Source organism: Ochotona curzoniae, unplaced genomic scaffold (genome assembly GCF_017591425.1).
Source record: "Ochotona curzoniae isolate NIBS_2020 unplaced genomic scaffold, NIBS_Ocur_1.0 contig_908, whole genome shotgun sequence".
In the NCBI taxonomy this organism is placed as follows: Eukaryota; Metazoa; Chordata; class Mammalia; order Lagomorpha; family Ochotonidae; genus Ochotona; species Ochotona curzoniae.
Genome location: NW_024466607.1, coordinates 7,277,386 through 7,348,691, shown reverse-complemented (window position 1 = coordinate 7,348,691; position 71,306 = coordinate 7,277,386). Strand labels below are relative to the sequence as shown.

The window sequence follows — 71,306 nt, the reverse complement described above, 5'->3', positions numbered from 1 at the left end:
TTTCATTTCAATTCCCTGGTGACACATGATGTTAGGCAGTTTTTCACCTGCTTACTTGTTACCTGGATATCTTACTTTATGAAGTGTCTGTTCTTGTCTTCAGTTGAGTTGTGTTTTTCTTTCTTAATGTTTCTGGTATTCTATCATGTTAATCAGTTAGACAGAATCCTATTGTGTTACCTCAGGGGTTCTTAGGCATCTTTTGAATACTTTACATTTAGAAACTGCATATTGCATCATTTTTCCCTAATGATAGCAGCTATTCTTATTCCAATTGGAACCGACTTTAGATTACAATCCTAAAGGCAAAATTACCAGTTCAAAATATGGAGACTGGTTTTTGAAAACTTCCTGGAAAAACTAAATTAAAGGCTGTTTGGTTTCACAGCAAGATTTTTTAAGTCTGTTGGTTTTATATAATATGTAGTTTCATGAACTTTTTATAACGCTGCATATGCATAGATATAAGGGTTTCTTGCGTCAAAATGAACTTATCATTTAATTCAATTTCCCATGAGCTTTCTGTAATATGCTTGCTTACTAGGCAATAGAACATACATGGCTTTGGTTTTGTAACTGTTCTCTGGATTTGTCTATGTAATTAATTCCATATGATGTTTTCAGCCAGGAAAACATAAACCTCCAATATTATTTTACATATAGGTTTTTTTTTCTCTTTTTCTAGGTAAAACATACTATTCCTCTGTAATGTTCTTCCCATGAATTCTTTCCAGAGTTACATAATTTTCTATGTACTGATTTATTGCCTAAACTATGTGTTCTTACCATGCTGAAGCATGTTATGTAGCATCATTTTAAAAAATAATTTATTATTATTATTATTATTATTATTTTAATTGGAAAGCCGGATATACAGAGAGGAGAGTCAGAGAGGAAGATCTTCCGTCCGATGATTCACACCCCAAGTGAGCGCAGCGGCCGATGCTATGCTGATCAGAAGCCAGGAGCCTCTTCTGGGTCTCCCATGTGGGTGCAGGGTCCCAAAGCTTTGGGCCATCCTCGACTGCTTTCCTGGGCCACAGGCAGGGAGCTGGAAGGGAAGTGGGGCCTTCGGGATAGAACCAGCACCCATATGGGATCCTGGACGTGCAAGGCGAGGACCTTAACCACTGCACCACTGCGCTGGGCCCAATGTAGCATCATTTATACAGTGTCAGAATGTTCTGTGAATACAAGTGCCAAAGTCACTGTGAACATTTCCCATATCAAAACAGAGTGGTTCTCATTGGAACCACAGCACAAATGCCTTGACTTCCATTGGAGCAATTTGAAGTAAGATTTGAGCCACTAAGGAATAATCTTCAAATTACTGTTTGAAACAAATTTAATGTACTATTTAGAAACTTTTGAAAACTTACGTGTTAGTGCATTAAAAGTCTTGCCTTTTATGCTTCTGATAACCATTTTTTTTTTTACTATAGTCTGGAACATAATCAGAAACTTCTTTATTATTAATGCAGTGCACATTAAAAAATCTACCTTTTTAACCAATTTTATCTGTACAGTTCAGTAAATTTAGGTACATTCGAATTGTTATACAGCCACAAGCAATATTCATTTCCAGGACTTTTTCATCTTCCTGAACTTAAACTCTAGTTCTTTAAATAAGAGCATCCATTCCCTTCCATTAGCTTCTGGGTACTTTATTCAAAGAGACTGAAAGATGGACTGTTCTTTGGTGAATGAATGATTTTCTTTTTTTTAAATTACTTTTTTATTTTTTAATATTTTTATTACAAGGTCAGATATACAGAGAGGAGAAGAGATAGAGAGGAAGACCTTCCCTCTGATGATTCACTCCACAAGTGAGCGCAACGGCCAGTGCTATGCCAATCTGGAGCCAGGAGCCAGGAACTTCCTTCAGGGCTCCCACACGGGTGCAGGATCCCAAAGCATTGGGCTGTCCTCGACTGCTTTCCCAGGCCACAAGCAGGGAGCTGGATGGGAAGTGGAGCTGCCAGGGTTAGAACCAGCGCCCATTGGGATCCCAGTGCATTCAAGGTGAGGACTTTGGCTGCTAGGCCACGCCACTGGGCACAGAATGATTTTTCTTAGCATAGTCGCTTCAAGACTCATTTGTATTGAAACATGTGGCAGAATTTCCTTCTTGTTTGAGACTAAATAACATTCCACTGTTTGTACAAGCTATAATTTATTTACACATGCTTGGGTTTTTTGGGTTGCTTTGATTGTTGTAATAATGCTACTTTGAGTATTGATGAACAAATAAATGTGTGAGAGTTTCTATTCGATACAATTTTGCATATACATACAGAAGTAAAATTGCCGGATAATATGGGAATTTATGGTAATACCTGATTAGATACCTAGTCAGGCAATGTACAGATCACTATTGAATTCTTAGTACTTTGAACTTTACTAAATCTGTGACTATGTGAATCACACCATGCAGTGACAAGTGACATCAAACTCACAACTCTGTCTTGAGGAGCCACTCATACATAAAGTTCTCTTATGTCAGCTTGCACAAGTACATAGTCCCATCATCTATTATGACTTGTTATGTGCATGCATCAAAACAAATAAATCCAGGTGTCAAGCTTAACTCCATAGTATTCTTACCCCAGACAGCATACACTGGATGTTACAATAGAACATCATGAAGCCAGTGCAGTGGCTCATTCAGAGACCTTATCTGTGAGAACAATGAAACATTGACTCCCACCTCCCCAGTTGGTTTTCCAAAAGGTAATTATACGTTTTTCAGTACTGATGAACACCAAAGGACTCATGGTGGCATAGCTGTAGGCCACGATAGTGTGGACACTGTGAAGAATTTGGCTATTGTTCAAAAGGACTCTTGAGGAGGAGATAAAGCAGTCGAGAATGGACATGACCATGAAGAAGCACAGGAGCAACAGGATGGTGCGGGTGGCCCTCAGCTCTGGGGAGGCTCTTGGAGAAGGGCTGGTGCCATGAAGGTGCCGGGACTGCCTCCTGTGCCTGCACAGGAGGGTCAGCATGTAGGCACTGGCGAGGGCCATGAGCCCTGTGAGGAAGACATCTCTCATGGACACCAACGCGGAAACTGTTTGTCTTAGGGAATAGCTCATGGGCCTGACAGAGCAGTAATCAGTGACATACATTAGACTCTCTGAGGTGAAATTGGGAGTGGCAATGATGGTGGTGAGGAGGTGACTGCTAATGGACATATAGAAGAAACACAGGATGAGAAGAGAACACAGGTTGTGATGTGTGGAGGTCTGTTTGAACTTGGCCAACCAGGAGCTCCTGGGGCTGAGGGTGATGGCCTGGAGGACACTGAGCAGGCAGGTGGTGCACAGGGAGAGGCCTCGCAGTGTCCGGTAGGAGTAGAAGATTGTTTTACACATGAAGTCATTCCAGATACCCTGAGATTCAAACATTCCCCGAGCCTTGATCCCCACAGATAGCATCATCAAGTGGATGAGGGCCAAGAGACCAATAGGCAGGTCTGTGGGCTTGGGTCTGTGTTGGAGAAAGAATGTGAAGATGTGGAAGAGAAGAAGGAAGGCATTGGCTAAGATCCCAATGCTGACTTCAGTGTAGTAGGTGTATCTCATGTCAATGGTTTGGAATATGTTGTTATTTTTATCCATAGGGAAAGTGAAAGAAACATTTAGTGTGTGTCTGAGGAGAAAATGAGAAATATTTTTTCATCACAAATGTTGGTACCTTCATCTGTCTCCAGTAACATTGCTGTCTTCAGTAAAATGTGGGGATCAGTACCTGAGCATCCTTCCTGGCATTTGACACACAAACGTGCCTCACAGCCCTGAGGCCACCTCTGCTTTGTCATGGCTGCATTATGTGCAGCATTGTTGGACTCCACACTTGATCATCTTCCCTCTGCACTAAATATTGCCATTACTACAAGGTCAGGTGTTTGGAGTAGCTGTTAAGCTAGACCTCTTGGGATACCTGCATCCCATTTCAGCGTGCCTAGAACTCTACTCTCTATTCCATCTTCCTGAAAATGTGGCAGTAAGTGGTGGCTCATGTGTTTGGATCACTGAAATCCGGGGTCAGACCCAGATGGAAGCCCTGGTTTCTAGAAATGCCCTGTTTCACTCCACATCATTTCCAACATTCTCAGTGTGAATTGATGGAGGGGACACACGCCATGTGTTACTAATGCATCAATGGAGCAACAGTTGAAGTGTACATACCAAACATAGAAGTCGATCTGAAACATAGTGGTGACCTAGAACTGTCATCTTGGAAATATTTCTCTTATCCAGGTCCTCATGTATGTGATGTAGGGCCCTTAATATAACTCTTTAATAATTGATCAACACTGTTTCTGCTAAAGGAGAGAGGGTCAGAAAAATTCAAGAATAGCAGAACATTTTGGCAATATTAGATTAGAGAACTCTGATACAATTTTAAGTTTTTCCATTTAATTCCAAAAGATAGCTACATGTCTTACCTGGATGTCATGAAGCAGTGGCTTTTGTGAGCAGAGCCCAGTTATCAACTCTTAGCAGGAACATCTTCTCATTTAAAATCATGCATGTGCAATGTAGAATGTGGAAGGAGCAGCTTCAGGACCATCCTGTTTTAAGGCTTAAATACAGAACAGATGACCAACCAATGAATTCCCCCTCAAATGGATCCCCATAGGAATCCAAGCTTTCATCCCTGTCTCTGGAGATCAGTATTTCCATAGACTCCAGAAGTTGTAATTGAAAATGTCTGTTGGTGGAATACGTCTTATTGAAAGCACCTTTTTTTTTTTTTGCTTCAATTCTCTATTTAAATAGGGGACATATACCATTTACAATTGTTTCCAGTCACACTGTAACAAATAAACACCATTTGAAAGTCAAGATCTTTAAAAATGATTGTTGAACTCTACTTAAATAATGCTGTTGGAGGAAGATAAAGAACAACATTAGATGAAGAGCATCTGTCTGCAAGCTTTCCGGATTGCATGTGATCACTTGCAATGGTGATCTCGTCTATGTCACTGCAGATGGCATATGCTCAGTTTTGTACACTTACCACCTATGAGCTACATATGTACTGATAATTTTAAAGCTAATAATTTAAAGTGGTTGCACATTAGTGGTGCATAAATAACATGTTTCAGGTATTCTGAAATTTTCTGTGAAATCCAGCTTTTACTTAATTCAGTTTCATTTGGATTTTAAGACTTGCACACAAATGGTGTGAAGCTCACTGTGTAGTTAGTTGGCTGTGACCTCCTACATCCAGTGTTACTTAAGAGCGAGTAGTGCCACAAACATCAGTGTCTTAGGAAAAGTGGGGATGTACACAAGGCAAGAGGTGGCATTCATATTGAGGAAATCAGGCAGAACGTACCGTGTGTGCATTAAAATTGCTGTTTATACACAGGAGGTCCTCAGAGAGGTCTGACATCAGTACAAAATGACACACATCACAGGGAGAACGATGTGGAATTCCTAAGAAGAGCAACTGTGGGGAACAGGAGGGAAAGCAAAGTGGTCAGTTTCCAGAAAGAAGCATGTACAAAGGAAGGAGGAAGTGGACACCCCCTGTTGGAGCTGATGGGGAGGCTGAGGATGCAGTCAGAACTACTGCAGCTCAGTGGAGACTCCCCAGGAGGAGCAAGGATGAGTCTCTCTGCACATCATGACCTCCTATGAGTACCCAATGGTGGACAGTGACTCAGTGGGCCCCAGGTTAGTGACCCATACCCAGTCAGGTCCTCTGAGGTCATGTAACAGGAGGAGGAACCCGCTTGGCAGCCCCAAGGCATTCTTGGGTGCAGATGACTTTGTGTGTGATCAGGGCCATGGGTAACGAGGGGAGGGAGAGCCTGCCTGCTCCCGCCTGCAGCCTGAGTGGAACTGTGCTCACACGCAGTGTGATTTGTGCCCAGCATGCATTAATGCATGCCCAGCCTCACATGTGTGAATGAGTGCACAGTGGATTGCCATCATTGTGACACTCAATGTCTACGTCCTGACCCTGTGGTCCTTGCTGTAGTTACATGCTGTGGCTTACAGGGAAATTGGACAAGAGGAGTGTGGGTGAGGGTGGGGGCCGGTGAGATTGGCCATGCTCTGTGCATGTGGATGTGGGACTGAGCATCCCTGCACGGCTGTTGGGGTTGTGTACAAGGATGCCATGGAATGCAGGAGCCTAGGAACATTGGGGAGAAACACACTGGGCAGCTGTTTCTAAAATAATCCCAGGGGAGACCCAGCCATCATTTTTGCAACAGAAAGGCTTGTGAAGCACACCTCCAGACTCATACTTGCAGACAGAATCATTGCCAGAGCCTTATAGTTCAGGATAAGGGAGAGGACTGATTGAAGATTGTAGAGCCAGGCATCCTGAGCACTTACCACGGGCATTGTCCCTACTGGAAACAGGAATCCTGCTGAAGCCCTGCTCACTGCACCAGAGATGGAGGTGGGGGCGTGAGTGGTCTCCTGTCTGAGCAGCCCTGCCTTTCCTCCATCGTCATGCTCTCTGAGAGACAAGAGAAGGACACGGTGTCCTGTGTTGAGATGTCACTGTGGAGAATCTGAAGCCTAAGCCCAGACCGGGCAGGATGAGGTTCCAGTGCCCGAAAGGTTGCTGAAGAATTGGGAGAGGGTGTAGTTGAGAAGACAGTGCAGAGAGAAGGGGCCGATGGAAGCAGGTCCTCCCCCTCTGTAGCTCTTGGAGATAGCGCCCCTGGGTGTTGTGAGCTGCACAGTGACAGCTTCCATCACCTTCCCTTGATTTCTAATATTTAATGGAATTACTGCACATCGTGTCTGTTCTCACACTTGGAGTCATCTGCTTTGTGGAGTACACGCTGCAGGGTGTCACCATTCACTCAAAAAACTGTGACATTCAAGCAGGAAAAAGAATGTTTCCAGAAAAAAATACTGATGTATTTTACTCAGTGAAGTGAGGTTACAGTTTTTCTTTTTCTTTTTAAAATTTGATACGAAAATATTTATGCCCAAAACTACAGCAAAAATAGAAGTAATAGTGCCACTTGGCTGGTGAAATTAAGAAAGGCAAAGCACTATACCTAATAGAAATAGTAATTAAAGCCTATGGGTTCCTTCTGCACATGGATGTGCCTAATAACACCTCCAAAGATAACATAAACTCCCAAGATAGCACAAAATGGGACTTGAGTCTCCCTACCGCTAGTCCCCAAGAAGTGTCTTAGTGAGAAAAACAACTGGAAGCCTACAACTGTTTGTTTTCTGAGAAAATCCTCAGTGTTTAGGTATCTGGAAATTAAAGAACTGAATTCTTAAGAAGCAGCCTTCCCCATTGCTTTCCACAGAGACCCTCTCTGGGCTGAACAAAATCAAGTGGGGCCGATGTCTCCTCTGAATTTTCCACCCTCCTCTCCATGGCGCGGTGCCCCCTCTGTCCCTGCTCAGTGGCCCAGCTGTGCCTGTCCCTGTCTGTGCACTGAAGAGCTACTTACCAGGCAGGCATGTGTAGAGGATTCCATGCACCTGGGGAGCACCTGCAGCACTTTAAGGAAAGGCTGCCCTGAGCTCATCTCTCTGTGGATGTCATGTAGGTGTCTGCATAGAGCTGACGTGACCCCACTCGGGAGCACAGAACACAGAGCCCCAGTCACCTGTCTCCACATCCCTCTCTATTTTCTCCTGGATAATTGCCATCTGGGGAGACCTGAGCTCAAAACTTTCCATGAGTGAGAGGGTCAGCAGGGGCCAACCCCATTAACCCCATGGTGATTCTGAGGTCACTTTAGTTCCCCCATTCTCCACACTGTGCATTGGCCCTTGGTGCTCTGAGGTCCTCTCCCCACAGCATGTGAGGGTCCTCTCCCTGCCTGGTCCACTCTCTCTTGGAGCACCTGCTCCATGGGTGTTTCTGGTGCTGTGCTCTATTTCCCGTGCTCTCAGGTTCAAAGTCCCATCTGTGACTGCGTAGACCCTCAGAACACACTCCACATCGGGGATCCTGAGATGATATCAGATGGCCATTCTCTCTGTCTGGAGATTATAGGATGACATTGGTGGCCATTCTCCATCTCTGGGTATCCTGGGATGACATCGGTGTCAGTTCTCCCCGTCTGGAGATTATAGCATGACATCAATGGCCATTCTCCATCTGTGGGAATCCTGGGATGACATCGCGTGGCCATTCTCCATCTCTAGGGATCCTGGGGTGACATTGGTGGCCGTGCTCCCTGTCTGGGGATCCTGGGATGATGTCGAGTGGCTGTTCTCCATCTCTGGGTACTGGGGCATTTGGGAAGCTCAGTGTGACTTCTCCCCATATCTCCCCTCTCCCTCCAGAACATAAGGAAGGTGTGGAAATAGTGGACTCAACACTTTCCCCTAGTCTTTGACCTTCTCTCCCTAATTAACTATGTAAACTTCATTAAAAATAGAATTTTTAAAAAACATTGGGAAAAGTAAATTTTATAAAAATAAAGTAGATGAAAGGATTATTTTTAGAAAGACGTGGAAATATAAAGGGAGACCAATGGAAGTGTACAAACTACAAACTATGCCTGGTGCAATATGAAATCTGGGGTAAGTGGGCCTTGGGAGCCTGGATGGTGCAGCAGAAGCTTCTCACCCTTTTGCTTTTTCCTGTGGACATTTGATTGATAAGTTTAAGCCATTTACATTCAGGGTTAATATAAATAGGTGGTAATTTGGTCCTGTCATTTTAGCAATAGGTTGTTCATTGATTTAATCTTCTGTTGTTATTTTACTGGGATGTTCTTTGCATTTGTCTTTGGTTTTGGCTTTGGTGCATTTGTCTTTTGGTTTTGCATTTGGTGGTTTTGGTGGGTACTATTCGTCTTCTCTGTCAAGATTGCGTTTTTAAGTATCATTTGCAGGACAGGTTTGGAAGAGGCAGATTCTTTCAACTTTTCTTTACTGTGGAAGAATTGTATTTCATTTCCATAGATAAAGGAAAGCTTTGCTGGTTATGTTATTCTGGGCTGACAATTTGTTTTCCCTTTGGCATCTGGAATATGTTGCTCCGTTCTCTTCTGGCCTGTAGAGTTTCCTGAGGGGAGGTCAGCTGTGAGTTTAATTGGCATTCCTTTATATGTTGGTTGATTTTTTTCACATGCACATTTAAGGATCTTTTCCTTATGTTTGATTGAAGAGAGCTTGATTCTCATGTGTCATGGTGAAGATGGCTTTTGGTCAACCCTGTTGGGAGTTCTGTGTCCCTCTCGGATGTTGTTTCCCAATTCTTTCTTCAGACTAGGGACATTTTCCTTTATTATTTCATTAAGTACATTAAAAAAAAAGATTTATTTATTTTTGTTGCAAAGTCAGATATACAGAGAGGAGGAGAGATGGAGAGGAAGATCTTCTGTCTGATGATTCGCTTTCCAACTGGCTGCAGTGGCCGGTGCTGTGCTGATCCGAAGGCAGGGGGCAGGAGCCTCTTCTAGGTCCCCCACATGGGTGCAGGATCCCAAGACTTTGGTCCATGCCTGACTGCTTTCCCAGACCACAAGCAAGGAGCTGGCTTGGAAGCAGGGCCGCTTGGATTAGAACTGGCACCCTTATGGGATCCCATATTGGTATTGGTCACTGCAACACTATACCATTTTATGCGCTGCTTTCCCGTACCTGTCCATCTCCAGATGTCCCTCTGCTGTTGTTCTGTCCTCTTCTATTTCCTGGAATGTGCCCTCTCAGCCTCACACTGGCTAATGTTTCTCCATCTGTTTAAATGTATTCTTACTCTGTTCTGCCATCTTGAATCTCTCACCATCCAAATTCTTAAGCTAACCAGCAGGACTTGTAATTCCATGGAGTTTGGCCCACATATCTTGATTCTCACCTGGCTTACTTTTCTTGGTATAATGTCTGCCAGGCCTGACCCTGTTGTCACAAATGACAGTGTTTCTCTGAGTGTGTCTGTGAGTATGATATTTCTTTGTCTGAAGTATGCTTGAACATACTTCAGAAAGTTCATAGGGAATAGGATAAAGATTGTTTTGGTATTTTTTGGGAAATATATATATATATATTTTTTTTCTTAGTGTGATTTTCTTTAAACATAATTGTTTCTTATCACTCTCCAATGTAAACAAGAACAAAAACACAAGGGCAACCCAGGGCGATACCTGTGACCCAGTTGTTGCCCATCATTCTGGTCTGCACATGTCAGTTCTTTTTGTATAACACCAGGCTCCCAGTGCCCCAGCCTTTTCTCCCATCCTAACAGATGCAGAGACTAGGCCACCAGGTGGGAAGCTGAGCCACAGACCCCACTCCATTTACAGTGTGGGGGCTCCCCTGCAGTGAGTGCTCTATCTCACCCTTGTGAATCTTTCCCAGAATGATCCTGCTCACCTGCTCAAGCTACTTCCAACCTTGTCTGTATGGTGCTTAGCAGCTATGCCTCACAGTTACATACACACACAAACTCATAGAGAGAGAGAAAGAGAGAGAGAGAGAGAGCGAGAAGACAGTTAAAGTGATCTTCCATCAGCTGGTCACTCTCCAAATCAATGCAGTTACTACTGGATGGGGCCAGGCCAAAGGCAGAACCCAGGATGTTGTTCTTGGTTGCCCATATGGAGCAGGGGTCCAAGCACCGTCTTACGCATCCTTACCAGGCACATCAGCAGAGAGTTGGATTAGAAGTGTGGCAACCAGCATGCATATGAGATGCTTGGCATTGTAGACAGTGGCCTAACCTGCTAAGCTAAAGCACAGGCCCCAGAACATTTTAAAAGCTGGATTAAAAACAGGATTAAAAGCTGTATCATTTACTTGTCAACACACACAAAAGTGAATAGTTTCACATATACAGAAATCTAAACTCCATACATTTCAGTGAACCTAGAGAGCATATTTGGCAATCATGAATCATTTTGAAGTAAAAATTTTGCTCATCTAAACACATGTTATTTTTCCCCCAGAATAATTTCTTTCTTTCTTTCACATGGATTTGAAAAAGGTGATCATTCGTTTTTCACTGCTAATTAACACCAAGGGACCAACGGTGGCATAGCCATTGCCCAGCAATATCTGGGCACACAGACGCATGAGGTCACTGTTCCACCACATTCCTGAGAGGGAATACACAATGCAGTCTGTCAAGTAAAAGAACACAAAGACACTTGTGAGCAGCAGGATGGTGCGGGTGGCCCTCAGCTCTGGGGAGGCTCTTGGAGAAAGGCTGGTGCCGTGAAGGTGTTGGGACTGCCTCTTGTGTCTGCACAGGAGAATCACCATGTAGGCACTGGAGAGGGCCATGAGCCCTGTGAGGGACACATCCCGGAAGATCCACAGCATGGAAAATGTGTGCTTGGGTAAGTATCTTTGTGGCCAAACAGAACAGGATTTAGTGGCAAACAAAAGGCTCCCGGATGTGTGATTAGTGGTGGCAGCAACAGAGATTAAGAGACGAGCACTCATGGACAAATTGAAGACCCAGAGGAGGACAAAGACACACAGGCTGTGATGGGAGGATGTTTGTTTGAACTTGGCCAACCAGGAGCTCCTGGGGCTGAGGGTGATGGCCTGGAGGACACTGAGCAGGGAGGTGTTGCCCAGGGAAAGGCCCCGCAGCACCCGATAGGAATAGATGACTGCTTTACATGTGATGTCGTCCCATTGTTCCTGAGACCCAAAGACATCTGTGGCTATGAACCCTGAGATGATCAGCATCACCAGGTGGATGAGGGCCAAGTTCCCCATGGTGAGATCGGTGGGTTTCGTCCTGTGTTTTAGTAAGAATGAAAGGATGTGGAAGAGCAGGAGGATGGCATTGGCTGGGATCCCAATGCTGACTTCAGAGAAAACGGCATTTCGTATGGCAATAAATCTGGAAAGTATTTTGTTTTTACTCATTTTTTTTGAGAAAAAAACAATAGTATATGTCTGAGGAAAAAATAGTGAAATTTATTTTTTAAGAAATGTTAACTGTTATCAATTTCAACTACAACTACTCCTTCATGAAAATATGTGAATCAGTCCCAGGAATAGTGAAATTTACTCTGTAGCTTCTTGGAATCCACTTTGTTCCAAGCTCGACCAATACCTGCCAACCTTGACTGGGTAATACTTCCCATTAGCAAGTTCCCATAAGACCTGCAGGATAAAAATACCATTGTGTGAAATGTATATCCTATCCTGACTTTCACCTTTAGTGTTTTTTTCAAAGTCAGTATAATGAGTTATTTCCTTTTATATTGGCCAAAATCCCAAAACATCTCTGGGCATATAGTAAAAATGTTATTATTATTTTTTTTTTTTGGAGAATTCAAATGAGATTTTAGAAGTTGAAAGTAGAAACAGATGACCAATGCAGCAAGCATCAATGGGATATCCATATGCATGGTTGTCTTATTTTCCATGTTTAATTTATTTTCAAATATTTTAATGCATAACAGATTAAATGTTGGTTAGTAGCAACTAAGTTTAAGTCTATGATTTGACATTTACTCAATGTGTGAACCTCTGTTGTCACTTAACATGTGAGCCCCAATTGCTGCATCTATACAGGTGAGCATCTTATTTACATTACTTATTAGAATGACTTTCCTCACAAGAAGATCAGATAAATGTATGAAACAGATACAGGGGCTAGGAAACAATTATCTCTATGCAAAGTGCAGCCATTACTGTTCTCAAAAGGACAGCAACAACTTTTTTCTCAAGAGCAATTCTTGAGAAAGTGCAGTCTTAAGTGGCTGGCTCTGCCCCTGCCCAAAGGAGTGGGAGGAAGTGAATGCCACAGAAGCAGGCTCTGAATAACCTCTATTGTATAGTTTCTTCATCTCTATACCTTGGATTGTGGAAAAAGAATTGATCAAATATGTGACATACTCATCTCCACTGATGCATTTAGCAAGATAAAGTGTGATCCTGTGATGTGCTCAGGAGAAACAGGGAAATGCTTGTCCTGTCATCCACCTGTCTCCGTGTTTCTATTAAGCACGCAGCTCTGAGTAGTCAGCCATGTTTACCTGTGCTGAGAATGTCAATGCATGCAAGTGAGATGAAATACGCTGATCGTATTTTAAAGTAACATCTGATAGATGTAAATATTTTAATATAACACCAAAAGGTTGCAATGAAAATAACGTTCCAAATTTCTGTTTTCTATCATATGTGCTGCCGAAGCAAGCACCCAAATTTCTGTTTTCTTAAGTCATTTGAAATATGAGGATTTCTGTGATATATTTGGAACATGTTGGGACTTAAAAAAACATTAAAATATTGTTTTAAAAAAGAAAATTTAGCTCTATGTAGAAAAAGGTTCTCTAAAATTTTCATTAAATTGCTTCTATTAAAACTATGCATAGATTAAAAATTTATTTTGCAAAAATAAACATCTTTTAATTCAATTTTATTAGAACATGTTAAAATTCCTTATGTAGACTTTGCTTTAATTCAGATTATAAAATAAAACCTTCTAAGTGTGAATACATGATAGTATAAAACTAACCTGTTATCTTATAGAGGTCAGTTGCGATTAAGGCATTACTGAAATTCAGTGTTTATCAGGGAGTTGTATACCGAAAGGCAGGAAATAGTACGATTGCAAAGGGTGGATCATATCTTTAAGGGAAATTGCCCTGAAGGAGCAGGTCAACTTCTATTTTATCTGAATGCTGATCAAGGAAATGACACTTTTGGCTGCATTCATGGGCACCCACTAAGAGTGTTGCCTGGAAGAACAGGAGAGGGGGCTGTCCCCCTCTTACTCCGCTGTCCCCACACTGCTGAGTACACGTTTATACTGTCACTGGATCATATGCTATATGGCTGTCTTTTACTTTATTATTCTAAGAAAAGGAATGTCAATATAATAGTAATAGCTATTTTTTGAGAGCTGATATTTCATTAGAAAAACACTTTCCAAGATGTGAATGTTTCATAAAAGAAGCTAAAACAGATGTTCTTAGTGAGTTCTCTCCCACTGTTCCTCCTAGTACACAATGCTGACTAGCACAGCATAGTGTGGGGGAGCCCAGAAAAGTGCTCCTCTCTTCCCATCTGCAGGAAGAGCTAGATTTTCCTTGATATGGCTCCTAGGAGTGACAGTGCTGAGACGGCACCCGCCCTCCTGAGGAACCAAGCCTCCCAAGGCAGGTGAAAGCAAACTGACTTTTAATAGGACACAAGGACATAGATCACAGAGCAAACGTTAGGGAAGAAAGTCTGAAAGAGTTCTCATTTGGACAGGGCACACCATAGGAGAGGAAGGAGAGGTTAAGTCGGAAAGTTAGGAGAACTAAGAATACATGGAATAAGTCATGTCAAAGAACATCAGTATTTCACTGAAAATTTACCACTAGGAGTTCATTGATTGTGAAGACTAATCACCTTTCAGGAGGAACTGGATACGATTGGACTCCCAGAACAAGGAGGCAGTCACTTCTGCCAGTCTACATTTCCCCAAATCATGGTCAATCCTGTGGTCATGCATCATCAGACTGACCATAAAGTAATGAAAAATTCTTGGGTCAATGCACCTGAACTAGTGGTTAGAAGAGAACGGAAAGTGGAAATAGAAGAAGGAAACCCCGCAGAGGACCCCAGTGTAAGTTTCCTATTTATGACCTGGTGGGTGCACAGATGCAGGGTGAGGGAAAGAAAAGAAAGGGCGTGTGTTCTGTCCCCAGCAGCCTGAGCGTAGTCATGCATCTGTCTTAGACTTGAGATGATGAGTAAATACGAGGACTTATGTCCAGAACTTGTAATCAGCTTTAGACACACACAAAGCATACTTTGGTCATTGGTGTACAGCTGTTCACCATCACGGTCTGGTAGCTGACAGTGACCATACTTAGTGCACACTTATTAGGAATTCTGTGTGTTTGAGTATCTTTTTCTCTTTGTATATTAGACAACTCTCGCTGGAGACTTATGAAGAGAGCTAAGGAGGAACAGCTAACAACAGCACAAAGTTTTCACGGAAGAGGTGTTAGTGTGATGCACAGGGATGCCGTGACACACATGAATAGCAAACAACAACCTTGGGAAATATTTATGTAAATGAACGACAGCTATTTACTGGAGAACTCTGTTAAGAATATTTGTGATGCAAGCCGAAAGTATTTTAAAGTACAGTTCAGAGTGCTTGCTTGCTCTTGGGTATTTAGGCCACCAATGTCTTTATGTGTAGACTGAGAAAAATTACGATGAGAGTAGTTCTTGCTATCTCATAGAACAGCACAGGAATATTCAGAGGGTGTTTTTCACTGAAAAATTCCAATGTTTCACAGACACTAACAAGACGGTCCTGCATTGGCTTTCGCCATCAAGTGAAATAGGAGCAGCCTATTTCCTGTTGAATCAGATTTCACTGTCCTTTTCCATATTGTCTGTATCTTCCTAAAAAGGAAAATTTATCTGTTCCAACTAACACATGATAGATAGATATATACAGATTATTCAGAAGTAATAAATCTTGCATCAATAATATCTCATGCATGAGTAAAAAAGTTTTATATACAAGCATAGACATCAATGTATATGAAAAATTATTTTTAATTTGGACTTTCCTCCTAAAATCATTTGTGGATTATTTATCAGTAAAACAGAGAGGGGCTTTAAAATTTTTTATGAGATTTTATTCTTTCAAAATTTGCTGGTCGGAAGAATAAATCCTCATATAATCTCTATTTCTTTTTAGTGTAATTTCAACCTTGTTTCCCCATCCTCTAGTTTGGAATTTCCTCACTGGCTAACAACTGATCCGATCAACATGACATTTGTGACTATAAGGGCAAGAAACCTCTTCCTGAGACTTGTAGACAGTGTGTAAGAAGCTGATGGTTAACTTTTCACAACGTTGATTTGAACAAAGATTCTCATTTCCATCTAAAGCATTTTTAAAGGTATTTTTTAAAACAAACTTTCACAAATAACTTTAAATGGTAGTTATAACCACTTCATAAAAGAATAGATTTGTTAATATCACATGAAAACTTAGACTCACCCAATAGGTAATACCAGGGAGATGTGTGGTTATGAGAGAGTAGAGTTGTATTCTAAAATAATTAGAAACTGTATGTTTTTAAAGTCAAGTAATACATTTGTTTCAAGAAGTGAATGGGAAACTACAATTGATCTGTTAGCTGTTCTATATGAATAAATTCAAATATTTTACTGGCTCCCAAATTAAAAAATCAATTATTCTAAGACACTTTTCACATTGTGCCACACAGAGAACACCTGTGAGTCACGGAAGACTATCAGAGCCCTCATCTCTTTTGAGGCTTCTAAAAACCTCACTCTAGTCCTATTTTCTCCCTTTCCTCACCTGCCTAGGAGCCCACCCACCCCTGATCCCCATCTGTGGAAGAGTCACTTACCGGGAGCACAGGTGGGGATTCTATGCACCTGAGAGGAACCAGTGGCCTCTTTAAGGAAAGGCTGTCCTGAGCTCATCTCTCTGTGGATGTCTGAGAACGGTGATGAGATGTTGCTGGGGAGCCAAGGACACGGAGTTCCCAGTGGAACATGTCATCTGTCTCTTCATCTTTCTGTAGTCTCTCGTGGATGATTAACCTATGCTCGAAACTTTATTCTGAGGTCCTTGACACTTGTGTGAGGACCGGAAGCGGCCCAGGCCTAGACTTACCAAGTACTGTCATCTAAGTTCCAACCCTTTCCACACTGTGTGAGACCTCTGCTGTGTACTGAAAGACACCTGAGACCCTCTAAGTGTTCCCAGATGCTGAGAGTCCTCGCTACAGTCGGAGCGCAGCCTCTTCTTTATACCCATTCCCATACACATCACCTGGTTTCTGAGGTGCATTAGTCATAGATTCCATGATGTCCAAGCTCTTAGTTTCAGGTATCAAGTTCTACTCTTAAGTAACATAGAAAGGGAAATCTCTTCTGAGGCTGGTACCAGGGCTCAACTGGCAAATCCTCCACCTTCAAGCACTGTCATTCCATATGGGTACTGGTTTGTGTCTCAGTTGCTCCACTTCTGATCCAGATCCTTGCTTATGGCCTGAGGAAGCAATGGAGGATGGCCCGGTTCCTAGGGAACCTGCACCTGTGTGGGAGACTCAAAAGAAGCTCCTGGCTCCTGGGTTCATATTGGCAAAGCTGTAGCCATTGTTTTCCCAAAGCAGAGATGTCAGACAAAGTGATCTGGAGAAATTCTGATTTCATTTTGTTGAACTCATTAGGAAGGGAGTCTCTTAGAAGAGGAAAGTTTGATCTGTTCACAATTTTATCAAGTATAAGTCAGATATCCACCATGCCAATATTGCTCAGCCAGTTATCAAGCAGACCAGTGAGACCATGGATATGATATAAATGCCATGAGTAATTGTGTGTGCATCAGTAATCTGTACTTCGTCGTGATGGGATTGTTATTTCCAACCCCATTCTACTGTGGCCTTCCCTGATCAAAGATATGGCTCCTTGGATCTGAGCTGTTGATCCAGCAGACTCTGTGGTCAGTAGATCCCATGTGTGTTGTTGACCATTCTGCCAAGCAAAAATCCTGTTCTCCCTCTAATCATCCAGCAGACTCAGCAACCTTGGGTTTGCTTTACTCAAGCAGCTATCTGCCAGCAAGAATTACGAGAAACCTAGTTTTGCTTATTTTCCAAAGGTTTTTTTTTTTTTTTGCTCCCCTCCCTTCCCTTTATTCTAAGCTTAAATGACCTTGTAATTTTGTAGCTGGTATCAGATCCCTCATTGCAAGATTTTGATGGAGTAGACATGGAGTGAGCACCACGGTGCCTGCGGGATGAAAATATTTTCCACAGTGGGGCACCTGAGACCACCAGAAACACATCCACTCACCCGTAGCCTTTTGAGTCATGTGGATGAATTCTTAAAGCTCTGTGTGTATTTTTAAAAGTTTGAAATATTGAGAGACAAGGAAAGAACTCCCATCTATCTACTGCATCATTCCCCAGATGCCCTCAACATCAGGTTGGACAGTCTGAATCCAAGGCCTGGAGTTCAATCCATGTCTCCAGCATATACAGCAGGGATTGAACTGTGTGAGCCATCATCTGTTGTTTCTCAGCAGGAAATTGAATTGGAAACTGAAAACCCAAATTAGTCCCAGTTAGTGGAACAGATAAATGTAAAACAATCACTCTGTGTTGCTAAGAAGGTTCAGAAACTAAGGTGTGGTGGTAAATGGCAAGGGAATCCTTCAGATGGGTATCAGGAAGCTCTTGCCTGAACAAAGACCCTCAGTTGTCCTTGAATGTCATTTGGTAAAATGTACATTGTGAAAAGCGATTGCTTCCATGATAGGGATGGAACAGGGAGGTTTTTTCTTTTTCTTTTTTTTTTTTTTTAAGATTTATTTATCTTATTGGAAATGCAGATTTACAGTGGGAAGGAGAGACAGAGAGAAAAATCTTTTATCTCCTGGCTCTCACCCCAAGTGGCCACAATAGCCAGAGTTGATCCAAAGCCAGGAGCTTCTTCCAGGCCTGCCATGCAGGTACAGGGCTCCAAGGCCTTGGGCCATCCTCTTCTGCTTTCCCAGGCCACAAGTAGGGAGATGGATGAGAAATGGAGCAACCAGGACATGAATTGGTACCCATATGGGATCCTGGTGTATGCAAGGCAAGAATTTAGCCACTAAATAAAGAAATTAGCCACTAGGCTATTGCCCAGACCCAACACAGAAGTCTTAACATGCATTTGCTCCTGAAGGAAATCGGCCTTCATGAAAAGTTGTAAGAACTCCTGACAGTAAGTTCTCAGTGACACGCTGACTTCTCTTTGATATGTCTTACTTTGTGTCATTGTCTTTTTTTCCTCCTGGCTACCCCTATGCCCAGTTTGCCTAAGGCTTTTTTTTTTTAATCGTAAAATGATGTTGTGTGTTATCAAGTGACTTCTCATATGTATAAAGACAGTATAATTTTATTCTTCAGTTTGTTGGTGTGTTGTATCACATGGATTGATTTGAATATGTTGGACCATCCCCACATCACAAGGATAAATTCCCATTGGGTTCAGACAAATGATCTGATTAATGTTTTGTTGATTTTTGCATCCATGTTCATCAGGGATATTGGTCTATAGTTCTCTTTCTTCATTATATGTTTTTCTGGTTTAGGAGTCAAAATGATGCTAATAGAATAGTTTGGGAAAATTTCCTTCCTTTCAATTGGTTTTGAATAGTTTGAGAAAATTGGAACGAGTTCATTTGTAAAAGTTTGGTGGAATTTAGCAGTGAAACCATCTGGGTCCTCGGCTTCTCTTTGCTGGGAAGTTCTGTATTACGGATTTCTCCTGCGCCCTCTGATTGATCTGTTTCAATGTTCTTTATCCTTGTGACCAAATTTTGAGAGATTATCCATGTCTACTTAGCTCTCTGTCTCTTTAAAGAATCTCATACATTTTGGACACTAATTTTGGGTGTTTTCTTTGTTGGTTTTTTTTTTGTTTGAGATTTTCCCAGGGATTTTCCTTCTACTTCAGAGATTCTTCTGCCTCACCATGTCTCTTGTCAAGACTTTATTTAACTTAGTTAATTCTTCATTCCTAATATTTCAGTTGACTTTTTCTTCAAAATCCCAGTTTCTCAGGAAAACTTTGCATCTATGTCATGTATGGATTTTCTTCATTCACGCAGTTGCTTCTTGTGTTGAGTAATCTGATACTCATTTTTTTTTTTAATAGTAACAACAGTAATGATAATTTATTTATTACCCAATGTTTAATGTACATTAGAACTTACTCTTTTGGGTGTATACTTTCTGGGGTTGATCGTATAACATGTATCATATAAGATAGTGCCACAAAAGATATCATAAGGGTCCTCTGTGATTTTTGACATTCTCTGTTCCCAACCACTGGCAAATGGAGATCTCAGTGTTGTCTTTTCTGTTTTGCCATTTCTACAATTTCTTGTGGTCAGAATCATATATTATGTAGCTTTATTAGCTTGAACTCTTTCACTTAGCAAGGTGTATTTCAGTTTTCTCAGTGTGCTTCCACAGCTTGGTTTTTTTTTTTTTTTTTTTTTTTTTTTTTTATTGTTGCTTACACTGTATTATGTAGTACAGTTTTATAGGCGCTGGGGATTCCCCCCACCCCTCCCCATACCCCTCCCCCCATGGTGGATTCCTCCACCTTGTTGCATAACCATAGTTCAAGTTCAGTTGAGATTCATTGCTTGAAAACACATGCCTAGCATAAAGTTCAGCGTCTTATTGTCCAGATAAGTTCAGTGGCCTCTTGGGGAGACCTTCTATGGTCTGAAGATAGGTCTAACAGAGTAAAGATCCGGTCAGTTAAAAGCCCCAACAAGGCCTCTGATACTCATTTAACAAAATTAATTTTCATGCATTTAATCAATCTCTTCATCATGCATTCTTTTTTTTTTTTATTAATAAATTTTATTTTGACATTCTTTACATAGTTAATTAGGGTAAGAAGGTTCAAGGGCTACAGGAAAGTGGATAATACTAATATGTTTTCCATATTGTTACCTTCATGTTTAAAAGGGGGGTTCTAAGGGAGAAGGCCCACCCAATTTCCCACCCTCCCCAAGTCCCGGGTGTAGGGCATGCCCTGAGGTTCTTGCTCAAGTGGTTTTGATATTGCAACAGTTACGAATCGCTGTCAATCTTGCCGCTCCAAGCACTATGAGGTCTTTGAAAAATCCACTGATTGACATAGTCCATCATAGCTTAGATGGTTGGTTGACCCGGTCTGTCTTCGCTCTTTTCTTTGTTATGGTTCTGAGTCCAGCATTTAGATTAGGAAGATCTCCAAAGAAACTTCTTGTATGTGCTAACAAGTACAGGGCCTGGCACCGTCCATCGCTCCAATCAGCTGGTGGTTGCAATTCCTGGGTTGGTTCTGTGTTCACTCCCGTCTTCCACTGGAGCCAATGGGTGTTGCAGTCCAGTCTGGTTCTGCCCAGCACATACTTGGCCCTCACATAAACCAGCGGGAGCTGTAGCCTAGGTTGGAGCGACCCACAATAACCCCAACCAGGCCCACCCCCTACCCTGGTTTGCCAGTAAGTGTAGCAGTAATCCAGTCTGTCCCACATCCCATTCCACCCCAGCCACTGTCTTAGTTTTATGTCCTCCCGTGGAAGTGGTAACCCAAGAGGGATGAGCCCACTATTTCCCTCCCAGGCCTCTCCCACTCCCAGATTCCAGTTGATGCTGCCCAAACAAACCTCGCCCACTTTAATTTTGTTTGCACCAGTAGGAATAATCCGCCCAGCCTGGCTTTTCCCTGATCTAGTCCACATGAGGCGCACAGGTGTGGTAGCTCTGCCTAGTCTGGCCTGCCCCCATCCCAGCCCATGCTCTCCTGCGGAAGTAGCTGTCCAGCAAAGGAACCCTCCCTTATTCCCCTGCCAGCTCTGCCCACTTCCTTTCTTGTTCTCAGGCTGGTTGAGCGCTGCGGTCCCTTCCGGTACAGGCAACCTCACCGCGGCATTCCATAATGTGCACTAGTCTTTGTTGCGACCGACCCTGGGTCGACCCACACTGGTGCCTGGATTTGCCAGTGGATGATGTGGACAGATTCAGCCTGGTCTTGCCCCCACGTCTGCCCACTGTATGCCAGTGGGTAGGTTTCCATGGCCTTTTCTGGGCTGTTTCCTATCATGTTTCTTGCGTTTACCTGCTGGGTCTGTGTCCTGCCAGAGGAGTTGCCCAGGCTCCTCCATCAGAACCTCTCCCAATGCCAGGTTTCACGCTTACCAGTGGGTCCATGAGCCAACCCTACTCAGTCCACCTCCTGTCATAGCAGGAACTGTGGCTTTTCCTGACTGGCCTTCAACCCAATCTGGTGCTTGCTGTTGGATGTTCCAGCCCAGCCATGGTTTGTCCATACCCACGTATGGCTCACACATGGCTCAGTAGGGGTTTGAGACCCTGCCTAGTCCATCCCACATCTGCCCTGGTCCTCCAGAACACCAGGGGGAGTCGGGGTCCGGCCCAGTTCGGTGCATCCAATCCCAGTCCACACTTGTGCCAAGGGAGACTACAACTGTTTCCAGATCAGAACGCAGCCCCCTTCCAGGCCACGCGCCTCTTGGTGGGAACCTCAGCCCAGCTAGGGTTGTCCCCTTTGCTCCCCAACCGGGTCCGTTCCCAGGCATAGATCACATGCCTGCCAATGGATGCTCTGACTCAGCTTGGCACAACCCCTCCCCTGTCCCGAACTCTGCCTTAGACACTGTGACTCAGCGTCCCAGGCTCCCACAGACCAGCAGGTACAAGAGCCTAGCTCGGCATGACCTCTGCTCCCTCCTGGTTTCTAGTTTTACTTGTGGGCTAAGGTTTGCTCAGTCGTGCCTAATCTACTCTGTTCCATTACCAGTTGACACATTGGCCAACTGTTGGAGCTACTTGTGCAGGGCAAGCCCCAAGCCATAGCTTCTGCATGACTGGTATTTGGTGCTCAGAATTATTAGTGATTACAAGTTTTGCTAAGGAAGAGTTACTGCCTCTTTCAGGTCCAAGAAGCACAATGGGTTCAACCTGGAGCTAATTAAGCAGCAACTCGAAGAACCAAATCCCCAGAGCTCCCCAGCCGGGCGGCCAGCAGGCGGAGCCTGGCACCAATGGCGCACTGGCCGCCCAAGAACGGCTCACCATGTGCCGAATCTCATGCCGAATCCAGGCATGAGACGCCCCGTCCTGAGACCCACCAGCTGCCGGGAGGCAGCTGGAGGTTTAAAATTCCCAGGCCCAAGGTCGCGCCCCTCCCAAATCCCCTTCACCGCCCAATGAGGGCGGTGGCTGGGTGCCGGACCTGCCCAGTCCCGGAGGCCTCCCCCCCTCGGTCTACTCACCCCGAAGGAAGCGGCCCCCGAAACCCAGCAGGCCCGGGGAGGACGGCTCACCATGTGCCCATGGCGGCCGTCCGGAATCCAGGCATGAGACGCCCCGTCCTGAGACCCACCAGCTGCCCCATCATGCATTCTAATAAGAATTTTAATAAGTAAAAGCCAGGAAGACATTAGTTTAGTGGGGACACAGATAATGACTGCAAATAATTTAATAGAAAAATGTCCATTTCACTAACTTTTAATTATTATATTGATGTACAATAACAACACAGCAATATTACATAATATAGTAATAGAAAAATATGATTAGTATACAATTAATATAATAATTTCTATAATTATTTAATATGAATTAATCACTGACAATTAAAAGTGTAGTAGTAGGGCATATTTTTTACAGATTTATTTATTTTTATTTGAAAGGCAGATTTTACAGAGGAGGAGACAGAAAAATCTTCCATCCACTGGTTCATTCCCCAAATGGCTACAATGGATGTAGCTGAGCCTATCTGAAGCCAGAGCCAGAAGGTTCTTTTAGGTTTCCTATGTTGGTGCATGGGTCCAAGCACTTGGGCCATGCTCCACTGATTTTCAAGAACATAAGCAGGGTGCTAGATTGCAAATGGAGCTGCCGGGACATGAACTGGTGCCCCTATGGGATGCCAGTGCTTAAAGGTGGCTGATTAGCCTCCTGAGCCATTAACCTACTCCTCTTTGCTAAACAGAAAGTGTAAGGAGAGATAGCAGTGGCTTTTTTTTTTTGCCTCTGCTGGTGTGTCCTGATTGGTTTCAACTTATACTATGCAGGAAGCTACTTCAAACTTTCTTATAGACAGTGTTTATGATTTGAAATCTGTTAGGTAATTCTGGAGATATAATTACTGGGACATAGTTAAGTCTGTGTAAGGATAACAAGCTGGCTACTGTGTTGCACAGAGATTGTTCCATTGCCACTACTGTTAACGAGAATTCCTGCATTCTGCAAGTTCACCAGCATCTGTCATGGTGGTGTTGGTTGTGAGGAATGACATAACAGTGAGTGTTCAAGTGGAACCTCATTCTAGTTTTCATTTCAATTCCCTGGTGACACATGATGTTAGGCAGTTTTTCACCTGCTTACTTGTTACCTGGATATCTTACTTTATGAAGTGTCTGTTCTTGTCTTCAGTTGAGTTGTTTTTCTTTCTTAATGTTTCTGGTATTCTATCATGTTAATCAGTTAGACAGAATCCTATTGTGTTTCCTCAGGGGTTCTTAGGCATCTTTTGAATACTTTACATTTAGAAACTGCGTATTGCATCATTTTTCCCTAATGATAGCAGCTATTCTTATTCCAATTGGAACCGACTTTAGATTACAATCCTAAAGGCAAAATTACCAGTTCAAAATATGGAGACTGGTTTTTGAAAACTTCCTGGAAAAACTAAACTAAAGGCTGTTTGGTTTCATAGCAAGATTTTTTAAGTCTGTTGGTTTTATATAATATGTAGTTTCATGAACTTTTTATAACGCTGCATATGCATAGATATAAGGGTTTCTTGCGTCAAAATGAACTTATCATTTAATTCAATTTCCTATGAGCTTTCTGTAATATGCTTGCTTACTAGGCAATAGAACATACATGGCTTTGGTTTTGTAACTGTTCTCTGGATTTGTCTATGTAATTAATTCCATATGATGTTTTCAGCCAGGAAAACATAAACCTCCAATATTAGTTTACATATAGGTTTTTTTTTCTCTTTTTCTAGGTAAAACATACTATTCCTCTGTAATGTTCTTCCCATGAATTCTTTCCAGAGTTACATAATTTTCTATGTACTGATTTATTGCCTGAACTATGTGTTCTTACCATGCTGAAGCATGTTATGTAGCATCATTTTTTAAAATGATTTATTATTATTATTATTTTAATTGGAAAGCCGGATATACAGAGAGGAGAGTCAGAGAGGAAGATCTTCCATCCGATGATTCACACCCCAAGTGAGCGCAACGGCCGATGCTATGCCGATCAGAAGCCAGGAGCCTCTTCTGGGTCTCCCATGTGGGTGCAGGGTCCCAAAGCTTTGGGCCGTCCTCGACTGCTTTCCTGGGCCACAGGCAGGGAGCTGGAAGGGAAGTGGGGCCTTCGGGATAGAACCAGCACCCATATGGGATCCTGGACGTGCAAGGCGAGGACCTTAACCACTGCACCACCGCGCTGGGCCCAATGTAGCATCATTTATACAGTGTCAGAATGTTCTGTGAATACAAGTGCCAAAGTCACTGTGAACATTTCCCATATCAAAACAGAGTGGTTCTCATTGGAACCACAGCACAAATGCCTTGACTTCCATTGGAGCAATTTGAAGTAAGATTTGAGCCACTAAGGAATAATCTTCAAATTACTGTTTGAAACAAATTTAATGTGCTATTTAGAAACTTTTGAAAACTTACGTGTTAGTGCATTAAAAGTCTTGCCTTTTATGCTTCTGATAACCTTTTTTTTTTTTACTATAGTCTGGAACATAATCAGAAACTTCTTTATTATTAATGCAATGCACATTAAAAAATCTACCTTTTTAACCAATTTTATCTGTACAGTTCAGTAAATTTAGGTACATTCGAATTGTTATACAGCCACAAGCAATATTCATTTCCAGGACTTTTTCATCTTCCTAAACTTAAACTCTAGTTCTTTAAATAAGAGCATCCATTCCCTTCCATTAGCTTCTGGGCACTTTATTCAAAGAGACTGATAGATGGACTGTTCTTTGGTGAATGAATGATTTTCTTTTTTTTAAATTACTTTTTTATTTTTTAATATTTTTATTACAAGGTCAGATATACAGAGAGGAGAAGAGATAGAGAGGAAGACCTTCCCTCTGATGATTCACTCCACAAGTGAGCGCAATGGCCAGTGCTATGCCAATCTGGAGCCAGGAGCCAGGAACTTCCTTCAGGGCTCCCACACGGGTGCAGGATCCCAAAGCATTGGGCCGTCCTCGACTGCTTTCCCAGGCCACAAGCAGGGAGCTGGATGGGAAGTGGAGCTGCCAGGGTTAGAACCAGCGCCCATATGGGATCCCAGTGCATTCAAGGTGAGGACTTTGGCTGCTAGGCCACGCCACTGGGCACAGAATGATTTTCTTAGCATAGTCGCTTCAAGACTCATTTGTATTGAAACATGTGGCAGAATTTCCTTCTTGTTTGAGACTAAATAACATTCCACTGTTTGTACAAGCTATAATTTATTTACACATGCTTGGGTTTTTTGGGTTGCTTTGATTGTTGTAATAATGCTACTTTGAGTATTGATGAACAAATAAATGTGTGAGAGTTTCTATTCGATACAATTTTGCATATACATACAGAAGTAAAATTGCCGGATAATATGGGAATTTATGGTAATACCTGATTAGATACCTAGTCAGGCAATGTACAGATCACTATTGAATTCTTAGTACTTTGAACTTTACTAAATCTGTGACTATGTGAATCACACCATGCAGAGACAAGTGAGATCAGACTCACAACTCTGTCTTGAGGAGCCACTCACACATAAAGTTTTCTTATGTCAGCTTGCACAAGTACATAGTCCCATCATCTATTATGACTTGTTATGTGCATGCATCGAAACAAATAAATCCAGGTGTCAAGCTTAACTCCATAGTATTCTTACCCCAGACAGCATACACTGGATGTTACAATAGAACATCATGAAGCCAGTGCAGTGGCTCATTCAGAGACCCTATCTGTGAGAACAATGAAACACTGACTCCCACCTCCCCAGTTGGTTTTCCAAAAGGTAATTATACGTTTTTCAGTACTGATGAACACCAAAGGACTCATGGTGGCATAGCTGTAGGCCACGATAGTGTGGACACTGTAAAGAATTTGGCTGTTGTTCAAAAGGACTCTTGAGGAGGAGATAAAGCAGTCGAGAATGGACATGACCATGAAGAAGCACAGGAGCAACAGGATGGTGCGGGTGGCCCTCAGCTCTGGGGAGGCTCTTGGAGAAGGGCTGGTGCCATGAAGGTGCCGGGACTGCCTCCTGTGCCTGCACAGGAGGGTCAGCATGTAGGCACTGGCGAGGGCCATGAGCCCTGTGAGGAAGACATCTCTCATGGACACCAACGCGGAAACTGTTTGTCTTAGGGAATAGCTCATGGGCCTGACAGAGCAGTAATCAGTGACATACATTAGACTCTCTGAGGTGAAATTGGGAGTGGCAATGATGGTGGTGAGGAGGTGACTGCTAATGGACATATAGAAGAAACACAGGATGAGAAGAGAACACAGGTTGTGATGTGTGGAGGTCTGTTTGAACTTGGCCAACCAGGAGCTCCTGGGGCTGAGGGTGATGGCCTGGAGGACACTGAGCAGGCAGGTGGTGCACAAGGAGAGGCCTCGCAGTGTCCGGTAGGAGTAGAAGATTGTTTTACACATGAAGTCATTCCAGATACCCTGAGATTCAAACATTCCCCGAGCCTTGATCCCCACAGATAGCATCATCAGGTGGATGAGGGCCAAGAGACCAATAGGCAGGTCTGTGGGCTTGGGTCTGTGTTGGAGAAAGAATGTGAAGATGTGGAAGAGAAGAAGGAAGGCATTGGCTAAGATCCCAATGCTGACTTCAGTGTAGTAGGTGTATCTCATGTCAATGGTTTGGAATATGTTGTATTTTTATCCATAGGGAAAGTGAAAGAAACATTTAGTGTGTGTCTGAGGAGAAAATGAGAAATATTTTTTCATCACAAATGTTAGTACCTTCATCTGTCTCCAGTAACATTGCTGTCTTCAGTAAAATGTGGGGATCAGTACCTGAGCATCCTTCCTGGCATTTGACACACAAACGTGCCTCACAGCCCTGAGGCCACCTCTGCTTTGTCATGGCTGCATTATGTGCAGCATTGTTGGACTCCACACTTGATCATCTTCCCTCTGCACTAAATATTGCCATTACTACAAGGTCAGGTGTTTGGAGTAGCTGTTAAGCTAGACCTCTTGGGATACCTGCATCCCATATCAGCGTGCCTAGAACTCTACTCTCTATTCCATCTTCCTGAAAATGTGGCAGTAAGTGGTGGCTCATGTGTTTGGATCACTGAAATCCGGGGTCAGACCCAGATGGAGGCCCTGGTTTCTAGAAATGCCCTGTTTCACTCCACATCATTGCCAACATTCTCAGTGTGAATTGATGGAGGGGACACACGCCATGTGTTACTAATGCATCAATGGAGCAACAGTTGAAGTGTACATACCAAACATAGAAGTCGATCTGAAACATAGTGGTGACCTAGAACTGTCATCTTGGAAATATTTCTCTTATCCAGGTCCTCATGTATGTGATGTAGGGCCCTTAATATAACTCTTTAGTAATTGATCAACACTGTTTCTGCTAAAGGAGAGAGGGTCAGAAAAATTCAAGAATAGCAGAACATTTTGGCAATATTAGATTAGAGAACTCTGATACAATTTTAAGTTTTTCCATTTAATTCCAAAAGATAGCTACATGTCTTACCTGGATGTCATGAAGCATGTCAGAAGCAGTACTTTTGTGAGCAGAGCCCAGTTATCAACTCTTAGCAGGAACATCTTCTCATTTAAAATCATGCATGTGCAATGTAGAATGTGGAAGGAGCAGTTTCAGGATCATCCTGTGTTAAGACTTAAATACAGAACAGATGACCAACCAATGAATTCCCCCTCAAATGGATCCCCATAGGAATCCAAGCTTTCATCCCTGTCTCTGGAGATCAGTATTTCCATAGACTCCAGAAGTTGTAATTGAAAATGTCTGTTGGTGGAATATGTCTTATTGAAAGCACCTTTTTTTTTTTTGCTTCAATTCTCTATTTAAATAGGGGACATATACCATTTACAATTGTTTCCAGTCACACTGTAACAAATAAACACCATTTGAAAGTCAAGATCTTTAAAAATGATTGTTGAACTCTACTTAAATAATGCTGTTGGAGGAAGATAAAGAACAACATTAGATGAAGAGCATCTGTCTGCAAGCTTTCCGGATTGCATGTGATCACTTGCAATGGTGATCTCGTCTATGTCACTGCAGATGGCATATGCTCAGTTTTGTACACTTACCACCTATGAGCTACATATGTACTGATAATTTTAAAGCTAATAATTTAAAGTGGTTGCACATTAGTGGTGCATAAATAACATGTTTCAGGTATTCTGAAATTTTCTGTGAAATCCAGCTTTTACTTAATTCAGTTTCATTTGGATTTTAAGACTTGCACACAAATGGTGTGAAGCTCACTGTGTAGTTAGTTGGCTGTGACCTCCTACATCCAGTGTTACTTAAGAGCGAGTAGTGCCACAAACATCAGTGTCTTAGGAAAAGCGGGGATGTACACAAGGCAAGAGGTGGCATTCATATTGAGGAAATCAGGCAGAACGTACCGTGTGTGCATTAAAATCGCTGTTTATACACAGGAGGTCCTCAGAGAGGTCTGACATCAGTACAAAATGACACACATCACAGGGAGAACAATGTGGAATTCCTAAGAAGAGCAACTGTGGGGAACAGGAGGGAAAGCAAAGTGGTCAGTTTCCAGAAAGAAGCATGTACAAAGGAAGGAGGAAGTGGACACCCCCTGTTGGAGCTGATGGGGAGGCTGAGGATGCAGTCAGAACTACTGCAGCTCAGTGGAGACTCCCCAGGAGGAGCAAGGATGAGTCTCTCTGCACATCATGACCTCCTATGAGTACCCAATGGTGGACAGTGACTCAGTGGGCCCCAGGTTAGTGACCCATACCCAGTCAGGTCCTCTGAGGTCATGTAACAGGAGGAGGAACCCGCTTGGCAGCCCCAAGGCAGTCTTGGGTGCAGATGACTTTGTGTGTGATCAGGGCCATGGGTAACGAGGGGAGGGAGAGCCTGCCTGCTCCCGCCTGCAGCCTGAGTGGAACTGTGCTCACACGCAGTGTGATTTGTGCCCAGCATGCATTAATGCATGCCCAGCCTCACATGTGTGAATGAGTGCACAGTGGATTGTCATCATTGTGACACTCAATGTCTACGTCCTGACCCTGTGGTCCTTGCTGTAGTTACATGCTGTGGCTTACAGGGAAATTGGACAAGAGGAGTGTGGGTGAGGGTGGGGGCCGGTGAGATTGGCCATGCTCTGTGCATGTGGATGTGGGACTGAGCATCCCTGCACGGCTGTTGGGGTTGTGTACAAGGATGCCATGGAATGCAGGAGCCTAGGAACATTGGGGAGAAACACACTGTGCAGCGTCAAACCAGGGGAGACCCAGCCATCATTTTTGCAACAGAAAGGCTTGTGAAGCACAGCTCCAGACTCATACTTGCAGACAGAATCATTGCCAGAGCCGTATAGTTCAGGATAAGGGAGAGGACTGATTGAAGATTGTAGAGCCAGGCATCCTGAGCACTTACCACGGGCATTGTCCCTACTGGAAACAGGAATCCTGCTGAAGCCCTGCTCACTGCACCAGAGATGGAGGTGGGCGCGTGAGTGGTCTTCTGTCTAAGCAGCCCTGGCTTTCCTCCATCGTCATGCTCTCTGAGAGACAAGAGAAGGACACGGCGTCCCGTGTTGAGATGTCACTGTGGAGAATCTGAAGCCTAAGCCCAGACTGGGCAGGATGAGGTTCCAGTGCCCGAAAGGTTGCTGAAGAATTGGGAGAGGGTGTAGTTGAGAAGACAGTGCAGAGAGAAGGGGCCGATGGAAGCAGGTCCTCTCCCTCTGTAGCTCTTGGAGATAGCGCCCCTGGGTGTTGTGAGCTGCACAGTGACAGCTTCCATCACCTTCCCTTGATTTCTAATATTTAATGGAATTACTGCACATTGTGTCTGTTCTCACACTTGGAGTCATCTGCTTTGTGGAGTACACGCTGCAGGGTGTCACCATTCACTCAAAAAACTGTGACATTCAAGCAGGAAAAAGAATGTTTCCAGAAAAAAATACTGGTGTATTTTACTCAGTGAAGTGAGGTTACAGTTTTTCTTTTTCTTTTCAAAATTTGATATGAAAATATTTATGCCCAAAACTACAGCAAAAATAGAAGTAATAGCGCCACTTGGCTGATGAAATTAAGAAAGGCAAAGCACTATACCTAATAGAAATAGTAATTAAAGCCTATGGGTTCCTTCTGCACATGGATGTGCCTAATAACACCTGCAAAGATAACATAAACTCCCAAGATAGCACAAAATGGGACTTGAGTCTCACTACCGCCAGTCCCCAAGAAGTGTCTTAGTGAGAAAAACAACTGGAAGCCTACAACTGTTTATTTTCTGAGAAAATCCTCAGTGTTTAGGTATCTGGAAATTAAAGAACTGAATTCTTAAGAAGCAGCCTTCCCCATTGCTTTCCACAGAGACCCTCTCTGGGCTGAACAAAATCAAGTGGGGCCGATGTCTCCTCTGAATTTCCACCCTCCTCTCCATGGCACGGTGCCCCCTCTGTCCCTGCTCAGTGGCCCAGCTGTGCCTGTCCCTGTCTGTGCACTGAAGAGCTACTTACCAGGCAGGCATGTGTAGAGGATTCCATGCACCTGGGGAGCACCTGCAGCACTTTAAGGAAAGGCTGCCCTGAGCTCATCTCTCTGTGGATGTCATGTAGGTGTCTGCATAGAACTGACGTGACCCCACTCGGGAGCACAGAACACAGAGCCCCAGTCACCTCTCTCCACATCTCTATTTTCTCCTGGATAATTGCCATGTGGGAAGCCCTGAGCTCAAAACTTTCTGTGACTGAGTGGGTCAGCAGGGGCCAACCCCATGGTGATTCTGAGGTCACATTAGTACCCACTCCATTCTTCAGTCTGTGTACTGGCCCTTGGTGCTCTAAGTCCTCTCCCCACAGCGTGTGAGGGTCCCCCTCCACCATGTCCACTCTCTTGTGGAGCATCTGCTGCCTGGATGTTGCTGGCCCTGTACTGTGTCTCCTGTGCTCTTAGGTTCAAGGTTCCCTCTGTGACTTTGGTTGAAAAGTAGAGTTAATAATATGGGTGAAGATATTATTTTTACAAACAAGTGGAAATATAAAGAGACCAATGGATGTGTACAAACTGCATACTACACCTGGTGTGATGTGAAATATGGGGTCAGTGGGCCTTGGGAGACCTGGATGCTGCAGCAGAATCTCAAGGAACTGCCGCCCCCTCTCACCCTTCTGCTTTCTTCTGTGGAAGCAAGACCCCTGCCCAGCCCACCGTCAAGGAGGAACATTTTGTGCGCCTTTCTGGAGGTTACTCTATCTGCACATATGGTTTTTAATCCTGTTCACTTTTTCTTCTCCTAAGTTACATAGTATGCAATCATTTTATTGTTTTTTGCAATGCTTTTTTGTGTACGTGAGTGTCGTGTGGTTATATATTTGTTTTGTACTTTGAAGCACTTGCCTGTACTAAGTCATTCATTTTACTGCTCCAGTCTTTTCTGCTTTGGCGTTTGGGTGGTCTTTGAGCTGAGTTCCAGGGCCACTGTCATGCTCTGGGAAAACTTTCTGATAGAAGATGTTCAGTGTCCTCTGGTGTTTACTTTGCAGGGTCCTAGACTCAGCTGATTTTCCACGGAGTCAGACTTCTTGTCATTGTGTTTATTGGGTTTGGTTACATTTGCGGGACTGGAGTAAAGTAAAAAGTCAGGATCCTTGTTCAAGCAGAAAACATGTGTCCTCACCAATCTAAAACAAAGTTGTGATGTGCAGCTGTGCTTTTATTTGCTATTTAATTATATTTTCAATATAATTTAGTGTTTTTATATTATTATCATATATTTCAATACATGTCTTTAGTTGTACCATGTCAATTTTAAATAACATGTAAGAGCATTTAGCTTGCATCTGGAATTCACAATTATCTAGTTCATAGTCTGTAGTTTGCACATGCATGTGGGTTTTATTTGTACTAGGATAATGAAAGAGTTGCAAAGATCTGCTGTGTCTGCTACACCTTGACTCACAGGCAACTACCAACACTCCCTGCCATTGATTTATTGATGATAACAAAAGCCTAAAAGGCAAATTATAAGTATCTGTTGCCCTGTCTTCCCATTTCCTTCCATATTGTGGGCATAAGAAGTTGGCTCATGCAGTGAAGTAACAAGTGTGAGAAAGGAAGGGGCAGGGTCCCTTGATTCTGGCTGATTGGGAGACTCTGTTGCCTTCTTTGTGCATTTGAATCAGGTTCTGGTGAGAGCCAGCAGCCTGTGGTCTTTGGATGTCAACCCCCATTCCTGTGTGGGACACAGTTATCTTTTAGCCACTTTCTCTCCTATATTTTGTCTGTGCTGGAATTTGGAGATCACATGAACCAGTGAAGATTGCCAGTGAAGGAGCTGGCAAGACACATACTCCTGTACTCTGATTTGCAAACTCCATGTCTCATGGAATATAGAAAGTTTTAATTCATGGACAAGCTTAGTTAACAAACTTTGAAAGTTGATAGAATAAAACCCAGCAAATTTTAGCACCCATCCTGTCAAAAAAGAAATGGATGAAGAAAATGTGGTATATCCACATCATAGAATACTACTTAGCCATTAAATGGAATGAAATTTGGAGCTCTGTAAGCACAAAGCCATTAGCAAAATCAGTTCTGGCTTTCTGCATTGCATTGGTCCAACGGGGAAATCGGGCATCTTAGGGTTCCAACCAAAATAGGTCTGGGTGGCCCTCAGACCTACTAGCCAGCAGGTTCTGCAAGGCCAGCATCCGGTGAGTTAGGACTACTGGCATCTCTCTCATCCCAGGCATTGCTGGAGGTGGGAGTGGGAGAAAAACTATGCAGACAAATGTGCAGCCACAGCATGAAATCACAGGGGCTGGAGAATGGTGTTCCAGAAGCAGGGGATATGGAGACTGTGGTAGAAGCCTAGCACAAGAACCTGGGACTGAAGATTGCTGGAAAGAAGGACATAACTCACCATAAAAAAAAGAACAGTATACAACATAGCTAAGAGACCAGCCCTGAGAGGAATCTCCTAGCCAGATTAGCAATGACCAAGGGCAGAAACCCAGTGACAACAAAACAACAACCTGGTAAAGAAAAAGATGAAGGAAATGAACAGACATTTTTCATAAGAACAAATTTAAGTGGCTAATAGACATATGAAAAAAAAAATGCTCTGGCTCCGTAGGTATCAGGGAAATAAAAGTGAAAACCACATTGAGGTTCCACCTAACTCCAATGAGATTGGCCTGCATTTAAAACTCTACTGGTGTGGATGTGGGGAGAAAGTTTTCTTCACTGTTGGCGGGCGTGTAGGCTACTGCAGCCACTGTGGAAATCAATGGAGTGTGCTAAGAGAGCTGAAAATTAATCTGCCATATGACCCAGCTATCCCATTTCTGGGAATATATCCGAAGGAAATGAGATCTGCATGTGAGAAAGTAACGTGTAATCCTAAATTCATAGCAGCAAAATCTACAATAACAAAGACATGGAAACAACCCAAATGCCCGTCCAAAGAGGAGCAGATAAGGAAACTGATACATCTACTTCATAGAATTCTACTCAGCCATTAAAAAGAATGAAATTCTATCATTTACAACCAAATAGTCCCAACTAGAGACCATTATGCTAGGTGAAGTAAGTCAATCTCTAAAGGACAGATATCATATGTTCTCTCTGATATAAGGCAGGCTTTATGCAAAATACAAGATTGAGAGCCCTTTCAATACTGTTTTTGCTGTAACTCATGGGTTTTGGAATTTTTGTTTTAATTTTCATTTCTTCAAAACAGTTTCTTTTATTAAACTGTCCACTGACTAACAGATCATACAGTAACATCATTTTTTCCAAGAAAGTTTTTTGTTTTCTTTTTCATTTCTTGATCAACATATTTGTTATTCAGTAGCTTGTTATTTAATCCCCTGGTGTTGTAAATTTTTTGAACTTTATTCCTGTTATTGATTTTGTTTTATGTCTTTTCATTTGAGGAAATGAATAGTAGCTGTAATAGAGACTATCATATGCAGATGTGAAAATACAATGCAGAGTGCATCTCTACTTCCGAACCAAAGATGGACTTCCAGTGAAACTTAAATATACCTTGACGATTGGAAGCTTAGACTCTCAGCCATTGTCCTCAGTGTCAGGATACAGTGAAACAGAATGGTGGACTTACGACTGCTTATGAAGGACTATACTATTGTAATAATATATGAGAAACCAATGTGAGGAAGGGACTTTGGGGAGGGGGTAAGGGAAATCCCAGAGCCTATGGAATTGTATCATAAAATAAAAAAATAATAAAATTGAGAAAAAAAGATCTCCTCAGATCTGTGTCTGTCTGGATTTTCTACACCCCTCCCAGTCAGTATTGTCATTGTTGTATTTCTAGGGATGTGCTGATTTTATTCAGGCTGTCCACCTTCTCGGCATGCGGCCGTCCCAAGGGATCCCTTAGATCATTTGCATTCCCGTGAACTTGGCGGCAACCTCCTCGGCTCCATCTCTGCTTCAGCTCTTTGCGATTTCTCCCTTCACCTCAGGTAAAAGCGTGTAGCTTTGCCGATGCTCCTGAGGAATCCAGTTGGTTTCCTTCCCTTGTTTTAATGTTGCCCATTTGGTTCCTTGCTAATCTGTTCATTCCTTCAGGTTCCCCTCCCCCCTTGTGGGAGTTGGAGGGAGGGTTGGTTTCATCTTTTCTTTCCAGTTCCTTCAGGTGCAAAGTTAGGTTTATTCATTCGAGAGCCTCTCCCCGTAAATGTAAGCGTTTGCAGCCAAAAATCATCGAATTGCTTCTCGTATTTATAATAATATGTCTTGTTCCAAGAGACCTTTTATTTTTTCATTTAAAATCTGCTTTATGGGAGATGACAATAACCACGCCTACACTTTTTTGTTTATAAGAAAATGCGTATTTAGAGCAGGGTGGGGACCCCAGAGTGGAGCAAGCAGACAGGAGGAGGCTTGTATCCCAACCCTGGAGACTCACGGATCCTCAAGAAGGACTATCAGTACGGGCATCAAGGACTACATCCCAACTGCCAAAGAAACCACGGGGAACTGGAGTGCCTTTGGAGCCAAGAACTCTGAGGTCATCCACCCCGTTTGGATCTACCACATGGGATGAAAGAAGCCCAAATCCTTCCTTGCAGGATCCAAGGTCATCGGAACAACAGCCAGGAACCCTGAGCGGTCCACAGAAACACAACAGTAAACTTCCTTTGGGACAAGGGAGAGGAGCTTTCTCTGGTCCTTACTTAGTTCCAACTTTGGATCCCCACCCTCTCTTGCAATGACCATCAGGGTCACTCCAGAGCCCTCACCCCCAACCCCCAACACACACACATGCACATACACTCTATGCTTGGTATACTCTTGCAATGAAAGAATCTTGACTGATTTTGAAATGTAATACAGCAACAAGGTGGAGGAATCCACAATGGGGGGAGGGTATGGAGAGGGGTTGGGGGATGCCCAGAGCCTATGAAACTGTGTCACATAATGCAATGTAATTAATAAAAAATGTATATGTTTTAAAAAATTTTACTTCCTTAGGAAGTTTTCAACAGGTAGCTTAATATTATCTACCACAGTACTCCTACTGTACAATAAATCTGTAGACCTAAAAAAAAAAGCTGAATTTATTTCCGACATTGAACAGATTAGGAAAGGCTGAGGCGTTCGGGCGTCCTCAGGTGGTGCTAATGCACGCTCCACCTCACAGGTGAGGGAGGGAGCGCGCACTCAGCGCTCAGCTACTTGAGCCACCACGTGGTTCGTCTCCCCCAGACGCAGCTGAGCTCAGGTGGTCCGCGCTGGTCCGGGCTGACCCTGCGCTGCGGCCTCGGGCTCCCACCGGGATGGCCCGTGGTCCACGATGCCTGCCCGTGCGCCAGGACCCCGACCTGCAGCGACCACCGCGACCCGGCGGGACCACCTCGGGAGAAGCAGGCTGCCAGGACTTGGGGAGCTGGCGAGGCTCATGGCGAAGGTGCCCAGGTAGGTGGCTGGCTGGAGGGGAGCGGGGTGCGAGTCCCGCCGTGCTGGGTGGGCCACAGGCGGCTCCTAGGAGTGCGCCCTGCGGCCCTGGCCTCTGGGTGGAAGGGTTCTGGGCCCCGTTTGGGCTCCTGTTCAGGCTCCTCTGTCCTGCCAGGCTGTGGGTCTCTTCCCTGGCTTCTCTGGGGGGTCCTCTGGCCGGCCATGGGCTGAGCGCTGGTTTCTGGGGGCCCAGGGCAGGGCCACGGCACGGAGGGGGTGCGTTGCTTTCTCTCTGGCTGTGCTGTAGCTGGAGAGTCCAGGGTTTGGCTTTTGGGGTTGTTCTCCCTTCTTAGTGCAGTCTGGGGCGAGGTTCTCGAGGGTCTGAGGTCCTACAAATGGTCGAACAAGTGAACGGAACGGTTGCTTTTAACTGTCTTTATAAAACGTTATTAAACTTCATTTATATGAGAGAGAGCAGGGGGAGGGGAGGAGTTGAGAGAACTGAAGCTCCCATCCCCTGGCCAAGCTCCCCACTTGCACCAGAAGGCCTGGGTGTGGGGTCACTGGACCCAACGAAGGAGTCCATTCTCACGGGTGATCTGGTCCCTGAGTGGTCACACCTGCCTCCTGGGGTCTGCGTGGGCAGGAAGCTGGAGTCAGAAGCCCAAGCGGGTTGGGATGTGGGAAGTTGGTGTCTTAACCATGAGATGAGCACCTGCTCCCAGGTCTGACTCCGCGCAGGAAATGGGTAACTGAGTAACTAGGGGTGCCATGAGCTTTGCTGAGGTTGCATTTTGGGTTCAAAATCTGGCAACACCTTTTGATTGATAAATTCCCAACAACTGAAACCAACGTCTTCCAGGTGATCAGGTGTGCCTGCTAAGGGCCTGCTGTTGTCTGGGTTACTAATTCAAGCTCCTGTTTGGTCTTCAAAGTGCTGCTGATCCTTTGTTTTAAAAGTGATTCTGTACCAGCAAGATTTTTAAAAATATTAACGTATTTTAAGTTGCAATTTGGTGGTTGTACTGGGAGGTTTTAATAGACATTGTGAGATTTCAGTTAGGATGCCTATCACCTGAGACATTACTTTGTGTTGGGTACGCTGAAATTACTAGCTGCTTTGAAGGATTCAATTAACGATTGCCAATCATCGCTATCCTGCCGTGCCATAGAACAATGGAGCTAGTTCTGTGTGTCCGACTGCCAGCCCTGTACCACGACCCACTTCCCCTCTCTGCTCCGCCACCCTGCTCCTTCCCGGCCTCGGGAACCACTGTTGTAGTGTCTACCTTGGTGAGCTCAGCATGAGCTCTTTGTCTTTCTGTGCCTGACTTAACATGGTGACCCTCACTGCCACCCCTGCTGCACTCTTTATGGCTGTGCCTGCCTGGGGTTCTTCCCTCTGTTGATGGAGACCTGGGGACTCCCCACCTTGGCCGTGAACGGTGCTCCAGTACACACCGTGCAGGCGTCTTGGCAGACTGGTTTCAGCTCATCCGGCCAGGAACCCGTCTGTGTGATGGCTAGATGCTGTGGCGGTTCTAGTTCTGGGTTGAGGGACCACCGAAGATATTCCCCCTGTGATGATGTGGATTTGTCTGACAATTCCTCATGTATCCTCACCAGCAATGTTGTTATTTTTTGACAATAACCGTGCTAACTGCAGTGTGGTGATAACACATTGTGATATTTGCATGTAGAATTGGGTTATTGTGTTCCTTACATATCTGGATATTAATCTCTTGAGTAAGAATTTACAAAGATCTTTTCTCATTCCATAAATTCTTGACTCAGTTTTTCGTTTTTTTGCTGTGAAGAAACCTTGTAGTTTGTTTATAATTCCATTTGCAATAGCTTTTAAATCTGCCAGACCAGTGTCTTAAGTAATTCTCGTATTTTCAAGTAGTTTTATGAGCTTAGGGCTTACATTTGTGTCTTAGATATTTTGAGTGGGTTTTTTTTGTGATTGAGAGACAGAACTAATTCAGTTCTGCATGTGGAAATGAGGTTTCCCAGCACTGCTCACTGCAGACTGTCCCTCCTGCATGCTCCTGCTGTCTTTGGTAAAATCAGTGGGCAGTGCACACAGGTTTGTTTCTGGATTCTCTATTCTGTTCTCTTGATGCATATATGTATTTATTTCTAAGGAAGAGAATAACCTTCTGGTTTGTTCCTCAAGTGCTGACAACCTCCAGAGGTGAAGCCTGGAGCAGGTTCTCCATGGGAGTGTCTCATGTGGGTGGCAGGCACCCAAGTACTCGGGCCATGATTTGCTGCTTCCCAAGTGAACTAGCAGGAAGCTGGATCAGAAACCAAAGCTGGCCTGATCCCAAGCACTTGGAAGTGGAATGTTGGTGTGCCGAGCAGCATCCTAACCTGTTGTACCACAAGACCCACCCTTGTGTTTGATTTTTGTGCTGGTACCCCTCTCTTCTGGTTACTTCATCTTCGTGGCGTGACTTTAAGTTAAGCACTGGAGTGCCTCCAACTTCTGTTCTTTTCGCTCAAGGTCTCCTCTATTTGTCTTTTGTATTCCACATGAACATGTGATTGTATTTTCTAGATTTGTGAAGAACATTGTTTACAAAAATTTGATAGTAATATTGAATCTATAGATTGCATTGGGTAATATGGAGATTTATATAAGTTGTTTTTTTTCCAGTGGTCAACCTTTTTTGTGTTTGTGTTTTGTGTTTCTATTGGTGTTTGGTTATTGTAGAAGTCACTCATTTCCTTGATTAGCCTTTTTCCTAGGCACTTTTTAAAGATGTGTTGGAAATAGGACTGCTTTCTTGACTTATTTCTCAGCATTTTTGTTTTTGGTGTCTAAAACTGATTTTTTATCCCTCAGCCTTATTGAATATGTGAGTGCTAACATTTTTTTTTGGTTGGAGTATTTGTTTTTCTTAATTTATAATTATCTCAAAAATGCTAATGTGAGCTCTTTCCATTTGGAGGCTACTGATTTCTTTATGCAGTTCTATTGCTGCATATGACTTCCTATACTGTATTCAATGAGTGATGAAAGTTGGCATCCTAGTCTTATTTCTGATTTTAAAACGATTTCACCTTTTCTTTACTATATGTTATGTTGATTTGTGGGCTTATCATATATAACCTTTACTGTGTTGAGATATATTTTATTTGTACCGAATTTTATTTTTGTAGCTTCTTTAGAAACAAAAAGTTAATGTTACTGTTACGATGAAATTTCCAAATGCAAACAAGCGAGAAATTTAAAAATCCTCTTCCAAAGGTACATAGATGGATTGAATCTGTTTTTATGACTTGGTTACTATTGTTCTGGCTGATTTGATTATTTAATAGGATTTTTAATGATGAACAAATGCTGAATTTTATGGAATGCTTTTTCTGCATGTTAATGATCACATCATTTTTCATTCTAACCTATTGCTTTGTGTCTATGAATTTGCATATGTCTCACAATCCTTGAATCATGAGATAGTACCCAGTTGATCAAATGCACATCTTTTTAGTACCATTGCTGTCAGTTTCCCAGTGTGTGTAGCGGTTGGGGTATAGATTTGCTCTGCTTACAGCAGGGGCTTTGTTGAGTTTGCTTTGTTGAGTTTGCTTTGTGTGTTTATCTGGTGTTGGTATCAGAATAATGGTAGAACTGTGCAATGGGTTTGGGAGGGCCCCTTCTGATCAATTCTAGAGATAGTTAGTTTTTTTTTAAATATATTTTGAATTTTGAATTACGTGATACAATTTCGTATAGGCTGGGATTCCCCGCCACCAAACTCCCATTCCCCCATCAGATTTTCCCCATTTTGTTACAATCATGTAGTCCTTCATAAGGAATCATAATTCTATCAGTCTTAAGTGCACCCTGACATTGTTGGTACAGACAATGTCAGTCCAGCATCCCATTGTCTACACATGTTCTAGGGATAGTTTAACAAAAATTTGCATTACTTACCCTTCCGATATTTGGTAATCTTAAATGGGGAAACATTTAAAATAGGTCTAAAATAGGGCTTCATACCCCGGAGCTTGGGCAGGCAGAAAGCCCCCTTGGCAGGTGTTGATCAGGGTCAGCAGTGTCTAGCGTGTGGTCTTCCCACCCTGGGTCACTTAGTGCTGGAACATCTAAACCAGGGAGCAGGATAAAGCATTTTCTTTATGAATCATCCAACCTTAAGCTTTCTGAGATATCACCAAAGAATAAGTAGACAGATGATTGCCAGAAATCATGCATGAAACATTTGAGCTAGTGAGTTCATCTTTGAGTTTCTTTGAGTTTGAGAGGTGACCAGATGCACCCCTTTTGTAGTTACATGTCTGTTCTGATCCTGTGTTGCTATAACAGCTTCTTGGGGTTCCAGGGACAGAACACAGCATGCACATATTTGAGGTGTACAAATGAGAGCAGGTTAATGGCACAGGTGACTGTGTAATCTGTCACCTCCACAATGTTCTGTGTCTCCTTAGACCCCCATGTCTGTCCCCAGGCACAAGTGCAAGCTCAGGTTACTAGATGTCTGATTTGAATCTGTTCCTTGCATTTGCCCAAGTAGTTGTTGTAAGTTAAATACTCCGTTATTTACTTCCCAACATGTAACAAAGTAAATATTTGTGCAGAAAAGATCATAGCTTCATAAATTCCAGTGAACTCAGCATGTGTATCGTGTTGGCACCCAAGATTGACTTTGAAGTCAAAGTATTTGCTCAACTAAAGACAGGTTGTTTGTTACTGAACAATTAACCACTTAACTATCCTTCAAGCACAAGGATTGCAAAAACTTAATCCATCCTTTTCCACTGCTGATTAGCACCAAAGGCCCAATGGTGGCATAGCCGTTGCCAATCAAAATCTGGATACACAGGAGAACTGAGTCATTCCATGCTATCCCTGAGAAGGAAGACACAATGCAGTCTGTCAAGTACAGGAGCACAAAGACGCCCATGAGCAGCAGGATGGTGCGGGTGGCCCTCAGCTCTGGGGAGGCTCTTGGAGAAAGGCTGGTGCTGTGGAGGTGCTGGGACTGCCTCTTGTGCCTGCACAGGAGAGTCACCATGTAGGCACTGGAGAGGGCCATGAGCCCTGTGAGGGACACATCCCGGAAGAGCCCCAACATGGAAAATGTGTGCGTGGGTAAGTATCTCTGTGGCCAAACAGAACAGGATTTAGTGACAAACAAAAGATTCCTGGCTGTGTGATTAGTGGTGGCAACAACGGAGAATAAGAGACGAGAATTGATGGACAAATTGAAGACCCAAATGAAGAAAAAGCTATGCAGGCTGTGATGGGTGGAGGCCTGTTTGAACTTGGCCAACCAGGAGCTCCTGGGGCTGAGGGTGATGGCCTGGAGGACACTGAGCAGGGAGGTGTTGCAGAGGGAGAGGCCCCGCAGCACCTGGTAGGAGAAGATGACAGCCTTACATGTGATGTCATCCCATTGTTTCTGAGATGCAAACACGTCCATGGCTATGACCCCGATGATGGTCAGCATCACCAGGTGGATGAGGGCCAAGTGCCCGATGGTCAGGTCGGTGGGCTTGGGTCTGTGCTTTAGCAAGAACATGAGGATGTGGAAGAGCAGGAGGATGGCATTGGCTGGAATCCCAATGCTGACTTCAACCAAAAAGGCATTTCTTATGTCAATAAGACTCGATATCACACTGTTCTTACTCATCTTTTTGAAAGAAAATGTACTTAGTAAATGTCAGGAAAAAGTAAGAAAAATCATGTGCCTTACATATTACTTTGAGCAGTCTGAACTACAGCTACTCAATCCGGAAGTTCTCTGGCTCCATCACCATGCATCCTTTCCCCTGGGAATCCTGCTGTCCACCTCACACTCTCCTCAGACTGCTCTGTCCTTAGCTGCACACTGGTCAGTTGTGATTGGAGGGTGCATCCCACTGGTTGGCACCGACAGGATCTGCATCATGAAGTTTCGTCATGTGGCACTTTCTTGATTATTTTAAATCTTATTTTCAAATTTTCCGAGTTAGGGACAGTGAGTTCTTTCTGCTTTGTATCTCTCTCTCTATCCCTCTTTAAGATTTATTATTATTGCAAAGGCAGATTTTATAGAGAAGAGACATGGAGAAAGAATTTCCATCTGCTGGTTCCTCCCCAAGAGGCACAGTGGCTGGAGCTGAGCTGAAGCAAAGCCAGGATTCTCCTCCGTTTCTCCCATGTGGGTGCAGGGTCCCCACCATCTTCTGTGTTTTCCAGAACACAAGCAGGGAGCTGGATGGGAAGTAGTGTAGCTGGTCTGAATCGGCACCATATGTGATCCTTGCACTTGCAAGGTGAGCATTTTCACAACTGAGCCATCACACTGGGCATTTATATCCCTTAAAATCTGATCGAATATGCATGCATAGGGAAAACCTCATACTTTTTGTGAGTTCATGTTTAAGTCACATGGACACCTTATACAGTAACTGTCACTGGGAAAGCTAAGCCGTTACTTGTCTCTCACTGTTACATTATGTTGCTTCATTTCAGAGAAATATTTCTGATACACAAGAAAGCAAATGATGCTCAGTGTAGACTCTGCATTTAAACCTGTTAGACATTCACCAAGTGTGTGCCCACTTGCTGTCACTTCATAATCTGGTCCCTAGTTATCTCATGTACAGATACAAGCAAGCACATGACTTAGAGAGTCTACACGTTTGCTATCTCAGGGCACTATTTGTAACCAACGATCTCTGTAGAGATTGCAGCCATGATCCTTACCACGATGCGCTGCTCCTCTGGAGAGTGAAGCCCTTCCGTGATGTGCCGGCTCCATCCCTACGTGAGGAGCAGGGGGCAGTGGAGGCCTCGAGAGGACTCTGAGCAGTCTTGATCCCAAGATTTCTTCTCTGTTTCTTGCATGTGGAAGCAGCAGGTCATTGTCTAAGTAGGTGGTTGCTTGCTTTCCATAGAATTAGCCAAGGGGGATTCCTCAATAGGAGCTGGCAGAATTCCCTCATTTTCTCCTAGTGGGAATGGAAGAAACCCATACATTTGGACGTGTTCAGGGATACAGCCTGGGGGTCTCCGTGGAGGATCAGATGCAGCTGAAGGTGAGAGTCCAGTCAGCCAGCCGTGTCCATGCTGCACTGAGCACACACCCTGTTCCCAGGGGACATACATGTCAAATCCTACATTTTATATTCATGTGCATGTTACATTATGATTAGCGTTCTATTCCTTTACTCATGGTGTCTATTTCTGTGCTGATAAAACATTTTGAACAGCCCGAGCGTTTCATAAATGCAGCTTAAAGCAGTGCTCTTAGCAAGTCCTCCCCAGCCATGCCTCCTCACACACACTGACTAACAGCGTGGAATATTATGGAGTTTACTAACAGGACAGAGAATATTTCTCATTTAATTGTTCTAATAAATGCATGCTGAATGTAGACCTGCATATCTTGTGTCATTAGTACATCATGCTTCAATTTATGCTTTTCCCAAGTTCAATCAAGGTATTCAAAATTTATTCTGGAAGGTGAATTTACCAGTGAAAACGATGTTTTTAATGAATTAAAAAGAACAGTTGGACATGTAATTCTCACCTATTTTGATTCCATCATGAGGAGGTGGGAAAAATCCATTCCCATCATAATCTCTTTGTTTTCTTTGTATTAGCTTTTTTTTTTTCTTTTTCTTTTTTGAGTCAGAGGTTTCGTTTCCAAAGCGAGCATGAGAAAAGGAAGGGGAAAGCACGTTCCGTGAGGGCTCTGGGATGAAGGCTTCCTCTTGGGAAGAGAGAGGGAGGCCCCCTGTTTCTTAGTACAGCTTCAGCCTCATTCCCTTTTTGCCTGTTAGAATCTCCTCAGCCTAAGAGCTGATTCCTTCAGTGTGATGTTTATGAAATTGAAACCAGGGCAAGGAAGGTCTTGATGAGAAACCACTTGTAGACATTGTACAGAAAGGGACGGGTTAACTATACACAGTATTTTTAAAACAAAGAATATCATTTACTTCTAGAGGTTTAAATGATTACTTTTAAAGCAGAAAATACTAAAATACTTTCAGGGGCCAGCACAGTGGCACAGCACATGAATCCTGTACCGCCATGTGGGTTCTGGTTTGTGCTGTTGCAGCTCTTTGGGTCCTCGGCCAGGAGCTCTCAGTCTCCCATTTGGGTGCTGGGGCCCAAGAACTTGGGCCATCCTCGACTGCTTTTCTGCTCCTGCTTATGGCAGATTAAAGTGATTGAAAAAAAAATGAGAGATGGTAGACCAAACAAATGAAAGTCATGCAAATCCATACAGAGATAAAATTGTGACAGTAGAATTAATTCTTTTATATAAATAGTGGATTAATTTTGTGTGTTGCCAATTCCAAAAAGCAAATATGCTGAGAAGACAGTTTCCCCATTGTGTTACACAGAGAATATTCCTCAGTTGTGAAGCCTGGTGGAGCCCTCGTCTCCTTTGTGGCTTGGGAAGCCTCACTGTAGGCCTAATTTGCTTCCTTTTCCACCCTGCCTAGAAGCCCACCCACTGCTGATACTGTGCAATAGAGAGCCACTTACCAGGAGCACAGGTGGGGATTCTGTGCACCTGAGAGGAACCTGCAGCATTTCAAGGGAAGGCTGTCCTGAGCTCATCTCTGTGGATGTCATTTTGGTGTCTGAGAAAGGTGACAAGATCACGCTGGGGAACCCAGGACATGCAGTCCCCAGTGGAACATGTCACCTTCCTCCTCCTCTTCCTGTATTCTCGCCTGGATAACAGCCAACTGGGGAGAGCTGTGCTCAAACTTTGCTCTGACTTCCCTGACGCTTGTGTGTGAGGGTCAGAAGGGCCCAGCACTGTACAGGACACCCAGCTCTTCCAGTTTTACCCTGAGAGCACATTAGCCTTAACCCCTTGCACGCTGTGCTGTGCCTCTGCCACAGGCTGATGCTCCTGGAATGTCCAGTGAGGACATGCACAATTCTTTTTTTTCCATTTTTTATTTTATTTTGACAATCTTTAAATAGTTCATTTGGATAAAAAGGTTCAAGGGGTATAGGAAAGTGGGCAAGACCATCATTTCTATATTGTTTCTTTCATGTATCTGAGGTAAAGGGAATATTGAGGGAGAAGTCCCACCCAGTTTCCTACCTACCCCAAGTCCCGGATGTGGGGCATGCTCTGAGATACTTGCTCAAGTGGTTTTGATAGTTCGCCAGCCATGAATTGCTGCCAGTCTCACCACTCCAAACACAATGAGGTCGTTGAAGAATCCACTGGCTGACATAGTCCATCATAGAGTTTCCATTTGCCCGGTATTTCGCTGCCAACATGTAGCTGAGGTGGTTGATTGACTTGTTCTGTCTTCTGTCTTTTCTTGGTTAGGGTTCTGAGTCCAGCAGTTTGATTGGGGAGATCCCCAAAAAAACTTCGCCTGAGGTGTTCTCAGACCAGATTCTTGTAAGTACTAGCAAGTATGGGGCCCGGCAGAGTCCATTGCCCCAATCAGCTGGTGGTTGTAATTGCTGGGTTGGTTCTGTTTTCAGCCCTGACTTCCACTGGAACCAATGGGTGTTGCAGTCCAGCCTGGTTCTGCCCAGCGTATACTCAGCCCTCACATAAACCAGTGGGAGCTGCACCCTAGTCAGAGCAACCCACAATAACCCCCACCAGGACCACCCCCTACCCTGGTTTGCCAGTTTGTATAGCAGACTAGTCAAGTCTGTCCCACATCCCATTTGGCTCTCATACATGTCAGTGGGCATTGAAGCCATCTATCTAACCAGCTCAACAGTCAAGCCCTCATTGGTGTTGAGAGCCTCTCTGTCTAGCCACCCCAGCCCCTGTCCTAGTTTTCGTGCCCTCCTGTGGTAGTGGTAACCCAAAAGGGAGGAGCCCACTATTTCCCTCCCAGGTCTCTCTCACTCCCGGATTATGCACTCTCCAGGTGGTTCTGTGGTTTTACTTGCAGAAGCTGGCACTGGGGGCTAATTCTGTCCAGCTGATGCAGCGGCTAAGCCCAAACAACACTCACCTACTCTAATTTTGTTTGCACCAGTAGCATCAGTCAGTCTACGGCCATACCGCCCTGAACGTGCCTGATCTCGTCTGATCTCGGAAGCATCAATCAGCCCAGCCTGGCTTTTCCTTGATCTAGTCCACATGAGGCACACAGGTGTTGTAGTCCTGCTTAGTCTGGTCTGCCCCCATCCCAGCTCACGCTCTTCAGAGGGAGTAGCCATTCAAAAAGAAGGGACCCCCCCCCCCCCAGTTATTCCCCCTGCTGGCTCCGCCCCCTCCCTTCCTGGTTCTCATGCGTGCTGGATGGGCGCTGTAATCACATCCAGTACAGGCAACCTCATCGTGGCATTCCGTATTGTGGACTGGTTTTTGTTGCAACCGAACCTGGCCCGACCCCACCAATTCTTTGTTAGTATGCATTGTCCTAGGGAATGTTCATGTTTCTGAAGACCCCATGGCAAACGGTCCTACTTCTAGGGACTTGGAAGCAGGAGTACCCTGTTGTATCAAACACCCTGTACCCAGCAACAAAATAATCTTTTAATTCTATTTCTCCATGTACTGTTGAAGCATTCATAGATATACACATGTATTTTTGTATATGTGTACAGATTCAAATTATTTAAATTTACATATGAATTTGATTAATTGCAGTTCTAACAACTAAGTACTATTTATAAATATATCTGTAGATAAATGTATTGTTTGACTCTGCCTTCTTTGCACATACATCTTACACCTATCAAGACAGAACAGACTTGTGTTACAGAGAGAACAGAAAAGTAAATTAAAGTAGGATTCTGTCCCACCCTGACAGCAGGCTGAGAGGGCTGAAGGAAGGTTTCAACTGCCTGTGGCCTGTGAGTAGCAATCTGTAACAGGGCAAGACCCATATCACAAAAACCCACATCCACTGTAACCACAAGGGCCTGGAGGGGCAGCAAAGCTCTCTTGGCAAAAGAATTCAGCTGGAGTCAGCAGTGTACAGTCTGTGGCCATATCGGCCAGGGTGGCTGGACCCAGCTGGTAAGGCTGTCTGGCTCAGACTTTGAAAGCAGGGAGCGAGATAATCATTGGATCTTTAGATATCATCAAATCTTAGGTTTTTAAAGATAGAAATGGAGAACAAATATGCATACAATTGATATGAATCACTCATTAAACATTTTTTTAAACATCATTTAGCATTTAGAGGGAAATTGGGATCACTGCTGTAATCCACACCATGTGCAGTTAACCCTCCCTTCGCTGTGCAGTGTGCACCTGTGAATTCATCTGGTTCTGAACTTCCTTTGACAAGTTCTGATGGTGACTGGATGCATCTTCACTAGTTACATGTGCATTCTGACTTTGTTACATGAAGAGCTTTCTTGAGGTGTGAGTGACACAAGATGAACATATTTAAGCGTATGGATGATCAGTCTCAGCATACAGAACAGGTGACACTAAACCAGTCATCTCCAGAGTGTTGCCTTTGTCCCCCATATTATTCTCTTCTCCTGCATTTCCCTCAACCCCATGTGTATCCTAATTTGAATTGGGACCTTGGATTTGTCCAAGAATTACCGTAGGGTTAAACAGGACATAACTTACTTGTCAACATTTGCCAAAGTGAATAGTTTCACAGAAAAATCTTAGCTTCACAAATTTCAGTGATCCCAGAGAGAGCATATCCTGTGAATATCTATGAATCATTTTGATGTGTTTCTTCATGTAAAGACATACTGTTTATTCCTGAACAAGGAAACCATTACTCTGATGCTACCACATGGATTTGAAAAAGGTGATCATCCGTTTTTCACTGTTGATTAGCACCAAAGGGGCAATGGTGGCATAGCCGTTGCCCACAAACATATGGACACAGAGACGAACTGGATCATTTTCCCACCATATTCCTGAGAAGGAGTACACAATGCAATCTATCACGTACAGGAGCACAAAGACGCCCATGAGCAGCAGGATGGTGCGGGTGGCCCTGAGCTCTGGGGAGGCTCTTGGAGAAAGGCTGGTGCCATGAAGGTGCTGGGACTGCCTCTTGTGTCTGCACAGGAGGGTCACCATGTAGGCACTGGAGAGGGCCATGAGCCCTGTGAGGGACACATCCCGGAAGATCCCTAGGGTGTAAAATATGTTCCTGAGTAAGTAGTTCAGTGGCCAACGAGAGCAGGATTTAGTGATGAACATGAAACTGTTGGATGTATGATTAGTGGCAGCAACAGTGGAGATTAAGAGGTGAGCACTGATGGACAAATTGAAGACCCAAATGAAGAAAAAGCTATGCAGGCTGTGATGGGTGGAGGCCTGTTTGAACCTGGCCAACCAGGAGCTCCTGGGGCTGAGGGTGATGGCCTGGAGGACACTGAGCAGGGAGGTGTTGCAGAGGGAGAGGCCCCGCAGCACCTGGTAGGAGAAGATGACAGCCTTACATGTGATGTCGTCCCATTGTTTCTGAGATGCAAACACGTCCATGGCTATGACCCCGATGATGGTCAGCATCACCAGGTGGATGAGGGCCAAGTGCCCGATGGTCAGGTCGGTGGGCTTGGGTCTGTGCTTTAGCAAGAACATGAGGATGTGGAAGAGCAGGAGGATGGCATTGGCTGGAATCCCAATGCTGACTTCAGAGAAAAAGGCATTTCTTATGTCAATAAGAGTGGATATCATACTGTTCTTACTCATCTTTTTGGAGGTAAAATGCGTGTAGTAAATGTTAGAGAAAAAGTTGAAAATCTTTTGTGGGAACACTTGTCAGCATGAGTCCCCGCAGCTGCCTGGTGCAGCTCTCTGGATCCATCGCAGTACACCCCTTTCCTCTGGGAGCACTGCCATCCCCCTCACTGTGTCCTGGAAGCCACTCTGTCCTTAGCTGCACACTGGTCAGTCGCGATTAGAGCATGCAGCTCCCTGCTCGGCTCCCAACAGGATCTGAATGACAAGATTGTCATTAGGTAAAACATGCTTCCAGATCTATGCTATTGTGCCAAAATAAGCGTAACTTTTATGTTTAATGAACCGTTTTCATTTTACATTTCAATGCTCTGCTTATTCTAAGTGTTAAATCTTACATTAGTTCTAATATACATAAATTTACAGGTAAGGCAATTTGTTTTACCTTGAGTTTATTCATTGATTTTGACATTGTTTACTTACCTCTATGTATATGTTTGTACAGGTAATCTACAAAATGTTATAACATCCGCATATGTTATGTTCTTTAAAATGTTTAGGGTGTAAACAGCAAGCAGATTAACCTCCTCTGAGATAATAAAAAAATTATCAGTATCCTTCCTTTCCAAATTTAGTATGGTGACATAGGAAATGTTTATTTCAAGCAACAAAACAAGACTGTAATACAGCTTTTTTTGAAGATAGATGCTATGTTTTAGTCTTGGCTATAAGAATATTTCATAGCACTCTTTTATGGTATAACTTTATATTACTGTATTAGTGCATTCCAGTGTTTCCATAAACATGCTCTAAAGTGATTAAAACAAAACTGTTACTATCTGCTTAATTGCTTCAGTGACTATAATAATGTATATTAACAAAAGGACACATTTGTCCATTTATGAATAAACACAAATGTGTTCTTGTATACAATTCTGTCTCCTATAAAACCTTAGATTTCTAATATAAAGGATATGGATTTTATGCATTTTGTAGAGACATTTCTGAGAAGACAATTACACTTCCCTTGCTCCCCATTTTTAAGTTCACTCATGCAGGGTTTGCTTTAAGTATTTTTAAAAATAAAATTGAACCTTATAAGTCCAAGTGCAAATAGTACAAGCTGGCCAGGTAGCATGTCTTACCATTATCGAGCTGTGAGTGCAGGACCACACGCATGCAGGGCTTCTCGGAGGGTTGTGTAAGTCAACGTAGAATTTGGCGTTAAATCAGGAAATCCCATCTTAGGTGGAGCATTCTTGAAAACCACTGAAAAATTCTCAGCTTTCCCGTAGAATTCCTCAGAAGGAACTGGATAACTTCCTCATGTTCTCAGGTGATGAAGGAAAACCACACAGTTGTTCCCCCTTGGGGGCCTCCAGCGATGGCAGCTCCTGCAGAGGACTGCGGAGAGGGCCGAAGCCACGAGCCCACTCAGCCCGCCGTGTCCACACTGTGCTGGGCACACTCTGCTCACGGGTGTCCTAGTGTGACCTCCGCATTCCTTTATATTAGCTATATCTGGGCTGACATTTGTTGGAAAACATCCTGGAAGATATGCACATCTCATAAAAGAAGCGTAAAAAAATTGTCATAGCAAGTCCTCCTCTCCAGCCGTGCCTCCGCACACACTGACTAGTGTGGCGTGGATAGGAGCTTACTAACAAGGCAGATGATTTCACATTTATCAATTCTAATAAATGCATGATGTATAGAGCTGCAAAACATTCCATGTATCAATACATCGAGACTGGGGGGAAAGTATAATCAAGGTTAAAAAAAACCTTGATTTTATACACATAAAATCTGGAATATTCTAACCAACCTTTTCAAACTTACCAGTGAAATGGGAACTTCTCTGTGAATAGAGAACAGAAGGCTGGGTAGATGGTTCTGAGCTGTAGGGAAGAGTAAATCCCCTTCCACATCTCTTAGTTTTGTTTTTTTTTTTTTTCCTTTGTTTTTAGTGTAGATTTCAGCCTTGCCTTTTCATCCAGATTAGAATCTCCTCACTGCCTAACAAGTGACTCCTTCAGTGTGAAATTTGTCAGCTTGAAGCTGGTACAGGAAAGATCTTCATAAAGAAATAATTGTATGCATTGTGATATGGAGGGGGTGGCTGCATACCGTGTGGTTCTGAGCAGTGGTCCCAATTTCCTTCTGAAGGTGTAAATCATTTAAGAAACCAGAAAATCTTTTAAAATGAATGTAATATGTCTTTGAAGAAGAGAAAGCAAAGCTCATAATGAATGAAAACTTGAGAAATATGTGGTTCTCAATGAGTACATTTCACTTTAAAATGATTGGGAGCTATGTGCTTTCATAGTTGATATGACAAGCAAATGATTATCTAATCCTCCAATGTGAATGAGAAACTGAAGTTAATTGTTTTATAACAATTAATGAAAAAATGACTTCTTTGTGTTGCCAAATTAAAAGATCAAATATCCTAGAAAGATAATCTTCCCATTGTGTAATAGAGAGAACACCCCTGAGCCATGGACGACTTTCGGAGGCTTTATTTCTTCTGCGGGTACTGCAAACCTCACTCTAGCCTCAATTTGCCTCTTCTCACATGCCTAGATCCTACCACCCCCCAACTCCCCATCTCTGGAATAAAGAGCCACTTACCAGGAGCACAGGTGCGGGATTCCATGCACCTGGGAGGAACCTGCAGAGTTTTAAGGGAAGGCTGTCCTGAGCTCATCTCTCTGTGGATGGCATTTTGATGTCTAAAACAGGCAACAAAATGCCGCTGGGGAGCAGAGAACATGGAGTCCCCCAGTAGAACATGTCACTTTTCTCTTCCTTCTTTTATTCTCTCATGGATAGCAGCCATCTGGGGAGGGCTGTGCTCAAACTTTCCTCTGAGTTCCCTGATGTGTGTGAGGGTCAGAGGCTGCCTGGCCCAGCAGATAGCACCATGTTCTCTTGATTTTATCCTGAGAGCACTTTACTTCCAGCACTCTGGGCTGAGAGACCCCTGACATCCCCTGTGGCTGCGAGGGCCTCTCTGTACCGTGAAGGTGTCCTTGTCCCTGCAGCTACTCCCTCAAGCTGCATCTGATTTCTGAGTGGCCTTGCTCATGGACTGCATGATGTTCAAGCTCTTAGTTTCAGATTTCAAGCTCTGTGGAGAGAAGGGAGGAAAGCCTCTTAGCCGGGGATGAAGGCAGACAACTTATAATTATAAGGTAGCAATTACAAGGGGATGGCTCAAAAACCAAAGAGGTCACCAACCCAGGTTCTAAAGTTGTAGGTGTAGAATCTTTGCTGTCATAAACCAAACTGCCCCATGTAGCGGAGGGTAAGGCAATGGGCTCATGTCACTCATGGGTCTAGTTGGATGTGTCGAATTGAAGTGGTTTTTATTACCCCGCTGCATTTCAATTGGGTCCCAAGGATGGCTGTGTGCATGGGGTTCTGTGCTGTGGGACGGGGTGGGTTACAACAGTGACCATCCTGTAGCCTGTGTGGTGGCGATTGGAGTGCGTTAGCAGCTTTTCATTTTTACAATTCATGAGAGGGGCTTTTCAGAAGGGAAAGATGTTAGTTTCAAGGTTATAATTTTAAGATTCATGCTCCAAGTTTAGGTAGCTCCATTGATTCGGGAAAATGCTGAGTCCTTTGCAGTCTGGTTAAATTTGGTTTCTTTGCCTTGTATAAATATCCAGTCTAGGACTTGAAGTACAGTGTACTTAAGGAGAAGTACCCAGAATGAACATCATTGTCTCATTTGTTTTAACGATATTACAGGGACATCTTTCAGTTTCTGACAAGTAGGATATTAACTGTGGTTTCTCTTGTATATGTCCTTTGTCAGTTGAGTTCCATCCTACTCCAAGCTTGTTGAGTGTTTTGTTTCTTCATACTAAACATGTTGCATTTGTCAGAGACCATTTCTGGATCTACGGAGCCAGTTTTTTCTTCCTCATTCTTTTTAAAATCCCTATTCGGATCTTCCACAGACACATTTTGTTTGAAGATTTCAGTTCCTGTGAGTATATGCCTAGCGGTGGATTTGTTGAGTTGTATATTAAACTTTGTTGCTTGATATTTTGGGCAATTCTCTGACGGGTTTCTGAGGCAGGTTGGTAGAGGTTCCCCAGATGTCATTCCTCAGCTGTCACATTCTCTCAGCAGCCCTCCCCTCCACACATCCCCACACCCGCCTCCTGAGCAATCCACAAGCCCCACCAACCCCCGTGCCTGGTCGTCTGGTGGTATACTATGCCATTCTGGGGCCCTGCCTGCCTACCCAGGGTCAGTACACACTCATACATGGGTCCCCGACCCTATCTGTTGGCATGTGTTGTCTGCCCTCACATATCTTAAAAAAAAAATAGGTAACAATGTTGGCATACTAGTAGAGTTGACATAAACCTGGCATTAAGCAGGGCCAGGATGCTTGCCAGCTATTAGCTGCTTTTCTCCCAGCAGTGTAACACTTGCCTAGGTACAATGCAACCTAAACCATTGCCTACAGCTGAGGCCCCCTCTTTTTCGTGTGGCTTATTAGACCTGATTCAGCACCCTCTAATTTCATCAGTGTCATTCAAAATGGTAGAATCACTTTTTCTTTACAGTTAAGTGATATTAGTTATTATATATACACATGCATACATATACTGCGATTTTTCATTCATCTGTGAACATAATCTTAATTATATACAACAGTATTAACATTGATCCTAAGAAAATGCAAATACAAGATAACATTTTCAATATACAGCAAAAGCAATGGGAAGAGAAAATTTATAGCATTAGATATTTACATCAGAAAGATCTAAGATCAATAATTTAAGTTTCCATGTCAGGATAAGAAAACTAAGAGAAAATAAGCATATAAACCCTCAAAATTCTAAGGAATGAGAACAATGCAAATACTAGTGACAGTAGAAAAAACTAAATCAAGTAAGCAAAAATATGATTCTGTCAAAAGGAGTAATAAAATTGATAAATCTATAGCAGTTATAAGGAAAAAGTCATGGATTGTCAATGTCAAGAATTAAGCAAAGAACATCACTTCATACCTGCAGATACCAAAGATAGTAATGGAATATTATAAATCGTCAGAAGTTTAGTGACAGATTAAGTGGACTAATTCCTCAAAACCATCAACCTCAACTAACAGCATTTCATATATCACTTGAAGTATGCAAGTTAAATAACCCTGTGAATATGAATGTACTTCAAAATATTAGTGGAAATGGAAGTAAAAATCAGTTTATTTTGGTGTGAGAATTTGAAATCCAGTATTTTAATACATCTCTCCTTTGAGGAGAGTTCCCCTGGGCACTGAATCTCACCTTCTAGAAACTTCAAGCATCCTCATTGTCTCTCTGCGTATATAGATCTTTTGATATGTTTAATCATTGCTTTGTAATTTTTCTACAAATACTTTTCAGGTCTGTATATGCTTAAGTTAACATCTAAGGTACTTTGTTTTTTGAGTGGCTGCAAATGGCACTGTAATTTAATAACTGCACACACATTCATTGATAGAGAAAACCAGCTGACTTTATTTTCGGTCTTGCAATCTGGTTGAATATAAACATTTCTGTACTGGTGTAGGGGGATGTTTTTGGAAGTTTGTACATAAACTTTACGTCATGTGCAAGTAAGGACAGTTTTATTTCTTCCCATTTGGTCTATTTGCCTTGTATTGTATTTTCTTGCCCTGCTGTGCTGGCTAATACTTTGAACTCTACCTTGAGTAACAGTGGTAAGAACACATATCTTTGCCTCACTCCTAATTCTGTTAAATTACATTTATTATGTTCTTTTTTAAGATTTATTTTTATTGCAAAGTCAGATATATATATAGAGAGAGACAGAGATGAAGATCTTCCATCTGATGATTCACTCCCCAAGTGGCCAGAGATGAGCTGATCCAAAGCCAGGAGCCAGAACTTCCTCCAGGTTTCCCACATGGGTACAGGGTCCCAAGGCTTTTGTCCGTGCTCAGCTGCTTTCCCAGGCCACAAGCAGGGAGCTGGATGGGAAGTGGGGTGCCAGGATTAGAATTGGTACCCATATGGGATCCTGGCGCATTCAAGGTGAGGAAGCTGTGCTTTGATGTGATGGAAGTTTGCCCCCCAGGGGCATGTGTTGGAACCTTGTGTGGACGTGATGAACTGATTGGACTTCTAAGAGGTGGGGTCTGGGTCACTGTGGGTGCTGCCCTTGGAAGGGTGTCTGAGGGTATTTTCCTAAGTGAGTGGTAAGGAAATTTCAGAACTCTCCCTGTCTCACAGCATTGTCTCTACTTCCTGTGTGCACTCCTACCACTGTGCTGCCAAGCACCATGAGGCCTTCACCATTGCTTCAACTCTCAAACCCATGAGCTACAAAATCCCATTTTCTTCATAAACCACCCAGCCTTGGGAAATTTTAAAAAGATGTGTTTATTTATCTGAAAGGCATGGTTATGGAGAGAGAGAGAAAAAAAAAGGTAAAGTGATCTTCCATCAGCTGGTCACTCTCCAAATCAATGCAGGGACTGGATGGGGCCAGGCCAAAGGCAGAACCCAGGATGTTGTTCTTGGTTGCCCATATGGAGCAGGGGTCCAAGCACCGTCTTACGCATCCTTACCAGGCACATCAGCAGAGAGTTGGATTAGAAGTGTGGCAACCAGGATTCGAACTAGCATGCATATGAGATGCTTGGCATTGTAGACAGTGGCCTAACCTGCTAAGCTAAAGCACAGGCCCCAGAACATTTTTAATGCAATGTGAAACAGACCAGTATGAATACAATGAATGTATGTTCATGAACACTTGATAGGATTAGTGGATTTTTCAGTTATGCATTTTCTTTGTGATACATTGGCATGACTAAGTCCATCTCTTTGCAGGTTGTGTGTCTGTTATGATGTTCTTTTGTAGTAACTGCTTTCCTGAGGTGTGGATGACATCAGTGAAGTGTACATACTTAAAGCATATGAATGCTAGCTCTCTGCATATATCCCCGGGTGACACTGTAACCGCATTCACCTCCCTGGTGCTCCCTGGGTCTCTTTAGGATCCATTCCCTCATCTTTCCAGACTCCACATCCATTCCCAAACATCATCATCAGTTTTGAATCCGTTCAAGCTTGATAGTCAGTGTAAGCTCTAGTTGTTATGTGTCTTATTTGAATTCAACCCTTGGGTTTTCTCAACAGTGTAGGATAAAAAGCTGTATCATTTACTTGTCAACACACACACAAGTGAATAGTTTAACTGAAAAAAAAAAAACAAAAACCTTAAGTTTCAGTGACCCCAGGAGCATTATTGTGCAGGCAATCATGAATCCTGTTGAAGTACAACTTTCATCAGCTAAGATTATGTGATTTTTTTCCTACACAATTAAACAATCTTTTGCATATAGATTTGAATAAGGTGATTATTCGTTTTTCACTGGTAATTAACACCAAGGGACCAATGGTGGCATAGCCATTGCCCAGCAATATCTGGGCACACAGACGCAGTAGGTTGCTGTTCCACAACATTTCTGAGAGGGAGTACATAATACAATCCATCATGTACATCAGAACAAACATGCTCATGAGCAACAGGATGGTACGGGTGGCCCTCAGCTCTGGGGAGGCTCTTGGAGAAAGGCTGGTGCCGTGAAGGTGCTGGCACTGCCTCTTGTGCCTGCACAGGAGGGTCACCATGTAGGCACTGGAGAGGGCCATGAGCCCTGTGAGGGACACATCCCGGAAGATCCACAACATGGATAATGTGTGCTTGGGCAAATATCCCAGTGGCCAAACAGAACAGAATTTAGTGGCAAACAAAAGGCTCCCGGATGTACAATTACTGGTGACAACAAAGGAGTTAAAGAAGCGAGGACTAAGGAACAAATTGAAGACCCATAGGAGGACAAAGACACACAGGCTGTGAAGGGAGGAGGATGTTTGTTTGAATTTGGCCAACCAGGAGCTCCTGGGGCTGAGGGTGATGGCCTGGAGGACACTGAGCAGGGAGGTGTTGCACAGGGAGAGGCCCCGCAGCACCTGGTAGAAGTAGATGACAGCCTTACATGAGACATCATTCCATAGATTTTGAGACTCAGACATGTCTGTGGCTATGACCCCTGTTATGACCAACATCACCAGGTGGATGAAGGCCAAGTGCCCGATGGTCAGGTCGATGGGCTTGGGTCTGTGCTTTAGCAAGAACATGAGGATGTGGAAAAGCAGGAGGATGGCATTGGCTGGGATCCCCATGCCGATTTCTAAGAAAAATCCATTTCGTACTGCAGTCAAGTTGGAAAGTTCATTGCTTGCATTCATCGTTTAGGGGACACAAGCCTGTAGTTAAATATATGAGGGAAAAAAGTGGGAAAAAAATCAGAATATTCTGACTTTTAGCAGTCTCTACCCCAAGTATTTAGGAAGATACTGGATGAAGCTCAATGTACCCTTTACCCATGAAAGTGTGGTAGTCAAGCTAACATGTGTGCAGAATCCACTGACTTCATAGCATCATGCCTACCAGTCGTGGGTGGACAATCCACCCACAAGGCCTGGACAGGAATATTTCTATCACATGAAAATTGTTTCCTGAGCTTTATGTCCCTTATAGTTTTTGTTTTTGTTTTTTGCAAAATCAGGGATACCATGGATGAGCTATTTTCTACTATATCAGCAAACTCTTTGGTGCATTTCTGGATGCACAGTACGGGTAGTATTACTCTGATGAATTCAAGTCAGAATTTTAGGAACACAGAAATTTGACCTCCAATTTTAGTTAAGTGTCAAGGGTGTATTAACTTGCATAGATTTCCTGTCTTTCACTGTTACTTGAAGATTTTTGTTTTTACTTGTTTTCCCTTGTTCATATAAAGTGGTCATATTTCTCACGTTTCACAATACAGGCTTACGAGCACAGTGAAATTCCCCACCCTCTCCCCCACCTCCTGTAGTCCCCTCCTACTCCTCCTTTGTCTTTTCCGTGTTCACAACTGGAAAAATAAAAGACAAATGTTGGTCAGTATGTACTATTAGTTTAGTTGTCTGATCTGACAATTACTAAATGTGTGACCTTCAGTTGTCACCATGTGGAACTCAGTCATCCTACCTGTAAATATGGGTGAGTACAATAGCTTTATGTGTGCAGGGATACTAGGGCAATGTGTGAAATACCTATGGTTTCTGGAAGACAGTGGTCTATACGAGATGCAGCCATTGATGTGATGATGTCTTTATCATGAGGATCCCTGAGAGAGGGCAGTCCTTTCATGATTGCCAGCTCTGCCCCTGCCTGAGGAGCCAGGGATGTGCAGACCACAGCAGCAGGCTCTGTCCTCCTGCCTGAGGAGCCAGGGACGTGCAGACCACAGCACCAGGCTCTGTCCCCCTGCCTGAGGAGCCAGGGACGTGCAGACCACAGCACCAGGCTTTAAATATCCTCTGTGCAGCAGTTTCTGTTCTTCCCATTCTTAGCAAGTAGTAGTCTTAGTGAACCTTAAGCCTTTATAGATGGATTTTTCTGTTCTATGGAAATAAACGTGGGAAACCTTGTCATCCTTCTCCAAGCAGGTGGATCTCCAAGGAGCCCTAAGCCCCATGTCTTGCTCAAGTCAGGGGTGCATGGGGCCTGAGTGCTGAATTTGTGCTGAAGGACTCGGTTATGACCCATCATGAGATGCTTCCTCTGTGTATCAATCACAGCTTACAAATACAAGGCCTCTAGTAGGGTCTAAAAAGTCCCAAGTGTGATATCCTTACATGTTTATCATGAAAATCGGCATGTCAGGCAGAAGTTCAACCACAACAGATGAGAGTATTGTGATTCTGTAACATAAGTTGCCAAGGAGAAGCTGAACCGTTTTACCCCGTTGCTGCTTAGCATTTAAAACACAGAGACTATGTGGGAAATTGGCCTAAATCTTGGGAAAATATACAGTTTCTCTAGAGCAGGAATACCATACAAGCATTTAAAAATTTGCATTAATGTAATGAGAATACGTTTCATACATTTCATAAGTATAACTTAAGATATTTACCAGACTTTTTTCCTATCCTTGCTCTGTCCTTCAATCACAATCCTTACTTTCTCTTTGGCTTTATTTTTTAAAAGACATACAGTTCACTCTGTAATTACATGCTTAATGTACCAGTAGCCATAATATTCAACAAATAGATCCCTAACCCTAAGTTTCCCAGTTAAACGTCTCTAAAGTGTTGATCACACAAGGAACAAAGTCTTCTCAATTCATGTATTTAGTGCAATTACTTTGGATACCATGAAATGCTCAGAAGAGGAAACGTACTTGCCTTGTCATTCACCTGCATCTAACTGCTTCCAGTCTTGTGCCCCGATGGCTGTGCAACTCTGAATAGTCCTCTACGTGTGTTATCTGGTCTTGAAATATCCCTCACATAGTTACTGTGCCACTGCTTCACCTAAGTTACAAAAAATACACTGCAAATATATTATTAGATATAAAGTAACATTTTAATGTAGCGTTGTGAAAGGTTGAAATAAAAATGAAATACAATATTTTATTTATTTGAAATGTAATGATTTCTCTTTTGCTATTTGAAATCTGTAGGGATTGCACAAATCAGAGGTTCTTAATTTTTAAAGGTTGAACTCTATTCAGATTTTTTTTGTATTTAGATTTTTTGTTTTCCATGAAAGGAAAACAAAGTATATATCAAGATATTTTATTTTGCTTAAATAACATGGAATTAAGACAAGTTTATTTGAACTTTTTGAAGTAGAGTTAGTGTAATCTATTTTAATTCATATTTTAAAATAAAATTGAATTTTATAAGTGCAAGCACATAATAGTACAAGACTTACCCAGTGGTTTGTCTCATTAGTGGTCAGCTGTGACTGGGGTTACACGTGTTCGGTGTTTCTCGGGGTGTTCTCGGGGCGATAACCACACCTTGGGGTCCTATCAGGAAACAACATTTATTTGGATCAGTCTTCCAAACCACTGTTAAAGTCTTTTCTTCTTTAGGGAAAATTGCCTGAATGAAGCTAGAAGACAGTTCATTTTTTTTCCCCCTCAGAATATAGAATAAGGAAAAGAACATATTGGGACACATTAAGGGGCACCCACAGAGAGTCTCCCAGCAGGATTAGGAGAGAGGACTGAAGACGGACGTGCACTCACCCAGCCGTCCCCACAGTGTGAGATCTCACAGCTGCTCTCCTACAAAGACGTGTCCGATATCTACATTTTATACCCTTATGGACATATTATAAGGGAAAGAAAGAAATAGAGCTAAAATGATTTGCATGTTGATATTTTATTGTGAAAATTCTTTTTTAAAAATCATGAATGATTCATACATGAGTATAAAAATTTGCACTTAGCAGGTTCTCCTGGCTGTTTCCTCACACACACTCCTGAGAAGCAGAACACAGGATGGAGGAGCCCAGGACAGCACACAGCTGTTAGCATCTGCAGGGTGAGCTAGGACCCTTTCGCAGAGTATGAAAGATATCACACTGGACCCGAGTGCAGGATGTTAGCAGGAGGCTTTATTTCCCAGGCTTGGTGAGAGCAGCTGCTGCTACACTCCAGGAGCCACTACACTGAGTGAACAGTGAAAGTCAGGGGTTTTTAAGCTCTCATTCTAAAATCAGATTGAGAGCCATGCAGTACAAAGTTTCCGGCAGGAAGGGAGTTACCAGAGCCAAAAGTTTTCCTGTAGTTAACTAGTCTAATGTAACGCAATAGGAGGCAGGAGGGGCCAGGTCCGTGGAACCTCCAGAGTAATTTTCACACTGTCAATTGTGAATGATGTGGAAAACAGGCAGGGTGCGTTTTTCACACCTTCAATTAACTTGAATGATGCAAGAGGATGTAGGAAGGGCAGGTTGTGGAAACTGTTTCCATGCCATGTCCACTGTCAATCAACCTGACAAGCGGTGTGTGCCATCAATGGCAGCACCCCATTACAAGACCCTGCTCAGCACAGCGTGAGGCGTTACTGTGCTGACACAACACCAAGCCAGAAATTGTCTTTTCCACACTAGAGAAATCAAACTGCATGGATAACTTGAGGTTCTGAACATAATCACATAAATCTATGGAGAATGTTCTGAAAGAATTCTCACTCAGATCCCACCACAAGTGAGCACGGAAGGTAAAGTGGCAAGTTAGGAGAATAAGAAATATATGGAGTGAGAAATGGCCAAGAGAAATGAGTATCACATCAAAAACTTCCCATCAGGACTTCTTAGAACCAATCCCAAGGGCTGATTGTCCTTCAGGAACAAACTTGCACTCTAGGATCCCTGTTCCACCCTGATCAAGGAAGCACTCACTTCTCGGATTGGGCATTTCCCCATCAGGACCATCCTGTGATGCTTGGTTCCAACAGTGCGCCAGGACATAATGAAAATGCTTGTGTCCATGTCCTTGAACCAGTGGTCAGCAGAAAATGGAAGGTGTAACAAGGAAAACACTGTGCTGACTCTAGTGCTGTGATGCTTTGGTGACTATGATGATGTGGCTGGACAGATGCACCCTGTTCTGCTCCCTCACCAGCATCTCCTGTCACCTGGAGCATGAGCGTACCTATGAATCTCTCACAATGGACATGACGGGTAACTACTAAGCTTGATGTTCAGGACATGGTGAGGTGCCTTGTATACATGAAGAACATATACTTTGCTTGGTCATTAGCATATGGGTCATCTCCATCATGGTCAACATAAAAGCCATTGATCGGTGTCACTGACCACACATAGTGTGTTTCTTAGGAACTCTTGGCTCTTTCAGCAGTGTTCAGGTGTTCTATCTGTAAAGAACTCAGGCTGAAGAATTATGGAGAGATCAGTGGAGAAACAGCTGACAACAGAGAGCAGAGGCCACATTGTCACTCAAAGGATATTAGTGCTGTGTACAGAGATGCTGTGACCCACAGAAATTCAAAGAGAATTCAAAGGAAATCCTTGAGAAATACCTAGGCAAACAACAACAAAAACCTCTGGTGAGAATTGTAACGTGGGTCCTGTAAAAGCTGTAAGGTACAGCTAACACACTTGCTTTCCCTTGGGTATCACAGCGCCAGTACTTTCATGTGCAATCGGAAAAGACAGGATCAGAATAATTTTTATATACCACAGCAAGGCTCTGTAATATTCAGAGAGCCTTTCTCACTGCAGAAGTGCAGTGCATCATAAATGCTAATCAGACAGTCCTGAGTCGGCTTTCCTGGTCACAGTGAAGTGCGAGCAGCCGGACATCTTGTCTAAGTAGATCTCACTGTCAGCATCACCCTGCAGTGTCTGTATCTTCCTCCAAAGCAGAGCTTACTAAACATGTATCTGTCCTAACAAATAGCTAACACATACTCATGGACACAATAGAACTTGTGCCCAAAATGTAGCAAAAATTCAAAGTTTAGACAACAAGCTTATGACATTTTGTTTTAGAGTTTCTTTCCGACAAAAGGTTTCTGGAGTGCCACCAGTGTACCTGGCCAGTAACTTTAAGATGTATCAGAGATATTCTTCCAAAATTTGGAAATAGGATAATGTTTGGTCACCATGTCTGTTCTGTTTCTGCTCAGTGTGATTTCAGCCTTGTTTTCCCATCCTCTAGTTTAGAATTTCTTCTCTGTGCACGAGCAGACTCCATCAAGTTAGAAGTTGTTAAACTGAAGCCAGGACTGGGAAAGTCTGCATGGGAATTGCTGCTAAACAGTGTATAGAAAGCGAGGGTTAACTTCTCACAACATTGTCTTGAGCAGAGATCCCCACCTCCATCTTAACAGGTCATTTACAAAAGAAAGCACATAATATTGAGTGAAAACTTGGCATTTAAACTTTTCCAATCCCAGGGAAATTGGTTTTCATGGACAAGTACAGTTTTAGGCCAAAACGGTTAGAAAATGCATGCTTTGAGAGTTAATACAGTAAGCACGTGCCATTCCATTCAAGGAAATGGGAAAGTTGACCAGTTTCTCTTCTGTAGAAATCAGTGGAAATGTATTATGGGTTGTAAATTAAAAGGCTGACTGTTCCTAGAAGAGTTTCCCGTAACTCGTGGAGGGCTGAGGTTTGAAAACCCCACTCTGGTCCGAGCGTTTCCCACCCTGCCTAGGAGCCCACCTACCCTGACTCCCATCTGTGGAAGAAAGAGCCGCTTACCAGGAGCACAGGTGGGGATTCCGTGCACCTGAGAGGAACCTGCAGAGTTTCAAGGGAAGGCTGTCCTGAGATCATCTCTCTGTGGATGGCATTTTAGTGTCTGAGAAAGGTGACAAGATCACGCTGGGGAGCCCAGGACATAGAGCTCCCAGTGGGAACACGTCAGCTATCACTTCTTCCTGTATTCTCTTGTGAATAGTAGTCATTTGGAGAGAATCATGTTCAAAACTTTGCCCTTAGTTTCCTGACACCTGTTTGTGAATGTCACAATGGGCCCTGGCCTGCAGACAATACCAAGTTCCCTCATTTTCTTCCACAGTATGCTGTCCTCCTTTAACAGCAAACTAGAATTGTAATCTGAGTGAGAATTCAAGCTGGCATCCTTTTCTTTCTTTGACATTCAAAGTCAGAGATTCTCCATCTGCTGCTTCCTTCCCCAAGTGGCTACAATGTCTGGAACCTGAGATGCATCCAGGTCTCCCATATGGGTGCAGGGCTCCAAGCACCTGCTTCACTGGTGCTTCAGCTGGAGCTGCGTCACAAGTGGAGCAGCTGGGTCTTGAACCGTGTCTCTGAACACTGGCTGCTTCTACTTACCCAGGAATTTTTTCTTTGATAGCTGTTTCTAACAGTTAAGGTCATAACACCTTTTTTCTTCAACGAGTTTTGCTAAGACTTTCCCTTTTTGCGTGATATTCTTGCTGTTCCTTGTGTTCAGCTTGCGTGTTGAGTGAGGTTTGTCTGAATTGCAGGATCTCTTCATCTTTGCAAGGTATTTCCCTGCCAGGCAATCCTTCAGCACTGAGCTAGCCTTGTTCTACACTAATGGACCAGCATGAATTGGACCACTGAGGTTGTATTTGGTCTCTCCTGCCATGCAGCTTCCTGGATCATGCCTGTGGCTTTCTAAACCCCTCAATGTGCTTGACTGATTTTGAATCTCCTGAAGGATGTCAACTAGCTTCTTCTCAATGGATGGATGGTTACTTATTTTTAATGATTACTTAGTTGAATGGTGCATGCCAATGTGGATCATTGATTAGGGTGGGAAGGGTTGGGGAACAGGGGAAGGTAGATGAGTCCATTGTTTCCAATTCTCTTTCTTCCTGTATCTGTGGAAGGGGAGGGGGAGGGGAGAAGCTGCATTCAACATCCTAACTTCATCAGTACCCAGGGATTGGGAACAGCCACCCAATATGATTGCAAGATCCCTGATTTAGAGTATGCTCCAAAGGTTCTTTCCCAGTGGTTTCAATAGTTCTGAAATGCTTTTTATTTATTGCACCAAGGATGAGGAAATCCTTTCAAGGTCCATTGGCTGATATCATCCACCTTAGAGTCTCCATTTGTCCAGAAACCTGCTACCAAAGCTTGGCTGGGAGAGAGTTGTCCCATTTATTCTGTCCTCTAGCCTCTATATGATACTAGATGTTCTCTGCATGCCACAGTGAACTCCATATTCACCATGTGCTTCTAAGCATACTGTCCACTGCACAGTCTGCAGCAACTGAGGCGGCCCCATTCTAACACATGGACTCCATGGTCAGACCACAGTCCTGTGATTTTCCCATGGTAGGAGTTTGCATCTAGGGGTCCAAGTGGGGGAGATCCTCAAAGAAACGTTGTCTAAGGTGACCCCAGACCTAACTCCTATGTATGGCAGTCAGTAGGGGGTCATGCTCAGTCCAACCCCCACATCAGTGGGTCACTTCTGTCTCCAGCCCCATCTTTTATGCAAATCAATGCATGCTATGGCCTAGCCAACCCTGCCCAGTACATATGTGGCCCTCACACACACCAACGGGAACTGCAGACCAGGTGGAGTGACCCCTGATAATCCCCCACGAAGTCCATCCCCAGCCATGGTTCCTGAGCATGCTGGTATGTGCAGCAGACTTGTCCAGACATCCCACATCCCATTCAACTTTTTTTTTTTAAAGATTTATTTTTATTATTTTTTTAATTGGAAAGGCGGATATACAGAGAGGAGAGACAGAGAGGAAGAGCTTCCGTCCCATGATTCACTCCCCAAGTGAGTGCAACAGGCGATGCTATGCCAATCCGAAGCCAGGAGCCTCTTCCGGGTCTCCCACGCGGGTGCAGGGTCCCAAAGCCTTGGGCCGTCCTCGACTGCTTTCCCGGGCCACAAGCAGGGAGCTGGAAGGGAAGCGGGGCTGCCGGGATAGAACCGGCGCCCATTGGGATCCCGGGCGTGCAAGGCGAGGACCTTAACCACTGCGCCACCGCGCCAGGCCCCCTATTCAACTTTTATACACCGAGGCATGCTGCAGCCTCGCTCAGTCCAGCTGACCCCACTATCCAGCTGCAGCCTAGCAGAAGAGTGCCCACAATTTCCCACATATCCCCCACAGAATCTGTCCCCAGACCTGATTCTCTTTTGTGCTGATCAGTGTCATGGTAAGGTGACTCCTCTGTGATCCTCTGTGAGGAGTGGTAGAAGTTCCCACCGTTTCCTGACTCAGTGAAGCTGAGCCAGGCAGGTTTAGTGTGCCAAGCCACAGGTGCCTGCACATATGAGAAATTTTGGCATATTCCCAGATAGTGACCCCAACAGCACAATAGTGGGATTGCTAGGTCCCGCTATAGGATAGCTCTGTTTTTAGTTTGTAGAGGAACTTCTGTTTTCAGAGGAAAAGAAACTTACATTCCTAACAGTATGCTGGAGTTGTAGGTGTGAATATCTAATTCTAGCAACTCAGGTTCCATGATCTATGTGTCTTTTTTTTTCTCCTTGGTGCTAATACTTAGTGCTGCTTAGTTAGTATAGTTTTATAGTGTATTTTGGAGCCTGGCAGTGTGATGCGTCTCACTTTGTTCAAGCTCAATACTGTTTTTGTTTTGGGGTCTTTCATGATTTGGTTGTTTTTCTTTGTAGTTCTCTGAAATCTGTCATTGGTATTTGCAGGTTACATTCAATCTGTCATTGTAATGTGGACTTTTTTACAGATACTTTTCCAAGTAATAAGCATGGAAAACCTTTCCATCGCTTTGTGGCCCGTTCATTGTCTTTGATCAGTGTCTCTTAAGTCTCATGGTAAAGACCGTTTACAGCACATTTATTTTACAGCAAAATAGCTGACAATTTTTAATTACATTGTAAAAATTTATTTAGTTATTTGAAAATAAAGAGAGATAGAGACAAAAAGAGTTTTCCTATCTGCTGGTTCATTTTCCAGATTGCTGCAACAGCCAAGGTCAAATCCAGGAGTCATGAGCTTCATCCTAGTCTCCCCCATGGGTAGCAAGGGACCAAGTATTGGGGTCATATTTTGCTGCTTTCCCAGGTGCATTAGCAGGGAGCTGATCAGAAGTGGAGCAGCCAGGTTATGAATCAGTGCCCACATGTGCTGCTGGCATGCGGTGACGATAGTTCTGCTGTGGTACCACATAGTCCCTTTACGTCTCTTTGGTAATGACTGTAGTGAGATATACTTCATGGTGATGTCTCCTCCTTAGCACTGAGTGTTACCTGGTGCCTTTCCGCCTACTTATTGATTTTAATCTTTGAACAAATTTATTGCTGAATCTTCTGTGTTTCAGTTTCTGAAAGTAACACTTCAGACAACCATTTGGAGACCACTCATGGCTAGAATACCATTCACTACTGTGTATTTCATTCCCTTTTGGGGCATATTTCATTCTATGCAATGTCACACAAATGTCACCCAAAGTAACACTTTGGTTTGGTTCTACACATCGTTCAGTTCTACACATCGTCTGATTTCCCGTGTGACTCTTACTTATCTTATTTAGAAGTGCACTGATTCATTCACAAATGGCTGAGGTTTTCCCAAAATCCTTCTAGTTGTTCTCTGCTATTTCATTTCCTGAGCATCAAAGTACTTTATTGTACTCAAAGTGTACTTAAAGTGACTCAAACTCAGTCAGACTATGGAGATTGCTGCATGATCAGAACATAGCTTCATTTCATAGCAACACCCATTGTCCCAGCTTTGATGTCACAGCTTTCAGTTCGTGGTATCAGTGCATCAGGGCAACCCCAGTGGGTAAGATGTGTGCGATCCCACAGTGACAGTGAGGCTTATGTTTTCCAAAATAAACAATCTGAGGATATCAGTGTGCGATGCTTACTCAGCTGAAAAGACCCAAGAGTGCCAGAGTCCAACTCCAGCTGAGTTCGGAACTTGAGGAGGGTGTGCAGATGAGGCACAAAGAGGAACGAAACGGACCACTACAATTCCAGGATCATAATGGACAATGCGAGAAAGCTGTCCCTTTTATTTATACAGAAGCAATCATAAACCCTGGCACAGACTTTTGAAGTCATGGTCAAATGGGTTTATCCAAGAATAATTCTGCCATTTGTTTCACCTAAAAACAATAGAAGTTCCTTTTTTTTTTTTTTGAAAATTTTTTTTGTTTTTATTTTTTTAAGTTCCTACTACAATTTTTATTCTACAACTCAATCTTGTATCACAAAGAAAAGGAGAACCTAAAGATCAAGGAAACAATGAAACCCTAAATACAGGTCCCCTGATTAGCAAAAGGTCAATGTACAGCCAAGACAGTATGAATAATAAAAGGCCCTTTTGCAAGCCGTTATTATTGACATTAACCTCCAAGCTCACATTGAGTAAAAAGCCAACTCCACAGTAGCAAACAATGCCTGAATGGATTAGAATTCTTCTGCAGGGCGGTCCCGTGTCCATGCAAAGGAAGGTGGGACTGCATTCGGGTGGTTGTGGAGACATCCGCCAGCCCCTGCCATGCAGTAGGAAACTCCTTGTGGCCCTGCCTGCAATGGAACAATACTCTTCACATTCCCCCACATCCGCTGCACAGATCCCAGCACAAGAGTGCCGTCTTGAACCCACCGAGAAGCTCAAGTAAAGCCACGATGGTGAAAGTGACCTGTGTTTTGATGACAACCCAAGTCTGCTTCTCTGTGTCCCTAATGCAAGGCGGTGTGCTGGACCTCACACTCTCCAAGCATCGTCTCAACTCAGAGGTGAGCATGGTCCCACTGAGGCTAGAGAGAGTAGGGCAGTATGCCTCTGTGCCCTGTCCGCTCACAAGGCAATGGATCCTGTGGGTATAACAACAGTCTCTTCCACAACGATTTCTGTGTGCCCTCCTGCATGTGCTCAGACCCCATGTCCAAAATCTCACCTATGTTTAACTTCTAAGTGAAAACACAGTGCAAGCTATATTTATTAGGTATCTGATTTGGACTGAACCCCTAGAGTTTCCCCAGTAGTTATTATAGATGAAATGATCTATTATTTACTTGTTAATATGACAAAGTAAATACTTTTTCAGAAAAAAAAAGTTGGCTCCACAAATTTCAGTGGCCCCAGAAGCACATCCTGTGCACAGCTGGAATAATTTTAGAGTAAAGTACATGCTCAAGGAAGGCTGCGCTATTTTCTAATGAATAATCAAATGCTTGGTATTCTACTCTCACATAGTTTTGAAAAAGGTGATTATTTGTTTTTCACTACTGATGAGCACCAATGGAGCAATGGTGGCATAACCATTGCCAACCATCACCTGGACACACAGTCGGACAGGGTCAGTGGTCCTCCACATCCCTGAAAAAGTGTACAAAGTGCAGTCCATCACATACATCAGAACAAACACGCCCATGAGCAGCAGGATGGTGCGGGTGGCCCTCAGCTCTGGGGAGGCTCTTGGAGAAAGGCTGGTGCTGTGGAGGTGCTGGGACTGCCTCTTGTGCCTGCACAGGAGAGTCACCATGTAAGCACTCAGGAAGGCCATGAGCCCTGTGAAGATGATGTCCCGGAAGATCCCCAACATGGAAAATGTGTGCCTGGGTAAGTAGTTGAGGGGCCAAAGACAGCAGGAGTTAGTGACAAACATATGACTCCAGGACATACAATGTGTGGTTGCAACAATGGAGTTTAAAAAACGAGCACTCATGGACAAATTGAAGACCCAGAGGAAGAAGAAGCCACACAGGATGTGATGGGAGGAGGTTTGTTTGAACTTGGCCAACCTGGAGCTCCAGGGACTGAGGGTGATGGCCTGGAGGACACTCAGCTGGCAGGTGGTGCACAGGGAGAGGCCCCGCATCACCTGGTAGGAGTAAATGACTGCTTTACATGTGATGTCATCCCAGAGATTCTGGGACTCAAAGTCATCTGTGGCTATGATCCGTATGATGATCAGCATCACCAGGTGGATGAAGGCCAAGTGTCCAATGGTGAGGTCGATGGGCTTGGGTCTGTGCCTCAGAAAGAATGAGAGCAGAAGGAAGGCATTGGCTGGAATCCCAATGCTGATTTCAGAAGAAAAAGCATTTCTTACGGTAAAAAAATGAGAAAATATATATTTTTTACTCATCTTTTTGGAGGACTACAGGCATGTAATAAATGAAAATGCAAGAAAAATTACTTTTCATAATAATGAACTCATTTGTCCATGTGAAGAACTACTGCTTCCTCATAAAGATGTGTAAATATATCCCAAAGCACTGCTTCAACCTGGGAATGATGAACTCCAACTCACAATCTGATGGGAACTACTTAGACGGAAACTTCCTAGATGCCACTTGTGACTGTACAATACATCCCCTTGCTGGACTCCAACATACCTGGACAAATAAATTGCCATGTGAAAATCATTGCCTGAAATTGTTTTTAGTTTTCAAATCAGGGCAGGTAACTTTCATCTGCAAAAATCCAGATACAGTTCTGGCAAGTTAGAGTTCCATAATTTGGGGTGAATTCAAATGGGAATTTTAGGACAGTAGAAATCAAGCCCACATATGCAGTATGTGTTAGTGGTGCCCACGGGAATTATTGTCTGTCTGTAGTTTTATTTTGGTTTATTTACTTCCAGACAAATATTGTTAAGAGAATAAATGCTGGCTAGTGCAGAGTCAGAAGTTAATTCTGTGACCTTTTGCTGTCCGCTTTACTGTCTGAGCCCCAAGGATCTGTAGCTGTGGGTAAGCATATGATTAATAGAGATGCTGTGTGTGCCAGGATAATAGGTGAATGTGCGGTCCAGGGTCGTGCCTGGCAAACAGTGATCGCTGTGGAAATCACAGCTGTTGATGTTATGGTGTCTTCCTCATGAGCATCCCTGAGAGGGGGCAGTCCTTTTATAATTGCCAGCTCTGTCCCTGCTGGCAGGATCAGGGAAGTGAACCCCACAGCACAGGCTCTGCCCCTGCCTGAAGGATCAGGGAAGTGAACCCCAACAGCAGCAGGCTCTGCCCCTGCCTGCAGGATCAGGGAAGTGAACCCCACAGCACAGGCTCTGCCCCTGCCTGCAGGATCAGGGAAGTGAACCCCACAGCACAGGCTCTGCCCCTGCCTGCAGGATCAGGGAAGTGAACCCCAACAGCAGCACAGGCTCTGCCCCTGCCTGCAGGATCAGGGAAGTGAACCCCAACAGCAGCAGGGTCTGTCCTCCTGCACAGGGTCAGGAAAGTGATCCCACAGCACAGGCTCTGCCCCTCCTGCAGGATCAGGGAAGTGAACCCCACAGCACAGGCTCTGAACAGCCTCTGTGTGGCAGTTTCTCTTCCTTCCTGGCTTTGAAGCCTCAGTGAATCTGATCACAGTCTCAGCAGACGATGGTTCTGTGCTGCTGAGATGATGGGACAGTTCTTGGCTCAACAACTGGCTCTCCATGGAACCCCGAGCCTTCATGTCCTCCTCGGGTCAGGCGTGCATGGGGCCCAAGTGCTCTCAGTTCAGGCTGGAGAACTTGGTGGGAAGTAGGAATGGAATGATTCCCCTGTGTAATATAGCGGTTTACTTAGTTTCAAACCTTACAAATGATGATGCGTACAACATTGAGATTATATCACAATAATCCATTCTATATGTTCATCATGTGAAAATCAAGAATCAGATTAAATTGTACCCACTGCAAATGAGAGTATGGTGGTTCCATATTTGAGTTGCTTAG

At 43.6% G+C, this 71,306-nt stretch overlaps 7 protein-coding genes across 7 annotated transcripts; all 7 read right to left on the bottom strand.

The window, feature by feature from the left end:
* Window positions 1-2,660: 2,660 nt before the first annotated feature.
* Window positions 2,661-3,638, bottom strand: LOC121165943 (vomeronasal type-1 receptor 90-like). The gene has a single exon (XM_040994964.1). The coding sequence runs from the start codon at window positions 3,618-3,620 to the stop codon at window positions 2,661-2,663; it is 960 nt and encodes a 319-aa protein (XP_040850898.1). The 5' UTR covers window positions 3,621-3,638.
* Window positions 3,639-10,916: 7,278 nt separating this feature from the next.
* Window positions 10,917-11,831, bottom strand: LOC121165898 (vomeronasal type-1 receptor 90-like). The gene has a single exon (XM_040994907.1). It carries the CDS (start codon window positions 11,829-11,831, stop codon window positions 10,917-10,919), a length of 915 nt encoding a protein of 304 aa, XP_040850841.1.
* Window positions 11,832-26,460: 14,629 nt separating this feature from the next.
* Window positions 26,461-27,411, bottom strand: LOC121165942 (vomeronasal type-1 receptor 48-like; the record flags this gene model as incomplete). The annotated part of the gene is made up of 1 exon (XM_040994963.1): window positions 26,461-27,411. A coding segment is annotated over one exon (951 nt), but the record flags the coding sequence as incomplete, so codon positions are not given.
* A 13,976-nt stretch (window positions 27,412-41,387) lies between these two features.
* Window positions 41,388-42,314, bottom strand: LOC121165897 (vomeronasal type-1 receptor 90-like). The gene has a single exon (XM_040994906.1). The coding sequence runs from the start codon at window positions 42,312-42,314 to the stop codon at window positions 41,388-41,390; it is 927 nt and encodes a 308-aa protein (XP_040850840.1).
* Window positions 42,315-48,368: 6,054 nt separating this feature from the next.
* Window positions 48,369-49,286, bottom strand: LOC121165896 (vomeronasal type-1 receptor 90-like). Its single transcript, XM_040994905.1, has one exon. The coding sequence runs from the start codon at window positions 49,284-49,286 to the stop codon at window positions 48,369-48,371; it is 918 nt and encodes a 305-aa protein (XP_040850839.1).
* Window positions 49,287-56,590: 7,304 nt separating this feature from the next.
* LOC121165941 (vomeronasal type-1 receptor 90-like) lies at window positions 56,591-57,556 on the bottom strand. Its single transcript, XM_040994962.1, has one exon. The coding sequence runs from the start codon at window positions 57,554-57,556 to the stop codon at window positions 56,591-56,593; it is 966 nt and encodes a 321-aa protein (XP_040850896.1).
* An 11,269-nt stretch (window positions 57,557-68,825) lies between these two features.
* On the bottom strand, window positions 68,826-69,728 carry LOC121165895 (vomeronasal type-1 receptor 90-like). The gene has a single exon (XM_040994904.1). It carries the CDS (start codon window positions 69,726-69,728, stop codon window positions 68,826-68,828), a length of 903 nt encoding a protein of 300 aa, XP_040850838.1.
* Between the last annotated feature and the right edge of the window lie 1,578 nt (window positions 69,729-71,306).

Coding starts and splice junctions, on each gene's coding strand:
- LOC121165941 (XM_040994962.1), bottom strand. CDS start 57,556: ATGAATGCAAGCAATGAACTTTCCAACTTGACTGCAGTACGAAATGGA.
- LOC121165895 (XM_040994904.1), bottom strand. CDS start 69,728: ATGAGTAAAAAATATATATTTTCTCATTTTTTTACCGTAAGAAATGCT.
- LOC121165896 (XM_040994905.1), bottom strand. CDS start 49,286: ATGAGTAAGAACAGTATGATATCCACTCTTATTGACATAAGAAATGCC.
- LOC121165943 (XM_040994964.1), bottom strand. CDS start 3,620: ATGGATAAAAATAACAACATATTCCAAACCATTGACATGAGATACACC.
- LOC121165898 (XM_040994907.1), bottom strand. CDS start 11,831: ATGAGTAAAAACAAAATACTTTCCAGATTTATTGCCATACGAAATGCC.
- LOC121165897 (XM_040994906.1), bottom strand. CDS start 42,314: ATGAGTAAGAACAGTGTGATATCGAGTCTTATTGACATAAGAAATGCC.